This window comes from Acipenser ruthenus, chromosome 16 (genome assembly GCF_902713425.1).
Source record: "Acipenser ruthenus chromosome 16, fAciRut3.2 maternal haplotype, whole genome shotgun sequence".
Taxonomy (NCBI): Eukaryota; Metazoa; Chordata; class Actinopteri; order Acipenseriformes; family Acipenseridae; genus Acipenser; species Acipenser ruthenus.
The window spans coordinates 28210711-28271658 of record NC_081204.1 but is presented as its reverse complement, the minus strand read 5'-3'; the positions used below and the strand labels follow the sequence as shown (position 1 = coordinate 28271658).

Genomic DNA, 60948 nt, shown 5'->3' with positions numbered 1-60948 from the left:
AGCCTTCAAACAGGAAGAGCCGCTATTAAGCTTCCAAGCATTTAAGTATTATTAATTGTCAATTAGGTCACATCCAAACTGACCACTTTACTGAAAATGCAAGGGGGGATAAGGGCTTACAATGTATATCTCATCATATAGCGTAGCCTACAGTTGTACTTGCATTGCGCTTGTCAGGAACGCAGGCACCATAACCCTAACAGCTAATGGCTGCCATATAATAATACTAGGTGAAAGAGGCGTGTCTAGATTTATAAATAAAAAAAAAAACGGCAGATGGCTCTGTCTATATTGTACACATTAAAATGTTTTTTATTACACCTACATGTTTTGAGCCCGACGAAAAATTGATGCTGCTGATGAAAAAATAAATATATCAATACAACACTGAACTGAACACTCCTTCAATACGCAGTATAAGCATTCACGAATGTGTTGTGCATGAGAGCCCTCTTGCAGAAAGTAACCATATGACGTTTTCTAATGATCGTTCCTCGGAACCCTAAAGGTTTAATAGGCATGTAATAGTCTGTATGCAGAATGGAACTATTAAAAGCCCGTTAAGATCTCTAAACAGTCAGTGTGATCTATTTGTAGTTAGACAGGAATGTATAAGCATATGTATATGATCTCTGTGTTGAGATCACTAAATGTGTGTCTTTTGCAATTATTCAATTCAAGCCGCAGGTATATTTCAACATAAATTACAGCTCCCCTTACGACCAATTACGCTTGGGGAGTCGCAATTATCAGTATGCCGCATAAGAAACGGTTACATTTGAGTTGTGTTTTCTATTTGAGTTTATTTTTAACATCTCATGATTTTGCCCACATGAAAATAGCCCTACTGAAGACTCAATATATGTTGTATGTTTGACATTTATAACTCATAAATTAAATTACAAACATATATAAACATGTGTAGAATATATTCTAAAACACAAAACAGGGTCATCATAGAATTTCATTTTCGACTCCTTCACCAAGATGTCTTTTTTTTTTTTTTATTGTCAATGGCATTTTGTCCTTTGCAAAAATGGCTTCTATACCCCCCCAGCGGCCGGTAAAGTGATTGCAAGTTCCCAGTATTGCCTGGTGGGGGCATCGATAAACACAGCGCGATGCCGTGAAAGACAGAGAGGAAAAAGGCCGAACGCCGGGGAAACAATTCAACGGGCAATTTTATACAAACAAATAAAAACAACAATAGGAGTACAAATACAACTAATAGCGGCTCCCGGCTCGCAAGATGGCAGACATCCGCTGTTCACAGATCGAGGCTGGTTAGTGTCTTTAAATAGTTTTATATTTATATTTTTTATGAAAAGGCTTGTGTGTATAATTTTTTGTATGCTCCCCCTTTCTTTACAGATCTGTATTACCTCATTGCAAGATTTTTACAGTCTGGACCTTGCAAAAAATCGGCCCAGGTGAGCTAATAATTATCTATATTTATTGTAGGACATGTTTTTGGTGTTTGTTTTTAAGCGACACGATGTAATTCCCGTGTCTGTCTTCCCCGCAGGTCTTTGTAGAAGAGCTGGAAGAATACGAGGTAGGCAGCGCTGCTCCGACTCGCCTTGTGTGCGATCTTTATTCTCACATCTCATTTCCGCGATATCACTTTTCACGTGAAAATACTATTTCATGTTTGTTTGTTTTGGATTCGGGTTAAACCGGAAAAAAACATACGGTTGTGTAGTTGGAGGTTTGCGCTGTTTAACCGTGTGCTTCTTCCCCATAGCTCATACCGAAACGATTAGATTGGGAATCGAGAGAACATAAACGAAACTTCGATGACTGGGTAAGGATGTCATTAGAAAGTTTGAAACTTCTGTCAGTGTATTGGACAACTTTTTAATTAGTGAATTGGGCGTTTTATGTACAATTAAGAAATTCACTTGTAATAACAGAGACAATCTTTTTAATAATCTGAAGTCGGTTTGAAAATAGAGATTTACGGGTGAGTTTTTTTTTTTTTTTTTAAAGGTGAAAATCATATTTTGTATTGAAATAAACGCCTTATTGTGCATAATGGCAAGGGGGGGGAGGTATTGCAGGGCACGTACAGAGGTGGTGGACAGACGTCCGTCTCGAATTGTAGCCAATCAGTAGGGGACTTTCATTTGAAATGCAGTATTGTATAATGAAAGCCACCATCTGATTGGGCGATGCAATGAGACGCTTGAACTAAGTCTGCAGTGCGTGCTTAAATATTCATGAGCCGTGGCGAGGCTGGTGAGAAGAGCGAGGACTAATACGCGACTAAACACAGACAAAGAAAGCGGATCAGAACCGTACTGGAACCTATTAGACGGAGAATAAGTTATAAATCAAAAGTTTGGTTATAAATGTGTGCGCTTTTATTATAATTTTGACGTTTTAATCAGTTAACCCCTCAACACACGGAAAAACAAAACAAAACAAGCTGATTTGTATTGTAAAACACATTCTTCCTGACCTTGTTAAAATAATGTCACAGAGAACACCCTAACAAATAGGAATGGTCTGTGTGAAGGACAGCAGCTAGAGTTGAAAAATTGTCTGCACGTGTAATTTAAATAATGTTAAATGAACAATTATGCCTTGAGCGTTGTGATCCAAAAATAGTGACACGATTATTCTCAGAAAAGTTGTGTAAGTCATGCAGATACAGCATAACATAAATGTGTATTTCAGTGCTGTACTGAATTTATTAAGAGTCCATCTGGTTAAGTCTGCACGTTTAGCATATGTACACAGTAGTCAAAATATCAATGAATTATATGCAGTGTTCAGCTGTGATGTGTTTATTAACCATGTGTTGTTAAGTCTGTTGAAGTAACCCACAGCCTGACATTTGTTATTTTTTAAACCCTTCTACATTAAAGCCATATCAGTATTCATTACTTGATAACAGCTGTATGATGAAGTCCCTTCTGCTTTGCCTGGCTGTGAGCTTGTGTTGCAATGAAAGCATGTATCACTGTTTATTGCCTTGCATAGCTCAAGGTCGGCATGCAGTAGTTATTATGCACTAATAAGTAATAGGACCCAAATTACTCCAGTATAAAGAATCATGTTCTGGTGAATATGGAGGTGATATTTTGGGTATTTATTTATAAATCATTTGTTAAGTTGTTTAGGGAAAGCACTGTAAAATTAATAGAAATGCAGGCTGAGAAAGTAATTCTTCAATAGAATATAATGAAAATCTAATGGGATTTGTTACACTCTACTGGGATCTGCCCAGTAGAGTGTAAAGCTGTGTCTCAAGCTCATTTGAAGTGGTTCAGAAGTACACTATTGTGGGCAGACTTACAATGATCACAGTGGAGTATTGTGAAGGACACTTTTAGAGAGAGAATTAACCAGCCCTCACATTACACAGCTGTGCAAGTGGGGTCCAAGCATAGCATTGTTCTGGGTCTGATTAATGGCTTGTTGGAGTTGACTGTACAGGGGTGCTGCCACTCCGTTTTATATCATGTAACCTTCATTCTACTCGGTTTTGTGCAGATGAAAACCAATAAGCACATCCCAGCTGATTACTTGCTCCGAATCTGCCAGCGAATCGGACCCCTCCTGGACAAAGAGCTTCCTCCCAGTGTTCCTGGAGTTCAGACTTTACTGGGGCTCGGGCGACAGTCCCTGCTGCGCACAGCAAAGGGTAACAAATCCACTACTAGAAGCTTGCCATAGGAATACTGCCACTGCTATCCTTCCAGCAGCTTTTAAAAAGCACAAAATACCAAACTAAGATACATGTAACTGTGCGCAATACTTTAATGCTAATGTACCAAAGAGGAGGATGGGAGCGAACCAGTGACCCTACGCACTGCAAGCGAGCATCTTGCCCACAATGCAAGAGCCGGGCTCATCTTCAGTCATGGTTTTAGAACTTATAACCTCGTCTCATCTCACTGACAGGACAGAAGCTGTAATGGCAGTGCATCACACAACATTGATTCAGGAAGTCGAGCATAATGGCATACCGCCTTGCAAAGCATTGCTCAGTCTATTGTCACTTTTGTGTCCGCACCAATTTGACTAATGTTCATGGAAATCAGTGCTGGCATAGATTTAGCATGGGACTAGTTTGGATCTGTTGGTGTGTGAAAACTGGAGTGACTTCATTGTGAAAGCAGGGAGTGGAGCATCTGGGCTCCCACTGAACAGTTTTTACATATTTTAGAAAGTAGGTCCCTTTGAAGACCCTATTGAAATTAGATCTTTAGATGTTCCATGTCTATTATATTCTGCATGGCTGTTTGGTGTTTTGTCCTCCTGAGTTAATACAATACAAAAAGCCAAGTAGACAAATGCTCCAGAGCTGACCATTAATCTTGTTTGTTTAATTTGCAGGTTGTAGGCACCCAGTATGGAGCGGCCCTGCATTTGCAGCTCTACACAGAGGCAGACCGCCAGAACCTCCTCTGATCTATGGCAAACCACCAAATGTTGGTAAGTTGTTGTTACCCAGTCCATAACAGTGCTTGAAATGCAGGAACACTCTGTTTAATCACCCGCCTGACAGTTGTATTCCTGAAATGTGTTGTATCTGATAACTTGCTGCTTTTTGTATTGACATGTTCTGCCAGTAACAACTTGAAACCAAAGACTTGTGGGTTCTATGATGGTTACATTTATTTCTGCCTATATCTTTAGTGCTGCTAAGTGAATTATGAGTCACTTACCTAGTAAGGGGGATGCAAAATTTGCAAATTACAGGCTTACCTTGGTTACCAGTGGATACCTTGCATGAATATAAGTCATGATGACCCACTTTTTTGTTATACTGGCCCTCCTAAATATTTGTATATCCTTGCAAAGCTGTATGTTATGGACATACTGTACCTTGGTGGTGTGTTTTGGTTTACTATTTATGTAGCAAAGAGAATTGCTACGCAAACTATTGTAATTAAAGAAAATAAAATGGTCAATTTGGACTGACCGAACCCTTGCTTTACTTCCAGTGACCATCATAGGGGCCCGGCAGACGACTGGCTTTGCCCGCTTCAGCCACATCGTGCCCTCCTCCACCTATCAGCACATGAAGATGCACCGGAGGATTCTGGGACACCTGTCTTCAGTGTACTGTGTGGCCTTCGACCGAACTGGCAAAAGAATCTTTACGGTAGGTTGCAGAATCACCCAAAAGCCATACATGTTTCTGCGTTGTATAACCTTCTCATACATTTGAGTTGGAAAGCCAGGAGAAAATGCTTGAAAGTGCAGTTCATTGTTTTTTGTTTTGTGCATTAGATACCTGAAAATTAATTACCCAACCAGAAACTTGTAAATTAATTGAATTTTACCAGCCTTGCTTAAAAAAATAAATAAATAATCATAATAATAAAAAAAATTAAGTTAATTTGAAAAGATGTTGGTTTTTATTAATTTTTTTAATGGACAGTCAAGCTGAGGTAAACTATCTTTTCCAAGAAGCACCCTCGTGTACTGTAAATGTAATGTGTGTGTCATTTCAGGGTTCGGACGATTGCCTGGTCAAGATCTGGGCTACGGATGACGGCCGGCTCCTCTCGACCCTCCGAGGTCACGCTGCCGAGATTTCAGACATGACCGTAAACTACGAGAACACGATGATCGCTTCTGCCAGCTGCGACAAAATCATCCGCGTGTGGTGTTTGCGGACGTGCGCGCCTGTGGCTGTGCTGCAGGGCCACACGGCGTCCATCACCTCCATTCAGGTAGCGTGACAGGTCATTGATGGTGCCTTTAGGTGCTGTTGCATTAAAACTATTTGTTCCTAGTAAAGGTAATTAAGAAAGCAATACCTACAGTTGATGTAAGATAACTACAGTTGATCTTACAGTATGTACCAGAGCTTACCAGCAGTCTAGTGATACCGTTCTCAAACAGGATCGCTTTCCTTTAATTTTGAACCTCTTGCATGAGGAAGTTGGCTAGAGAACAACGTATTAATGTAAGGAGACCATTTCTTTGCTGCCGCACCCTTTTTTTTTTTTTTTTTTTTTTTTCATTGGGACTGGGAAAAGTGGTCTCAGTAGGTATTCATTTGTCGGTTATCCTAATACAAGTCTCAGTGAACTCTTCAAACTTGTATCTTGTTCAGTTCTCTCCGGCAACAAAAGGAACAACTCAATACCTCACATCCACTGGGGCTGACGGCACGGTCTGCTTCTGGCAGTGGCAGTCCCACAGCATGAAATTCAAGTAAGTGTTTGAATAGCATGATACTCCAGGACGTCCGAACAACCACCTTACTGAACAAAACGTTAGTACTTCATTGCGAATGAAGACTATAAAGAGTGACGTTTGCTTTGGGCGCGTGTCTCGTTAACGTTTCTGGTGGTGTTGTTTGTTTTTCATGCAGCGAGCGTCCATTTAAATTCACAGAGAGGTCCAGACCTGGAGTCCAAATCTCCTGTTCTTCCTTCAGTTGCGGTATGTATCCACCATGACATGTCTCCCTTTCCACTGTCTGTGTGAGAGGTGGGGCTGGAGCAACTACACGCTCCTTCGCACGCACACGCACTAAACAGTGTATCCTCTTTCCCTTCCACCACATTTCTGTTTTAAATCGAGATAATAAGAATGAGATTGCTTATTATCAATGCTCCAGGATATTGTTGGGTCTAAGGTGCTGTCCTTCAGATCAATAAACCCCCTTGCTGGCTTCTTCCAGGGGGAATGTTCCTGGCGACGGGCAGCACGGATCATGTGATCAGGGTCTACTACCTGGGCTCACAGTCTCCTGAGAAAGTGGCTGAGCTTGAGGCACACACGGTAAGGAAGCCCCTCTATGTTTTTCTGTCTTTAGTTTAAGTTCATTGTGACCAAAGATTTGTTGCCTGTTGAGGTCATGCTTCTTACTTGGTTTCCAGATGATATAACTCATTAATACTGGCTTCATACTTTATATGCAACTGTGTTCTGTGATTTCTTTGTCAAGTCTGATCATTGGACCAGGTAGAAGTAACCCTTTTTGAGGTGATGACTTCACATTTGAAGCATTTAATGCAGCAGGTGAAGAAATGTTGATGTTCCTTGTAGGCCAAAGCCAATAAATTTGTATATTGTGTGAATGGAAATGTAGTATGTACTTTGTAAATAATATACACAAATTTTCAGAGGAATACAAACGTAAACCTTATGAATCTAGCAAAAAAAAATTAAAATAACAATGAAACTATTCTTTACTAAGACTAAGTGGCTGCTAATATGTGTGTTTTTAACCCATATTTTATTTTGTATTGTTTCAAGGACAAAGTTGTGGCAGTGCAGTTTTGTAACAACAGCGACAGGTAAGCCTTTTGTATTTCTTCCATACAAAGAGGTGGGGGCAAGTAATGTGCCCTCCTTCTCCCACTGCAGCTAATACTGCCCCCCCGAATGGTAATTTAATAGCTTTAAAAACTAAAGGATTCCATTTATTTAGTTATGTTTGCAGTTACTGTAGTGCAAATAGAACTACTTTGCTGTGTGTGTAGCTGTGTGAGTGTGTGTGCATGCTGTCACTGAGCACTCCTATTTATGTCCCTAGCCTGCGGTTTGTCAGTGGCAGTAGAGACGGCACGGCACGCATTTGGCACTACCAGCAGCAGGAGTGGAAGAGCACAGCCCTCGATATGACTGCCAAGCTGCCAGGGTAGGTGATTCAACCAGGGTTTTGCTTAGGGCTCATCAGGCATATTGTCACTGCTGTGTTATAATGGTATACTGTAGGAAAATGTATCTCGCTACCACTTTATCATGTAATGAACATTAATTCACCCCAAACCTAAGTGGATAAATGGTTATGGCATTTTTAGAAAGAAAAACAATATTTCTGACACTTGTCTTTTGTGTAATATGGGAAAAGATTATCACAAAGTAAACGTGTGTATATATATATATATATATATATATATATATATATATATATATAATCCTGTGCATGCTTGTGATTATGTAGCCCACTTTCTAATTTGCATTGGGAGGAGCGAGTTTAATTGCATTGGGAGGGAGCGAGTTTAATTCTTTTTTTTGCCTAGATGCACACTGTAAACCATTCCTTAATGATCTGTGAACATTCTTCCTATTAGGAGCAATGTGGTGCCAGGGGAGGACAAGGTGACAAAGCTGAACGTGACGATGGTGACCTGGGACCGAGCTGACAGCACTGTCATCACTGCTGTCAACAACTACCTGCTCAAAGTGTGGAACCCATCTACCGGGCAGCTACTGCACGTTCTCTCGGTACAGACTGAGTCCTCTGTCTCCCCTTACTTAGTCATCCCCTCCCACTATTCCTCTTCTGCTTGCTTGCTTCATTCATTCATTATTTCTCCACAGTCTCTGTATTCTAATTTTCTTGCTGCTGTCTTGCTCCTATTCCACTGTGATCTAGTGACTGCTCTTATTTCCATTCCTTGTTCTTGGTCACTGAAATCATGAATTTCCTGAAATGAAACTTGCTCTCCTCCCTCTTCCCTCTCCCCCATGTTTGGCTTGCTGCCTGTACCATGCTGACCCCACCTCTGCTCCCCACAGGGGCATGATGATGAGGTATTTGTGTTGGAAGCCCATCCCTATGACTCCAGGATCATGCTGTCTGCAGGGCATGATGGGAACATTTTTATCTGGGACCTGTCCAAGGGCACTAAGATTCGCAACTACTTCAACATGGTGAGCCCTGTGCTAGACTTGTGTGTGTGCTTCAGTATCAGACAATCACTGTTAACAATTTTCTTATCCTGTGTACAGATGTCATGGTGTGCATATGACACACAACAACTCTAAAGTATAAGGAACAGCAAGACTTTCATTGTAGTTCCCGAGATCAGTTTTTGTGTTTTATGATGTTAACATTTCTTAAAATCCATTTTGCAGTTTGAGCAGCCACAAGATTCAAAATAGGAGAAATTACACACAAATAATCAAGTAACAGACTCCTCGGAAAAAGCTGATTTCAGAATTTCAAAGTTGGAGTCTATAACTGTAACCATATATGAGAACATTGTGCTGTATTTAAAAGCTGCGTGTCTGTCCTCTTCAGATTGAAGGTCAGGGTCACGGCGCTGTGTTCGACTGTAAGTTCTCCTCTGACGGGCAGCACTTTGTTTGCACCGACTCCCACGGTCACCTGCTCATATTCGGGTTTGGCTGCAGCAGGCCCTACGAGAAGGTGAGCTATGCTCTCTCTAGATCTTTTCATCTGATCTCAAGATCCAAGAGGAGTCCTAAGAGCTCATAATGAGCTAAATGTTTCCTCTGAGGAGTTTCAGCTAACGAGATTTCTCGGCACATTTCACTTCACTTGCACGCTTTCAAAAGAGGCCTGTGAAGGCAGTGCTCATTAAATCTGAACCTTGGGTACTGAAGTGATCAGTAATCTCCAATCCAATTAGTCGTCTTTTTAGGGAATGTTTCATAGGAAAAATAAAGCAAGGTAATGTGTAGCAATCTTTTAGCGCAGAACCCATTTATATTTGATTCCTGCTGAGTTTGGTATAACTATGAGTTTCTGTTTTAATTAAATTCTCTGGCATCCTCATGATGCTCATGAGAATATCTAGGGGTGGGTCCCTGTGGCTCACCTGGTAAAAGCATGGCTGTGTAGTGTGCAGGATGAGTCAAAATAATTGGACGCTAAATAAAAAGGAGAATATCTAGGGGTTTGGGGAAACATAGCTCAAGGTAGCAGCAGGAATAATCTTTTATTGGAAAACGGCCATCTGGTCACAAATACTAAACAAGTAGACACTTGGCGAGACCTGGTTTCTTTGATGTGTTTTCCAGTCATTTTGTTTGGCTGCTTCCCTGCAGATTCCTGATCAGATGTTTTTCCACACGGATTTCCGGCCCCTGATCCGAGACTCCAATAACTACGTGCTCGACGAGCAGACCCAGCAGGCACCGCACCTGATGCCCCCGCCCTTCCTAGTAGACGTTGATGGAAATCCCCACCCTACTCTCTATCAGCGCCTAGTGCCTGGGAGGGAGAACTGCAATGAAGAGCAGCTCATCCCACAGCTGGGTTACCTGGCCAACGGTACAGCTAAACACTCTGGGCAGGGTTCTGCATGTTACGGATTTCACATACATTGTGCAGAGCCGGGATGGAAATAAGACTCCAGTTGCATAGCAGTTTTACTAATTCCAGGTTTGAATATGAGCTTGATTAGCCACAGTTTATAGGTAACAACTCTGGTGTGTCTTATTAAACACATTGTAAAACCAGAAATGGAGCAAATTGTTATGCAATATGAGTCTTATTTCCATTCCTGCAGTGAATCAGTCCTTGGGTTCTATACACTATGCTATATACATACTTTGTCGAAATAAACTATTTAAAGTGTTATGCCTTTAATTAGTGCACCTTAATTGGCTATAACACGATTGCAGTAGAGAGTAACAGAATTGTTTAAGTGGACTGCTGAAGCTATTACTGCTAGTTAAATGACATTTGAGTAAAATAACATTTCCACTGCCTTAAGACATGTTCTGGAAATCGAACAGACTCATCCAAATGTTGTCCTCCAGTATCTCAATAACACGTGGGTTTGGGTAAGCTGCTGTAGTGTGTTCTGTTAGTGCTGAACCGCAATGCCTTAGTGTCTCAATGTCCTGGCTATTGTAGGTGACGGTGAGGTGGTGGAGCAGGTGATTGGCCAGCAGACAGCCGCAGAGCCGGAGGAGAGCCCTCTGGACGGGCTGATTCGACAGCTACAGCAGGAGCACAACCAGAGGGAGGAGCCTGCCGAGCAGGACCAGGGAGAGGAGCCCGGAGACAGCCACCCCAGGGGTAAGGAGCTCCCAGTCAACACAAACTGCTTTCATCCGTGTAAAACCAATAGACATTAACCAAAAAAAGAATTGGTCTTACTGGAAGGATGTGAGCAAAATACTACTTTTAAGCGTATTTTTATTGTATTAATGATTTTATTTAGAGCGTTCAGTAAATCATATATGCAACATAAGATTTGCAGTGCATTGCAGGTCGAAAGAGTAATTTGTTTTGTGTCTCACAGACCCGAGAAGCCCGGCTTTGATGGGCTCCCATCCTAATGTGGGTCTGAGGCGCAGCGGGCAGATAGAGGGGGTCCGGCAGATGCACAACAATGCCCCCCGCAGTCAGATGGCAACCGAGAGGGACCTGATGGCCTGGAGTCGCAGGGTAGTGGTGAACGAGATGCAACCAGGGGTCAGCAGGTAGGAATACGAGGGAGGGGGACTGGGAAGGACATGGAAATAAACTAATACACAAGCTAATGCTAAAGCTCGCAATTATCGGATTTGAAATAAAGCACATAATGTATTAATCTGAAGGATTGCAGCTAACTAGAACTCTCTGACCCAGGGTTATGGAGGAGTGTCGGGCAGCAAAGGGAGAGGCTGAGTACACTCTGTATGCTTTGGAGAGGCGGAAGAAACCATCCCACTCAGTGCAGAGGGTGAGTGCTCACATATTTTCAACTTGCTTGTACTGACAAGTTATCTGTGACCATGTAAGTGTACTGGAGTGGGTTAAAAAAAATGTGTATTTTTATATGGTTTAGTAATATCCAGTCAGAAGGATCATCAGATAGTAAGGCGGGCATGTCTGGAAGTTTAGAAAAATTTGGGCTTTTGTTCAATAGCTCACTATCTGATTACGTTAGCTCTTATCAGTTTCAGTCATCACATGCTAACCCCCACAGGATGTTTTACAACGGGGCCCATCTGAGAACAGTATATTGCAGATACACGACTGGTGGCAGTTGTGTATCTGCACAGATCGTTCATAGATCTATATACCTCCAAGATAGTGCACAGATTATCTGTAACCATTCTTTTGTATGATATAATGTGTTTAAAAGCCATAACCATTAGTTTCACTTGCAGCCTTAAAATATTTATATAAGAATTGGGGGAAACAAATACCCTTCTTGCTCTCCACCCCTAGAGCGAGCAGCAGGTTGGCAGCTTGCGCTCCCTGAGACGGACACAGCGCAAGCGGCAGCACGCTTACCAGACCCGCTCCGCCATAGACCACCCCCCACTGGACAGAGCGCGGAATTCCCAGTCGGATGAGGAATCGGAAAGCTCCCCAGAGGTGACTAGCCAGTCTGTGTTACTTGCATGCTGCACTGTGGTGGAAAGCCGTTCCCTGCAGCTCCCTCATCTGTGCTTTGTGTCTCTGCTGCAGGACGACGAGGTTTTGGACGCCAGTAATGTCTCTTCAGAGGAGGGAGAGCCGGAGTGGCAGAGTGACAGCAGCTCCAGGTAAATCCCTCTAGATGATAATGCGCTCTCTCTGATTTGCTGTGCTAGTGGGGCCCTGGGAATGTTGCTTCTATTTTAAAACATCTGTGTTACTTTTGGTGAGCTATCTCAGATTTACCTTTGATTTAAAGGCAAATAAAGATTCTTCACAATGTTTGTTTTGCATACCCATTTATGGAAATGCAGCTCATGCTGGCAGTTCTCCTTGCTCAACTATTCAATGCTCTGGCCATGGTGGTCCACAAGCAATAAAACCCACCATTCTCACAGACCAACAAGATTAAAGGATACAGGAGAGAAGTATTATCTGTGAAAACGAATAAGTAGATCCTGTCATACTGACTGGTCCTGGCAGTGTCCGACCCTCCCATTTACTTGGCTGTGGTGCAGTTGTTTTAGCGACTCCTCCAGCGAGTATTCGGACTGGACGGCGGATGCAGGGATCAACCTGCAGCCTCCGAAGAGGCAGACGAGGCAGGCAGCGAGGAGGGTCCGCAGCAGCTCGGAGGAGGAGGACGAGGACCACGGCAAGGAGAGGAAGAGGCCGGAGAAGCGCAAGAAACCCAAACAGACCAAACGGAAGGTAATGCACGGAACAGAGGGCAGGTGCTGAGAGTGCCTGGTAATTTGCTATTCTTACTTACTATCATAGAGAAAAAGGTGAGGAAGCAAATTTGAATCATGCTGTGCATTGAAGCCCTTAGGGGCAGAATTGAGCACTGATGCCTGTGCAGCAGTAATATGCTTCCCCCACCACCCTACAAAAAAATAACTTCTTTTTCAGAAGCAATTTTACTGGAATTAAGTATGCATGGTGTGAAATCTACGCAGAAACAAATATACTGAATTAAATTGGAAACGGATAAGAAATTAAATACTAGAAAAATGTACATGATAAAGTATCCCTGCAATGTTTTTTTAGCAATCTAACAAACCACAATCTTTTACATTTGTGTGTGTGTATATGAACCTGAGGCAATTGGCCTATTTTGTATTGTCTTCAGAAGGGCCCAGGTACCCAAGGGTCTCTCTTGAATGTAAACAGAGGGAGTTTCTTTCTTTGTAGTTGTCTGTGGTTGGTAATGTGCCCAGTGGTTAACCACATCTCTGTGTCCGTCTACAGCTGTGTGCAAAAAGGTGCAGAGACTGGGGAGGAAAATATATAATCCTGTGCATACTGGCATCTCAGTGAGGCCTCTGGGGTTTGTTGAACGTAGTACTGCTTAACCTCTCTGTCAGCAGGACACCTGCTGCAAAGACATAAGCAGACTAACCAATAGTTCTAGTAGTAACGTAATCCTATATATATTCATGCCCCTTATTTTCCCCATGTAGAAGCCGAATGAGTCGCTGGCAATGGCTGGAGACACGGGCGATGAGTGGCTGCCCCCGCAATGGATCATGGACACCATTCCACGCAGGTCTCCCTTTGTGCCACAGATGGGAGATGAGGTGAGGCTGGCACACTTGAGTTGACATGCATGAAATGCATACAACAATGTTATTCTACCCTCATCTGGTTTGCAGCTGACGTTCCCACATGTCACATTTATTTTAGCTTTATCTTGCAAAACTTCTTTTGCATATGTTGTGGTCTCTCATTGGTTTAGCGAATCTTAGGAACTGCCGTTTTAATGTACATTTGTTATTGAACATACTGTAAATGTAGAATGGTTCTGATGTCTGGCAGTGCAGTAGGGGCTATATTGCCCTTGTCTTTGTCTTTGTACTGATGCCTCTGAAGTGTTAATGTGTTGGCAAGAAAGCTTCCCACATTCAACAATCGTAGCAAAAAGACAACCCTATTAAAACTAATTTAATGTAAATAGTTCCAGTGTCCCGTATGGAAGTAAGGCATACAAAAATGATGTAACGACATACTGTTTGAAACGTCCGTGTAATAAGTTTTCCCGCACTTGTTTCAAGTGGATTTATTGCAAACCTTTTCAGAGGTCTGCAGTGTTGAGAACCTGGTAATAACCAAACCAGTGTCTTTTCAGCCTCGCCCTGAAGTTGCGACAGGTAGCAGAGCTTCCGTTCTGAAGAGGCACTCTGTCTGTCTTTGTCCTCCCCAGGTGATCTATTTCCGCCAGGGTCATGAAGCCTATGTGAGAGCAGTGCGCAGGTCCAAATCCTACAGCATCAACCCCCAGAAACAGCCCTGGAACAAAATGGATCTCCGGGTGAGTGACTGACCATGTAACCCCTCCGGATTCCATTCATGCTTCATGTAATGAATCAACAGCTACAGTAGGACTATTTTTGAAGGCACTTTTGCTATTTGCTGCTGAGACGGTTTACATTTATTTTCAGGACCAAGAATCTGTGAAAGTTGTCGGGATCAAATATGAAGTGGGACCGCCTACACTGTGCTGCCTGAAGCTGGCGTTTCTTGATCCAGTCTCTGGAAAGATGACCGGGGAGTCCTTCTCTTTAAAGTAGGTGGTTTCTGAATCCCTGCAATTCCCTGATATGGAGAAGCCAGTGATGCAGCATATACACAGGCAGAAGCAAAAAGGTTTAGAGTGGCTGTAGCTAACATAAATATAATAAATCAAACCTACCGTACACTGCTGTTCGTTATATTGGTCTTTGAAAAAACTTTCTCATGTTTAAATCCTGATATCTGATTTTTTTAAAAAAAAATAAGCTTAGTTTTTAAAAAATAAATAAATAAATATATAATAGTAATTGCTGAGATAAACAAACATGTTAGGAAGTGAAACTGTAGCAGAATTCATATAGTATTTGCCAAGGAAGCTGAGAACTTGCTTTAACCTATTGCAGGACCAGATACTAAGTTTTGAAAAAATTCAATACATATTGTTGCGGAATTGCACTCCACTCTGAAACGGACACTTGAAGCAAGCCTTTTTTTTTTTGTTTTTTTTGTTTTTTTATTCAATTTGCAGGTATCACGACATGCCAGATGTTATTGACTTCTTAGTTCTGCAGCAGTTTTACAATGAGGCGAAGGAACAGAACTGGCAGTGTGGTGAGTGTGCCCCTGTGTAGCTGGAGTTGGGATGGTGCTGTGCAAGGGGGTGGCTGTACAGCTCTTGTGAGGGCAGTGGGCGACTCCCTCAGTACAAATTTGGGGTTATTGAAATAGTTACTGGTATGTGAAGACCCGCGAGAAAAGGCTTTCATTTAGTGGTGACGTGAAGAATAAGGAAGGGGGAAACTTTGCTAGAGTAACATAGGATTGAGATCAACTTGCAGCATTGGTCTACAACGAATCTAATGGGCTGTGCTATGTGTGCTGTCTTCAGGGACCAAGTTCCGCAGTATTATCGATGATGCCTGGTGGTTCGGGACAGTGGAGAGTCAGCAGCCCTTCCAGCAGGAGTATCCAGACAGCCTGTTCCAGTGCTACACTGTCCAGTAAGAATCAGAAGCTCACTCATACACTCTGCTTGTATTCTCATATCAATATGTTTTTTTAAACCATCATTGTTTACAGCTGTCCCTGCAATTGTGGCCTCTAGCGGACAGAAGTGCACAAGAATTAGTTTTACTTCTTCTTGGCAACAATAACCTGTAGTTGATGGATCTGGTCGATGTCAATTACTCATTGGTTATTAATGCTTCGTTAGCACGCACTGGTTCACAGTGAAAAGCTGTTCAATTCTGAGGTTGTACTCCGTGTTTTATTAGGTGGGATAACGGTGAGCGGGAGAAAATGAGTCCCTGGGACATGGATCCCATTCCAGATGAAGGTATGATTGCAATGTAGATGGGTTGTGTAATCAACGTTGTATGTGTCTTACCACAGTATAGGTGGAAGTGCCCATACATATGCATGACACGCGTCAGAGGTTAATTGTATCAAAGCCGCTTCTCCAATTGAGGAAACTAGTGTATCAGATTATTTTCCACATGATTTGAGATTGATGTGCCTAAAATACTTGTTTTCTCAGTGGGTTTTTTATTCTAGATCCTAAACCGTGGAGCTGCCTCATTGCTATGTCACTCCTACTCCTTGGTGCAGTTCCGCTTACTGTGGTAACTGAACTCCCAGTGGAGAGAGAACCCTGCCTTTCTATCTCGCACCCACCTAAAGCTTCTCTCTCTTGCCCTGCAGTGCCGTTGCCAGATGCAGTGGGGGATGGGGTGCCAGTCACGGAGGAGGAGCTGAAGGCCCTGCTCTACAGCCCTCAGGAGGGGGAGTGGGGGGCTCGCACCCGTGACGAGGAGTGTGAGAGGGTCCTCCGGGGCATCGATGATCTCCTCACCCTCGGTGCGTCCCATCTCTGTGTGTCTGCAGTATGGCTCCTGTGTGCAGTATGTGATGTTTGAAATATAGATCGACGACGGATCTCTTTAAAGTTACTCTTCAAACACAATTACCAGTGAAGCCGTGGGTGCAAGTACATCTTCTCAAGTTATTCAAGTCTTAGTGTCCCTGCTGGTGGAAACATCAAATGCTCTTTTCTCAGTGTAAAATAGTGGGACTTATTAAATATTTGCACTGTGCACATTAATTGGCTGTTTTTAAAGGGAAGGTATCTGACTAATACTGTTGTAAACCGTTTTTTTTCCTTCTGTGAAAGTGCTGTTACAAAGACTTTTCTCTTTGGATGCATATCAACATAGAATTACAGCAGAAAAGAATAGAAACAATCTGTTTAGGAACACTTTTTAATGAAGTTTTACTTGAAATAGGAAGACAGGTGAGTTATTTACATCACAAGAGAAGCAAGATAAAGACACAGTCTTCAGGTTGAAGTCAGAGTATTGAGGACCAGTATACAAACAATAATTTTAAAAAAGGTATGTTTTTATCTATTGCAATGGATAGAAAGGGTATAGCGGGTGATCAGTAGTCTTTGTATTTATAAACCAGGACAGCTGTGTTTGAACAGAATCGGTACCTGATTGAATAAGTTGGTGTATATATAACATAGTATGCACAGATTAACTCTCATCCGATAGAGACAGATTGTTGGAGTTGTTTCTTGCTTACTGTCCCTCCTTAGACATCGCTAAGGCCTTCACTTCCCCGGTGGACCTGCGTGACTACCCTCTCTACTGCACAGTGGTTGCCTACCCCACAGACCTCGGCACGATCAGGAAGAGACTGGAGAATCAATTTTACAGGTACGTTCCATAGCTTTCACAGTGATACAAGCATAAGTGTAAATAACTTCTGTAAGAATTATTAACCAATCGTGCAACAAGAAGGAAGCCCAGTAGTTTTACGCAATTAATGAAGGGCTTCCAGAAACGAAGGTTTACTCGTGGATCCGATAGGCAGCGGATTGAAATCAAATTAGTCCTTGCTTGGTGTATGAAAGTTAAAACCTGTCTAAAACCCAGTCCTAACTTGTTATAGTTAGACTTATTCATGGTGTGATCAGTTCAGAGCAGATTTAGAAGGGGCCTAATGGCTCACTTTTGGCTGGTTCAACCCTAGTCAGGACAGCTATACTAAATGCTTGTGCTAACCACAAAGACATGGCTGGTGATACTCTGGGTTAGATACTTGTTTCAGACCCCCTTTGTTCAGGAATATTACAGGAAATGACCAGGTGACAGACATTTGATTTCCAATTAGCTGTATATTGTAATACTGCAGTTGCACTTGCAAACCAGGCTGAATCCAGTAGATGTCAGGTTCGACTTCGCGTGGTGGATGTCTGTTTGGCTGAGGGCTGGCCAGTAGAGTTGGAATCCTACTGTGAAGGCAGTGATGCGCTCACTAACTGTTCTGTTGCTTCCCCTAGGCGGATCTCTGCTCTGATGTGGGAGGTGAGGTATATTGAACACAACAGCAGGACCTTCAACGAGCCCGAGAGCCCCATTGTCGCCTCGGCCAAGATCGTCACTGATGTGCTGCTCCGATTCATAGGGTCAGTGTGAGGGGTGGGGGGCTTGGCACACGATGAAATGGAGGAAAAACATTTGAGTGTTTGTAAATGGTGTTCTCTACTATAGATTCTACTGAATCAAATATAGAAAGAGAAAGACCAGCACTGTGTCTTATGGAAATCATTCTGTCTGTAAATAAAGTAGAAGTATGTCATGTAAATTGTGTCTTGGTTCCAACCCAAATGTGAACTGTGCTGCTCGACAGCATTCGTCATATTCAGAACAAATGCACAGATTATTACCGTAAGTGATTGCTCACAAAGCCTGTATCTTTTGGACACTGAACAGGGACCAAAGCTGCATGGACATCCTGGAACTTTATAGTAAAGTGAAGACGGAGCTGAGCAGTGCAGACGAGGAGGAAGAGGTAAGGAGGATTCTGTATGTTGATACAGTACAACTAGTCACTGGAAACAGAAGCTTGTGAAGTGTTTTAATCAAAATGAACATCTTTTGCTGCAGGCTTCCCATGTCTATATTATCCCCTGGTGTATCCCCATGTTTTCTGCATTAAGTAACTTTGCAAACAGGTATTTTTCCTAGACTACCCTTGATTAGGCATGATTAGAGGTCTGCCATGTTGAAAGCAGACTTTATTTTATTTTTAGGAGGCCGATGTGGATGTAGACTCTGATACTCCGGGGACCTCTACTGGACATAAGGTGGGTAGCAGCCATTTATTTTCCCTTTTAACAAGAGCATAGCTTTTTCTTCATTTAGATAAATAATACATACATAAATAAATATGGCAGTCGGGGGGTGCGATATGATTCACAGTCAGAAATCATTTAGATGTGCACAAGGAAGTACAGGACAAAAAACATGGAACCATTGCTGGGACCTGGGTGATAGTGATATAATGGCCTTGTTGGTTGGATGCACCTTTCCAGGATGATTTTATTCCTTGTTTTTCAGTCTACGCCGAAGTACTCAAAGAGGCAGAGCTCCCGGCTGGATGTGGGTGCCTGGAAGGAGCAGTGCCGAGAGCTGTTGAACCGAATGTTTGAGAGGGAGGACTCCGAACCGTTCAGACAGCCCGTCGACCTCTTTGCCTATCCGGTACGAAAGCCACCCAGATTTGACCATGTGTCCACACAATCCTACTGTTCTTAAAGAGGGAGACCTGACTTGCAGTTCCATTGTTTTCATCCTACAACCTCTGGATTTGCAGATAGTTAACAGAGGAATAATAAAAGTCTTTTCTCATAAGGGATGAGAAAAGTGAGTTGCAGAAATGAAGTCCATTTTACAAGCCCTCAGCTTTGTTGTATGTGTGCGTGTGTATTGTGTTCTGGGTAATGATACCTGTCCCTTCAGGATTACCGGGATATTATCGACACACCGGTGGATCTGAGCGTGGTCTCTGAGACGCTGGCCGCAGGGAACTATGAGAACCCCATGGAGTTCAGCAAGGACGTGAGGCTGATCTTCAGCAACTCCAAGGCCTACACTCCCAACAAGAAATCCAGGGTGAGGCGCTCCCACACTCGCCTCCAACTCCCACAGCAACGCAGTTGTATACAGTCTGGAATAACACACAAACCAAAATGGGCCCCCCCCCCCCCCCCCCCTTTTTTTTTTTAACAGTACTGTTTTTAAATGTAAAATAGTTGACTAAATTTAACTTTAATTGAAAATGTACTTTTTACCACCGTTTAACATAGATTTACAGTCTATTGAAACCGCAAACCTTTTCTGAAAAATATTGTAACCAGCTTTGGAAGGTTTTATAATGAAAAAATCTGCATACATTTGTTCTGGAGTTTGTTCAGAAGTAATGGTGTGTCTGCCTCTCCCCCAGATCTACAGCATGACTCTCAGTCTGTCTGCCTCCTTTGAGAACCAGATCCTGCCCATCATCTCTGACTACAAGTCCGCAGTGCAGGGGCAGAGGCGCAGCCGGCAGAGGATGAGCTACCGCAAGAGACTGAAGAGCAGCAGCAGCTCCCCCTCCACCAGCCAAGCCTCCAGGTGATTCCTTATCCAACCCTATTCGCGCTTGACAAATCCATCCATACTACTGCAAACTCTGCAAAGCTTTGTGGGGCTGATTTTGTATGCTTAGCTGGGGTTAAACTTGTTCAATAATCGGGCACTGAAGGTGGCACCTATTTTTTATTTATTTGTTTTTTTTCTCATGATTCCTTGAATGTGACGCACTGTTTTCTTCTCTCCTTCCAGTCCGAAAGGAAAGCACAAGCAAGCCAGGACCCAGCCTAAATCAACCCCAAATACCTCATTGTCTCTAACCAGGACCAGTTCCACAAGGTCATCTCAAGGTGAGTGTGGAAAAGTTTAATTCATGCCAGAAAAAAGTATGTAATTAAGCTTGTTTACATATACACTCAACCCTCATTATATCGCCTCTCGCTATACTGCGGATTCGGATATATCGCGGTCCTGGAGTTGGCTTCCCAATTTTACAGTCTTAACTGTGCAAAATTAGCTGCAATATACATAGGCAAATTCACTTAGAATTTCTATTTGTTTTATTTTGTACTGCACTTCACAAACAAATACACAAAACATTTAAAAACAAAGCATTCATATTGTACTGTTATCATACACACACATTGTACAATAACACAAAGCAAATTAAATATCTACGTTTTTTATTTTATCTAACAAGGTGTTCACTTGTGGCAGCAATGCATTAGCAAAAGTCACAGGGCAGTGATGTTAGCACCCTAGCAACAAGACTCCAATGTTTAGAATGGATTCTTTCAATGCAGTGGGTTTCTGCATTTGAGAAAGGAGAGGAAGACTCAAGAAACTAATTGGAGACTTAAGTTGATGAGAAGCAAATACCCTCCACAGTACAAATTAAAACGGTCTGCTGCTTTTTATACATAAAATGAGAAAAAGCAGGTTGCGTAGAGGATTTATATTGGACCCTGATGCCCCCGATAAAACGAGGGAGTGGTTGTACAGTATTTGTTAGCCTATTTGTTTTTCTATGGGTCTCTCGCTATATCGCAGCCCTCGATATATAGAGGATTTATATTGGACCCCGACACCTGTGTGATATCGAGTGGGTGGTGTATTACTTACCTTGCTGTTTTCTGTTCTCTGCTGCACAAGATCTTAAAACATCCCTGCCCATAAGTACATTGAATGAATAGAAGTAGTATAAGTTTTTTGTTTCCCCATGATATTATCCTTTCAGCTTCAGAAACGACAGAGGACCCAAGCTGCTCTGTGATGGGTGAAGATGAAGATGAAGATGAAGACAGCCAGCCTTCCTCAACGAGCTCTATCACTGCCAGCAGAAGTGGAGGAGCCGGGGCCGAGCGGGTGACAAGAAGCCGCACCACCCCTAGCAAGCGAGGTAGGGGGCGACAGAGAGGATTTACAGGGCATTAGACTTCCTCCAGGAGTTCTGTACACTTTTAATGTCCATCTAGTTGGTCTCAATGTCATGTATTATCCTGCTAGGGATGCAATAGAGGTGGTCTGTCTGTGTACATCTAGAGACCTCCTTGTACAGTTATGATGAAACGTGTATAGCACAAGCATCTGCGTATTTGGACACTGTCTTGTCTGTTGCTCTTACATTTTGATATTTATCTCTAGAGAACTGCTTAACCAGTATCTTTTTAGTTCAAGCTTTAAACAGATTATTGATGTATCTCCAATTTTATTTTTCTGTTGATTTATTTTTAAATTCAGTTCCTTCTCCCAGTGGACCATTGACCAATGGGGGAAACCGGCCCCTTTGTGCCTCCGCCAAGAGAAAGCTGGCAGTGGACTCTGACACTTCGGACATTGAGAAGCCTCAGGGAACAGAATCCAGCTTGTCCACTTCTTCGTTGTCATCGTCATCCTCCTCCTCCTCTTCCTCCTCCTCTTCCTCAGGCAGCTCGAGTTCTGGGAGCAGCAGCAGCAGCAGCGAGGGCTCAGAGTCAGACCAAGAATTCATCGACGGAGGAGATCATGACTACAGCAAGGCCATCCGCCCCCGCCTCACCCGCAAAACCAAGAAGGCAGCCAGGCCTGTCTCTGCAAACTTGAAGAAAAAGAAAAGGGAGGCAGCGCGGGGCAGGCAGGCAAGTCGAAGGAAAAGGCCCCGGCTAATGGAGGATGAAGAGGAGCAGGAAGGGGGTGAGGAGGAGGAGGAGGAGCAGGAACTGGAACTGGAAAAGGTGAGGGGAACCCGCAAGTCAGCTGTCAAAGAGTCCAGGATTAATACCCGCAACCAGGGCAGGAGAACCGTATTGTACAATGACGACTCGGAGGACGACACCTCTGTGCCAGCGGAGGACCCCCTCAACCTGGGCATGTCCCGCTCTGGCAGGGTGCGCAAGATGACTGAGAAGGCTCGGGTTAGCCATCTCATGGGCTGGAATCACTGATCTTTTTTTGTGTTTTGTTAGATTTTGTTTTTTTAAAGAAAGAGACACTTTAAACTATTTAAAGAATTTTTACTGCAGGGATTTTTTTCTAAACGTACAGTTTTTATACAGGCATGCGTGGGGCGGGGAGGGAGTGGGAGTTTTTACTCAAATTGACAGTGGTGCTCTAAATCTCTTGCCAATGATGCACTTCTTTTAAATACAACACTCCACGAGCCTTACTCGCTAGGGCCTTTAAATGCACTGAACACATCTCCGTCCCCCTCCCTCCCTCTCAAAACATTTCCATAAACTCTTGCTACCAAACCAGCTTCTGTTTTTTGACACAAAAGAATTGTGGATACCAAAAAAAACAATCGATATTGTCTTGTTTAAAGAGTAAGGGAGGTATCTGGAGCGGTGGAGGTTGTTAAGAATACTGGCTGATTTGTTTTGCTATAAGGGATTTCTGGCTACCCCCCTTCCCATTGTGGGACACAATTATTGGCCTGTTGGCCTTATCTCATAGGGCCTTAACGGATCTGCCACATTTCTAGCTAAGAAATATTTTCATGAGTTTTTTTTAAATGATCCATTTCCCTGTGTCTTGTTGTTTTCATCCCCAAACCCCTCCTTGCAGGTGCATCTGTTCTAAACTGAGCAGCCCTATGGTAAAGAGGGCCACACATTGACTTCATCTGGAATGAAATGGCACTTTTTTGTTGTTAATTTTTTTTTTTTTTTGGTATAATGTTGCTTTGCCGTGGCTTCAACAATAAGTAATAATGATTGCACAATATCAATCTTTTGAGGCAACTGTAAAACTAAACCGAAGCAAAAGAGTGGCTGCCATTGAATTCATGTTGAATGGATTGACTTTATTAACAACCTGACGTTTTTTGCCTGCTTTTTTGGGGTGGATCAGGAGTTTCTAAATCTCATCACTTCACAGACAAGTAACAAACCATGGTTGGTGTCTGCATAAGCCTGAAACCTACAGTGTGTATATTTTAAAAAGTGAAGGGATGCATACATAAAGTTGTATCCTGTTCAAAGACACCTATGAAATATCTCAAAACAAATGGTGCCAACTCCAGATCTGTTAAACTTCTACAGGGCTTTTTATATGTATTTAAATTATTTCTTTCCTGAAGCATTAACTAAAAAATGAATGGCCGGTTCTATTGTACAAATATGTATGGTTTTACAGCTCTTCCCATAATATACACCATCCATGTTGATTAGAAGGGCAAACCATAAAACAGCAGATAGCTATGCTACCTAACTGTAGCAGGATACTGGAATCCGTGTAGCAGAAGAGAACTCCATGTTCTAGGTACTAAATCTACTTGACACAGCTTATGAGCAGGACTCTACTTAACTGGTAGCAAAAACAAGGTGCGTAATCTGTATAGGTCTACCTGTACATCTATGATAAAAAAAAAGTTTACTGTATTTTTCTATCTGTCTAAATCTGGAAAGGTTGAGAGCTGCCTATACATGTAAACTCCTACTAGGATGTATGTGAGCTTTTAATAATTGCGTGTGTGTAGCTAACTGTCTTTAATGAGTGACTAGATTCAAGGCTGCTTAAAATCCATTTCCAGATGTTTTTATAGTAGTACAGATGTGCAGAAAATGGTGAACATAAAGATGCAATATTAATATTTGGACTCCAGGTGGCACCATGTGCTAGATACAGTATGTAGTATGACTGTTCACAATGTGTTATGTTTTTATTTATTTAAAAATATATATTCCTGGATCACCGTTGATTTTGAGCAGATCTGCTTGTAGGAAGGCGGGGGGGTAGACCTGTGCTTTGAGCACGTCGGACCAACTGTGAAGCTGCGTATTCTAGTGAGTCTGTACCTGGTTTAGCATGTGAAAAGTAGTCTGAATGCTGTGTAGTAGGAGACGTGGAATACTCTAGATCAGGGTGTGCTAGAACAATCTAGATGTTTCCTTGATGGTAGGTTGGTGGTCAGTATGTTTACAGAATCCATGAACTAGCAGGCTTCTGCTTGTTTTGTTATTTGTGTGTACATAACGTCTTTTTGTAAAGCCATTTCTTTTTTTTTTTCTTTATTACAGCATCGTTGATGGTGTTGCTTTGATCAGTGTGTCTTTGTTTCATTTTGAAATTGGTGGTGCTAGGTAATTTATTGATCAGGGAAAGTGCTAAAGATTTCCAAACTTTTTTCTTTTTTCATTGTTTAATTTGTCTGCAATGCAAATGGGGTCTAAGACAGATTTTCGGTCTTCTGTAGTTAGTAATATTAAGCCTTTCTAGCCGACAGTGTTAACTGCAGTAGGAAATTGCCAAAGTTTTTTTTCTCCAATAAAATAAAAGCATTATGTTTTTGCTACTATGACGTATTCATGTAGCACCATAGAATTGTAGCATTAGATCATGTTTTGCTTTAGGCTGACAAATTGATGGATAAGAGTTTGCCTCCGTGTGACTCAACATTTAAACCACTTTCTTACGGCTGGGTCAAATTAGTGGTGCTATTATCAGTATTACCCTTGTGTAGCTATTCACAAAGGGATATTGTTTGGCTAAACATAGTTTCTATAGAGGGCCTTTCCACCAAGCTGGGCTGAGCAATACTGAAGCTTCCTAGCTTGCCAAGAACACCAGAGTAAATAACCTATATGACAAGCAGAGCTAAATCTGAGCATTGACACCTGTATAAGCACTGCACAGCACTCGCATACATCCCTGGAGAGCTAACCATTCAAACAGGGTCTGACATCACACCTGACCCAATCCCACAGAGAACCTGTCAGTCCGAGTGCTAGGATTACTGACCACTAAAAAAAAAAAAATACAAGGGAGTGTGAAATGTTAGCTAGGAACGCCTTGTTACTTGACATTGTTGAATACTGTGGGTTTGATTCTTGTTTTAAAACAAACTGTCGGGTATGTGCTGGACAAAGCCCATTTTGTGGTGCCTGAATCTACCGATGGCTGTGTCAAACTCGCCATTCCTCTCCCCCTTAATTATACATGCACAAAATGCCTTATTTAGTATTACCCTTATGAGCCAATTTGTACATAGTAGTGCATAGGCTACACGAGTTACCTAAATCTACCATAGCTCAATTCTTAAGATGGCGTTTATAGTGCTAAATAAAAACCTGTTCTTGGCATGTATAAAAGTGAATGGAGGGTGAATGCATTGGAACCCTTTCTACACCTTTCTGTGGTAATAAATAAAGCTCTGGTTTGATGGGGATAATTCCTTTGGGCTTTCCATGTGCATTACAGTCTAAGCAGGTGCTGCTTTAAAGGCTGTGATTGGCTTCTGCCAATTCCTTTACATAGCTATGCCTTGGTGTTTCTTTAATGTGTTTCCATCACCCTGCAATATTGCTCAATCTGGGATTTTACGCTTTGCCAGCACTTGCCACAGTGCAGCTGTGAGATTCCGAGTTAAAATTGACATCATTTGCATGTTCATGTCTTGCGTGTGCCAGCGTCATTTGCGTGGATGGAATGCATGCTGCTAGTTTCCCCTTGTATAGGGCAGCATGGCGGTATACTGCAGATCGAAACTAGCCATTCAGAAGTTGAAGGGATTGCATGGTATTCCAGTCCATAGAAGCTTTAGATCATACAATGAAATGGAAGTGTATGAAGAATAGGCTTGATCACTGATGTCCAGAGGTGAGAAGGTTTGTTTTGTGTTTTGATTTTTGTTGCCTCCCGCTCCCTGTCAATGTTCAGGTTTACAGACGTGTAGTTTTCCCTCAAGGTGTATTCAAGCGGGCTGATTTATGTGTGAATGACGGGACAGCGATGCGCCAAATCCTTCTCCTTGACCATCTCAGGATCCTTTCATATAAAAGTTCAGGGAATCTTTGAATTGCCGACGGCAGACCAAATGTAATATTTATATGCAATGAGATGCCTGTGGCTTTTAGTTTTGTTTGTTTTTTACTGTACAGATAAAGGAAATGACATGTACATTTTTGTAAAGTTTTCATTTTGATAGAGGTTCTGATTCTAAAATGTGTGTATTATGTACTTTGTAGTTGGTTTTTCATTTTCACTGGTAGGCTAATAAAATTGTGAACCCATCTTTTACAAGATTGCATCTTTTTGCGTCTTTCTTATTGTCTCAAATTATTTCAGTTGAAGTTCTAGTATTCCAAGCCCTCATTTAATTCAACTTAAGTATTTTGTAAGAGCATTTTACAGAACCAAGGACTTCACTTGGATTTCATTTTTTAGGGCTTATTTTTTCTTCCAGTGTTGTAAAATACTCCAGCTGTGGCCTATCCCAGGGGCGTGTAGTTTTATCAAATCTAAATTAAATTATTCTTACATTTTATAGATTAACCTAAATCTTTCTTCTTTTCACAAGAATCTTGAAATACCTCAAATTCGTAAACTGTTTCTTATTAACAAGCGAGTTCACTTGCCTGTCAATTAACTTCCACAATCCAAACTGTAACAATTGTGTATAAAAAAAAAGACCTCTAAGTGCAAACAGCAGTCTAATCTGTCAGAGTGTTTCCTCGATGCCTTATTCCCTGCACCACCTCTGGGTGGAACCTTAAAACTCCAGTTGCCTAGTAGCAGGTTCTGTTTTTATTTTTTCTTGTGCATGACCTTGCTTGGATCACCTATTCTGTTATGGTAGCCATAAAATTAAACAAACAAAATAAAAGGACAATGGAACATCTTCTCATTATGTTTACTTGAATCTTGAGAGTGCTGAAGAGACCATGAAAGGAAGGTGTGTATTCCTTAGTGGTTGGAGTTGGGACAAAAAAAAAAAAAAGTTAGATTGGAAGAAAGGCTTTAAAAAATATGGCCCAGTGTGTTGGGTAGACAAACAGGTAAAGCCTTCATGATGTTAAGATTGTGTTATGACACCGATAACCATTCATGATTACAGAACATTATATATTTTATATATATATATATATATATATATATCAAAATGAAAACATTACAAGTATCGGGTATGAATTCCCTGAGCATTAACAAAATCGTTGAAGCATAGACCTGATCAGCCTCTGGATAGACTGCTGTGGGATGTGCCACCACTCTTCCTGTGCAGCTGCAGCCAGCTGGCAAAGGTTGGCTGGTTGCGGTTGTCTCCTGTGGATGGCACTGGCCATTTGGTCCTACAGATGAGCTGGCCACAGCAAGACCTCAACATTGTTTTCTTGAAGTCGTGCAATTGTAATCCTAGCACTGTGTGGTCTTGCGTTGTCCTGCTGGAAAATCGAAACTTCCGGATTGGCTTGCAGGAACGGAAAAACTGTTGCCTCAAGGACTTTGTCAATGTATTGGTGAACAGTAAGGTTGCCCTCAATCTGCACCAAAGGTGTTCTTGTGTTAAAGGAGATTCCTCCCCACATCATCACACTTACACCGACCCACCAGTTGGCTTGAACAACGCAAAAGCATAACAGTCCTGGGCCTTCCAGGACGTGGCCTGTCCCTCACAGAGCCGGTTTCCTGGTTTCTCTGGACTAGTCTGCTGATTGTTGAGCAGAACATCGCATTCTCCAGGCAACTTCTCTCGCAGACAGGCTGCCTTCAATCATGCTGATAGCAACCAGGCATGTAAGTCCTTAAATGACTGTTATATAAAATATGAATGATATTTACATGTAAAAGTTCAGTAGCAATAGCCAGGGCAGGTATTGGATTTGCTGCACATTTCTTGTCCTCAGTTTGGAAAGTGTTGTAATTGTGCTGGTGTTAACGCTGCCCTTTCACGATTGCATTCCCTCAAATGAATGGTTGTGCAGAATTATATTTACTTTCCCATTCTCTTTTCTCTGAATTCAGTCACCTCGAGCTGTTACACAGGTCTATTGTGTTACCAGGCGGCGAGTGTTTGTGCTGTTTTAAAACCTATTTGTATAGAACAGACTGTTAAGGTTCAGGTAATTGTGGTTGCAGTAAAGCAAATAGTTTCAATTTTCAGTAACTGTAGGTATTTGCAGATAAGCTGTTAAACATGTGCTAAGGCTAAGTGTTCTAAGCACACTGTTTGGACAGGCTGATAAAGATGTACTAGCTCTTATGAAAATCCCTTTATTGTCTACTTTAAGAGTGTAGGTCTGTCCTATTCCCATCGGTTTGAAGGTACTGTGGAGCAGCCCTCTCATTTCATATTGGTTGATTTTGTATCTGGACTTAAAGAGCAACTTGGGATGGATGTGGAATATCAGACTAATGTATTTGGATTAACATTAGCATGTCATTTGTGTTTCAGTCATCACAACCTGTTGTGGCCTCAATAGAATGTCTAATCTCCAGTTCCATAGGCGGTAACTATGAAGCTGTCCATTTGCACCACTCTGTCCCTAGTGGAAGTACAAACAGCAATAATAAATGTGCTGTTTTTTACATCCGCAAGGGGCAACGTGTTGCAGGGGACGGGTTAAATAGTTACACTCTGGAGTACACATGATGCTATTCAAAAACTGTAAGCATTTCCAAAGCAATTCATTCTCAAACCTTTGAAATTCAGTAAGTATCACGTGGAGCATTGTGGCCTGCTCAGTTGTGTTTTACCAGTATTAAAACATAAACACAAAAAAATACAACTAAAGGGAGCAGTGGATATTTAACTGACACCATATAGATAGGAGAATGTTACTACACCTGTTATGTCAATATGCTAAAGTGAGGTGTTTACTGTAATTTCCTGTTAGAAAATTCTTTCTATTATAAATTAAAGTTGACAAATACATTTTTTTTAAACAAATTACTTTCTTGAGTGATTTCTAGTTTAATATTTCTCCTATTATTATTATTATTATTATTATTATTATTATTATTATTATTCTTCTCTGATTTAAATGAAGTTTTGGAGATGTCCTCTGACTTGTCAGTCTTATTAACTACAACCTGATGTTGGTGAATTCATTTACTCTGACCATTTGTAGCTGCCTGAAATGATTACAAAAAAATCTGGAGAAATATTCTCCTGCAACCTGAACTGTTATATATTTTTAAACAAAGTGGGTGGGCTATTGCTTTTACCAAGGAAATTTGTGAGAAACATTAAAATAGCTGTGCAGCCAGCTGTGGTGTGCACTTGCCACTTTAGCAACGCAAGCTGTTCCCAACCTGTGCTAAAAGGTCATGTGACACTGAAAGCAAACAGTCTACGTGTTTTGCAGGCTCTGTCAATATTTGTCGGGCTCCAGAGAGAGAGCAACAAGTAGCTTGTGATGTCATAAGGGGTGGAGCACACACATCCTGATGCTTTTCTAAGAGAAAATCCAGTTGAACAGATTCCTTCACGGCCTCTCCTGCAAAAACAAGATCCAGGGAGAGCGCTCACTAAACTAGGAGATGAAGGATAGGCTGGAGGAGCTGAAGAACCTGAGGGAGGATGATGAAGGCTTTCCAGATGACGACTTCCCGGGCTACGATAACCCCTGTTTCCATGAAGAAGTGGCAAAGGAGATGGAGGAATTCTTCCGGACGGTCTCGGATATTGCAGCAGAACTGGATGGGCTTGAAGATATCTCGGAGGACATTGCCAAGAAGCAGGAGCAGGTCCTGTGCAGCACTGCAATGGAAGCCATCAGCGCTGAGAAGAAGCTGCTGGGGGACTTAAAGAATGAGTTCACTGGGCGGGCCAAGGCGATCCAAGCCCATCTGGGACAAATGAAGGAGGCTTCCCCCTTCCAAGGGATGTATGTCGAGGGACGGATCCGACAGTGTCAGTTCAATGTCCTGGCACAGCGCCACAAGGAGATCATGGTCTGCCATTTTGCCAAGGAGATGGAATACGTTGGCCGGCTGAAGGAGCAGATTAAGAGGCAGACGGAGCTGGCCGGGCTGGAGCTGGCTGAGGAGGACCTCCAGATGCTGGTGGAGAGTCCTTCAGCACCCCAGATCGTGGGTTCTGACATCCATGTCCTGGAAGCCCAGAAACACTTAGCCCTGGCTCATGAACGCCACCAGCAGCTGTTGGCCCTGGAAGCCCAAATCTCTGAACTCCACGGGCTCTTCTTCCACCTGGAGGTGCTGGTGTCAGAGCAACAAGGCATGGTGGACAACATCGAGCACAACGTCATTCAGGCCATGGACTACATCAGCCAGTCCAACGAGCAGGTGAAGAAGGCACTCAAGTACCAAAGACAGTCCCGCATCGCTGCAGTCTTCTCGGCCGTGCTGGGGATGTGTGCCTGCTGCGCTTGTCTCTCTTGTGTGTCCAGGGTGGTGCCTTGAACCAGCTGAAACCATGTAGATAATTCCCTTTTGTATGAAAAGCTTTTAATTTATTATTTTTGGGGTGAGGCAGGAGATCCTTCTTGGCAACCTTGCTTTTCTCCTACCTTCCACCTAAACTCTTCCTGTATCTCGGCAGACTGCAGATGACAACAGCTGGTAAGGATTCCACAAAACAGGCCTTGCTCACTGTGACCTAACCGAAAACAGCTCTTATAAGTCAAGCTTCTTGTTTTGTACTGACAAGTGGTAGTGGATCATTTCTCCCACTATACTGCAGGAAGGGTATTGTTGACAATCCTGTGATATGATCACCATGGTTATTCTTTAAAGTGATGTGCTGCTAAAATGCAAGGGGGACTAAAGCCACTTGCCTCTAGCACACACTGATTGATACCTAATGGCCCATTGAGAAACCCTGTTCCCCTATACTACTTGAGTGAAGTGTTTGAAGGAGACTGAGCCACAGTGCAGTGAAAGGAGATAACGATGATGGGCAGTCAACTTACACAACTGTGACATCTGACAGCTTTACAAAGCAGCGCACAAAGATGTTTGCTGTTGCTGATGTGGAACTGCTGCTATTTCTATCACTGGTTACACAAGCAGAGCTGAGATATTTATTGACATTAAGAGATACTGGATTAATTGCTAGTTCTGGGAATGGGATCTGGGCTCAATTCAACCTACCGTATCATAAAAAAGGTATTTTCTAAGATTAAGATGTGTTGTACTGTGACACATGTGTTACAAATGCTGTGCTGTAAGTGTGGCTTTGAAAGATCACAGATGGAGGAATTAGCCAGCAGCCTGCTTTGTGTTCACAGTACTTTTAAGAATAAAGGACTTTATGTAGAAGGACTTCTGTATATAAGCATCCTTGAAGGGCAAGGCATAAACAGAGGGGTCTGGGTGTAAATATGATCATTTATTAAAATGTGTTCTATGGAATCAACTTTCCATTAACAAACTGAAGAAACTGTTTAATAACAAATGTCTTTACAAAACAAACTGAAAATGAAACTTGAAGCTACTTACGTTTTGTGCAACTTTTGGTTGTTTCCAAAACAGCAAACTTTTAAATCTAGTTGACAAACATTTTAATAAGTTTAAGTTTTGGATAAAGCTTTCAAGTTCCTTATCTTTGGTGACGAGGTGTAAGTAATACTGTTTGGCATTATTTATAGGCATAATAAAAAAGCTGCCAAAGTAAATATTCCTGAGTTTTTTTATTGGGAGATTCTAAAAATGCATAACCCTTTATCATTCTTTTTTTAAAAATATATATTATGTTAGGAGCTTTTTTGATTAAGCTAACACAAATGTCTTGTTGGAAAAATAAGTGCATCAGCCTTTCTCATGTTTCTTGCTTTTGAGTACGTAGTTCTCCTAATCGTTGTTTGTGTATCCTTGTTTGACTAAGGTGTTTCCAGACCTGTGAGTAACCAATTTATCAAGGTCTGTACAATAAATTGAAATTTGCACTATTGTCGTGAAAGGAAATCAAACTGATAGTCTCAAAACAAGTTACAGATAATGTGGAATGTTAAGTTAAGGACACAAGTGTGCCTAAGTTGTTGGTTAGAATTAAGAGGATCTTTTACCAACAAACAGAATTGTAACACAGAAATCATATTCTACCCACAACACAGCCAAAAACCTTTTTTGTGTTTATTAGGATTTCAAAAGTTCAAGAAAATTGGGGTTTTGTAACATTTATACTTATTTAATGCATATCTTTGGCAATGAATCTGCTCCTGTTGCAATATCTAGCTATACCAGGAGGTGGCACTAGTTGCTTTTTTAAAGGCAGGAACAGGGTTTGGCCTTTTAATTTTTCTTTTTATTTATTCTTTTCTGTTTCAGGAAGCACTTTTCTGATGCATTTACTCTGGAAAGGGTTGTAAACTGTATACAATAGAAATGCTTGACATTATTAAAAAGATGTACTTCTCATTTACTGAGCTACAGGGCTGCATTCAGACGGGATTAGCATGCTGGTACAGGAGCAGGACTTGCCACCTGTAGCTCATGGTTTCATTACAGCAGGAGGCAAATGCATGCCGCATCTACATGTAAACCTAAGATTAAATCACAGCTGGCCCTCCAATCCCTGAGTAACAATCAAAGAGTTAAGACTGCAAATCTTCCAGATTTTGATAGAGGGCTGATACTACGGATTACTGATAATTCAACGAGGACTGGCTGGAAAGAGGTGTTAACCATTTCAATTCCTTACACAAACCCACACTGAGTTCTAGGAGGGGTCTCTTTTTGTCTATTCCTTGTAATCCCATTGCAGTACTAACATTTACTACTCAGTACCTTAAGAGTACAGACCACTGTGTCCAGGGTTCACTGTTTATATATATATATATATATATATATATATATATATATAATAAGATATTGCACTGAGAATGCAGACTATATATTTCACTCTAATTTGATCCTTGGGCTAAATTATTGTGGGGTGGGGGGTTGTTGGGGATGGAAAGCAACCTGTAATTGGTTTCCATCTTAAGACTTAGTAATAGAAAATGTTGATCAATGAAAATAGGCAGTGCGTAAAACCAAGGTGCCTTTTGAGATTCTTAGATTTAATTTAGCTCTGAATCATACTTAAAGGACAACAAGGCTTTCGTGTTATTGGAATATTGGTAGTTAAACAAATCTGATTTGTTATTTTTCTTTTCAAGTTTGTGTTATCTTTCTGTACCATGCTACAGGGCAATTCAGTTCATATTTACAAAAGCCTCATGCGGTTGCCTTTCCTGTACACTGCAAGTAATCTCTGATACAGCGTGACAAGACTGCCTGTTCATAACTGGAATTTAATTAAAAAATGTCAATTTAATTAGTGTCTGAATTAACTCAAAACCTCAGTGAAAAGACTTTGAAACACTCGCACTGAGAGAACAATAATTAACCTTTTTCAGGGATGCTGTTTATGGACTTGCATTAAACTGAGTTTGGTTTTGCTGCTATTTAAAACTGAAATTCCATGACAATCAATTTGCCTTTTCCTAATTTTGTGTTTCGCAAATTGATTTGTTTTTCTTCTTTTAATACCTGCCGACTACATATTAAATGAAATTACTTTGGTATCTAAGTATCTACAAACCCCCTAAAGCTTATCGAGCACCAAACACATATTTTCTACAAAGCTGCATTTAAACCCAGTTGCATTCATGAATTTCTGATGCACTTTTAACATTTTTCATTACAACCTTTTTGTAGTAGCCATGAAGGAATACTGAAGTTAGATTTAAAATACATTTATTAATAGTAGTTTCTGTCTTTTCTATTATTTTTTGATTTATTGACAAAAATAACCAAGCAAGCAAACAAACAAAGGATTGGAAATTACATTGGTAGAGTCACACAACGAATGTGAGGGAGGCAGCACCTGTGTTGAAAACTAGAAGAAAGTGGGTGGCAAAGGAAGCTGTGGAAGATGCAAAGGCTGCCCTTCATATCAGTGATATCATGGGGCAAGTACAACATGGAAGAGGAGGCCGTGGTCTCAGTTCAGCTCCTCCTACACGGCGCAAAGCAGCCCCAGCTCAATGGAGGAAGCTGGTAGTCAACGAGGTGCAAAAGCACGAGGAGAGGATGAGTTGTGTAAAGGCAGTTTCCTAGGCCAAACAGGGAGACTGGACGAGATGGGAGAGTGTGGAACAACGCAAGATCGGCTGGCAAGACCTATGGACAATGGAACAGAGCAGGATCAGTTTCCTCATCAGGTCAACATACGATATTCTCCCATCACCACAGAACCTTAATCTATGGGTAGGAGAGGATCCGTGGTGTCCCTTGTGTTCATCGCCAGCTACATTAAGACACATTTTGACAGGATGTAAGTTGGGTCTTAGCCAAGGACAGTTTACTTGGCGTCATGACCAGGTGCCTTAGCATTGGAAGACAATCGCAGCATGACCAACAGATTGCCACCAATTCCAGCAATATATCACACACGAAGAATAACATTTCTCCATCCAGGGGAGCAACCACCAAGAAAAGGTATTAAGACCAAGACTTGTCTAGGACAACTCGAAGCTGCTAGAGACTGGAAAATGCTGGCAGATGTTAGACAACGGCTTATTTTCCCACCAGAGATTTCCACCACTAACCTTCGACCCGATATTGTCTTGTGGTCTGAATCAGCATGCCTTGTTCACCTTCTAGAGTTAACAGTGCCAAGGGAGGATGCTGAGGATGAGGCGTATGAAAGGAAGAAACTTCGGTATGCTCAACTAGCTGCTGAAGCATAACAGCGAGGATGGAGAGTCCAGGTTTACCCGGTGGAGGTGGGTTGTTGAGGATATGTGGCATCTCTCAGAGACATCGGATTCAGTAGTCAAGAGTTGCAATGCATAGTGAAGAACATATTCTGAAGCAGCAGAGAGGAGCAGCAACTGGCTGTGCTTGAGATGAAAAGATTCTGGTTGTGGGCCTCAAGCATAGTAGAAAGAAAGCAACGTAGATGGAAAGGAAGGTAAGTAAGTCAGCTAAGCTGGGCTTAGCTGAGTGGGGGATGGAGGGGGGTGATGCTGGGATGCCAGAATCACTGTTGAGCCCTCTTAAGGTGTCGCGGGCTAGTCGACTAAACACCAAGGATGGAAGGTGCCCACTGGAAGACCCCAGAGAAGTACCCTACTCAGCTCAGTCCAGATGGCTGTCATGCTAATGCGCTAAGGAGGCCGCACTGTGGTTGATCTCTGGAGCCAGCATTGCAGGCGTTGTGTGTGCTGATGCGCCAGGGAGGCAAAATAGGCTGATCCCTGGAGCCATCAACACCAGGCAGAAGAATATCTACATCATCAGATGGAAACACAGATGGATCACATGAGTTTATAGTAAAATAAGCTATGTCTTAATTGGTGCTTATCTTGGCGAGAGCTGAGTCCAATATCAGCATGAAGTTTTAACACCTACTCTCATGTAATGGAAATCATAAATCAACATTTTTTTTTTGTTTTTGTGTGTGTGAGTGTGTTGCATGTAGGTAGCAAATGGGTTAGTGAATTAATGAGTGATTGTGTGAATGGCAGGCACAGCGAAGAAATGTATTTAATGATTCTGGAGCTGGCATGATGCACTGCAAAAGGTTCTCACCTTTTTAGCAGATCAAAAAGTATAAGAAGCCATCTGCTGTGAATCTCATGCAAAGAAAGAAAAGCAAGCAGTGTTAGGAGTGAGAAATTACAGGCAGGCTTGTTAAATAAGACATAAGAACCTGCAAGACCTTCAGTTCCTGTAACCACTGACCTTCAAACACTTACACCTTTGAGGCACCTCAAGGTCATACAGGAGTATTAATTGTAAGAAGTCAAGCAGACAAGTGTTACAGCTAATGCCTTCATCAGTGCCATAACACTGGTGAGGGCATCTCAGAATTGATGATAAAGTTGTGGCTGGTTATAAAGTGTTGCGTTATTCTGAGTGCTCCATTCTGACACCAAAGAATGACCAATGTTTCGACTAGAAGTCTTTTCAATGTCTTCAAATGTGTTTCTAGTATTATTAGAAAAACAAAATAAAATCACTACATGGTGCTGGCTCTTACTTTTATAAAGACACTTTGGATGATCTAGTCTTAATTACATGTGTCTGTGGCAGGCATCTGGAACTGAAGAACAGCACCTGAAATCAGGTGAAAATATGTTAATGCAGAATTAAAACAAAATACAATATTTCATTAAATGCAATATGAATGCACGGACAGGAACAAATTAAAATGAAATGTGATGCATTTTTTGTTACTATTGTAAAGCCAAAATGAAATGGGGAGCAACGGACTAGATGTAACCAAAGTTTGTTATAAGAGGACTAAACCATGAGAAAACTGCCTGTCTCTGCCAGTCATAATCTCATAGTCCTGGCCTGTTTAGGTGTGGACCGTGTAAAGCATTAACTGTCTGGTATATACAGGCTAGCACAGTTAGCACAGTTACAGTATGTGTTATGTTGTTGGCTGTAAAAGGAATAGAAGCATTTCAATAGAAGCATTTGCATGGTACTCCCAGTTCAATACCCTGGGCTGTAGTTTCTGTAATGTGTCACGTAGACTTTAGAAGAGACCGGGGGGTTAGTGTTTTCTTTAACAAAGACTAAAAGGGTTAAGTTTGAAAAGGAGCAGCAGGGCGCTCTCGCTGACATTAGCCATAAATCTCTGCTGGCTCAGTGCTGGAGCAGAGGCAGGAGGTAGCCGTCTCCTCGCCTGCTGCCTGCAGCGATCGTGAGCTCCGGAGCTATTTGAGTGGGTGGAAAGAAAGCAGATCAGAGGGGGAAAAGGGAAGGCTTCAGAACTCTTGTCAGAAAGCATTTGTACTGATCAAATTATATCAAGCAAAACAACATCAGGACTGAGAATCCCCTGGAAATGATTCACCTTTCGGGGCTCAGACACTGCTCAGACACCTATCACAAATACGCATCCAAACTGGAACGTGTGAAAGTAATGTATAGCCGATTAGATCTCCAATGTGTTTCCGGTTTTTACAATTGGGTTAAAGGTACAGGCACCAGAGGTGATTCCCTACAAGAGTCATTAAAGAGCCGCTTGGTAAGGTATGAAACATCACAGTTATCTTTACCTCGTAAATCATACCCTGTCTTAGTCAGTCATTACATCCAGGTGTTTTCTACCGGGGCACTGTGTCTAGCCAACACAGTGCCCCGGTAGAAATAAGAACTCAGTAAGAAATACCACATCAATCAAATGAATGGCTCTTCTTATCAGGCTTAAGTTTTGAGGTGCGCTCCCAAGCTGTGAGGGGAAGTTCACATGGAGCCTGTCTTGCCATTGTCCGTCACCTTTCATAACTATAATATAAAACAACAACAACAAACCAAGAAGAACAACCATCGGTACTTCAGGCTAGTCCTCCCATGAGGAACATTGAAAAACCTGACTGGCAAAATCATACCTCGTCTGACTGAGGCCAGATCCTCTGGACTGGATATCTGAAGGAGGTATTAATGTAGTCTGTTGTCCATGTTCCAATAATTTAAGTCAGTGATGTAAACCAAGCAGTATTTTCCTATAACTTCATCACTTGAAATGTGCGATTGTGAAATAATAGCACCGCAGACAGGGTGTTAGTTCAGTGAATATAAACAAGGTGATTACATGTTAGATATCAACCAATCTGATTATTTGGCCCATTTTCCAGCACTGATATTTCAGTAAGCCTGTAGGAAATGGTTGATTTATCTACATGTGTATTCCCTTTGTGCAAGGAAGACCTGAAAATCTAGCAAAGAGAATCTCCGCCACTAGACAGTTTGCATTCATTTGACTAGTCTTCAATAGCAAAGGAGTGTGGCATTACAATGACAATGCAAGGTTCCATACAATGAGTAGCTACAATGCTATGAGCCATAGCATTCTGTTGCAGCGTCATGACCTGTGGTCTGCTAAGGTTTCTCCAGTTATTGTAATAAAGCTATGCTAATGTGTTGCCATCTCAGCATGGGAATGAACATCTTTATAAACACGGTCAGAAAGGGTTAAACGTCTGTCGGGAGCTGAGCATTCAAATGAGACCCTTAAACAGTAATAAGTTAATAGCAGTGCAAACTTAAAAAAAGTACTTTTATACCTAGTTCCATATTTTCTACCTTGCCTTCCTAAAATACATTTACCAGACATTACTGAGCTGCAGGCTTTTAAAAAAAATATTTAGAAACTGAGTTTAAGGACTACTGAATATGCAATGATAATGCACCACCACAAGAGGGCACTCTTGGGGGGTGGGGGGTTTCAACTCTACAGATCTGTCACCATTGTATACAAAAATAGGTTTGTTTAATTGAGTAAAAGGCTTTAAAAATCACCCTCAATACATTGTGAATCTCCAAAGGGTCCACCCCATTATATTAGCAAAACACGTCATAATGGTTCTGATTGATAAGAGCCTAATAAGAAATAATGTGCCCCCAACTCAAATGTAGTATAAGGACGACATTTTATTGAGGGGTTCGGGTGACATGAAAACCACAAGAGCGAAACTCAAAGTGCGAAAAGTGGTTGCCAGAGCCAATACATGTGAATACCAATATTACGTATTTGTAATAATATAAACAAAATATAGTATTCACTGCATTCTGAAGTTTTAGAAACTACTATGAACTACTTCTATCACTACTATTTTGTCTGGTTCCAATTAGTTGGGTAGTGATAATATACCCGCAAGCCATTTCCCTTTTTTAATGTGCTCTGATGTGTTTCAGAAAGGGATAAGTACACTGGCAGCCTGCAGAGGAGAGAACAATCTCTTAAAAGATTTAGCTATGAGGGTCAGTTTATTCATCAGCAACGGTGTGCATTGAATTAAGTGCTAATCCTATAACACACCTGCCATAGCTGTTGGGCTAGGAGCAGTATTGTTTCCTTTTTGTATTTCTCTGCTGCCTTTAGTTCCAGCTTAACATCTGAGGTGAACGGAAACAGCATTTAATGAAAAGCCACAGAGCGTAATACTTCAGCAAGGGGCTGTGTCTTCTGATGTCTGCCTTTTATCCAATTCCAATTGTGTCTTCCAGCAGTCTCTGTGATTCTTAGCCAGAGGGGTCTGATCTGTACAAAGAAATTAGAACAGGGTATTACAAAAACTAATGAGACAATAGCAGCAGGCTGGGAGATTACTAATTGGATGATGATGGGGCACTATTGTTTGAAAATGGCATGGCGTTATTCATAGGCACTGCTTGACATTTCACTCCCCCCGTCATGTATTTCAGGTGTTCCATGCTAGGTCAGGCACCTGACCTTTTCGAAACTGTAATTGCGAGCAAGCTAATTCTGTGTCTCTTATACATTTGTGGAGCTCTAAGGATAATCTTGCCCTGGTAATTCCTGCTAAAAACTACTGGCCAGTTGCTCACCCGTGGCGATTGAATGGGGTTTGAGAACCAGGCAGTAGGGGCGCTATAGCATGGCAAGATGACCCAGTAACTTCAGAGTCAATGCGACGCTGCCTGTGGAATCCTCAGAGATCTGCAGCTTTGCCAGAAGGCACTTTGCCTGTGCTCCCCTGACTGCATGACTCATTACACGGTCATGCCTTTACCGGTTAAGCGAAACTATTGTTCTCACTGTGGTACTATTCTACCAAGTGCAGTGCGCATTGAAGAGTAGGACTGTAATATCTACAGCGTGTTCTTATAACAGGATGTTTTTTCTGTATAATAAAATATAAATCTACTGCCTTTAATATACAACCGGTACCAGTAGCTATTAGTTTATTGTACGTACTCTGTTATAAATATTGTTTCATAAATACTGGTGATTCATGGTGGTGTCACCTATTATTGGGATACAGTGTATTTGCTCTGGAAATGATGCCTTGTCATGTGAACCATTCATGAGAAAATCAGGGCTGGCTATGACAGAACCAATCACCCCTGGAGGATTTACAAGCATTTCTTGTTTTATACCTTCCTTGACGCCCTCATGCCTAATGTGTTCATCCTCTTCTGTAGAGCCCTTCTCATATAAACAGAGAACAGCAATCTCTATATGGTGTGTCATCACATTATATTGTTACTGTAATGCTTTAACCCAGTGCCTTCTGACATTGATTACAGGCAGGCAGGTATTATGCATCTCATTGCCGTTTTGCCTTAACAATAAGCTTACCCTCCCAGTCTGATCTTATTAAGCACCGGCTTTGAATAGAATTAAATAGAAGCATCTGCTGTGGAACCAGTACGAAAAATAAATCTTATAATTTAAGACCCCTTACGTTAAAGAATTCCCCTAACATTAAAATAATTCCCCATTGCGTTGTTATTTTATGTATTTCTATAATACTATAAACTGTTGTTTGAATGCTGTCTCACACATGTCTGTCACATGGTATCTTGCAATTATCCCTCCTTTTTAAAATAAATAAATACATACGTTAGAATTCACTATCATTACATGTTAACTGCTCTAACTTTGGGCTGTCATCCCGAGTGACAAGACTCTGAGGTTTGTTGTTATGGTGAACCTGAAAGATCAGTGCTGTTATTCTATTACCACACTCTCTCTCTAATTTGCAAAAGCTCAGAATTAAACAGACAACCAAAACACCCTCACACATACAAACAAGGAATTAAAAACCCAGAATTCGTCGCTCAAACTCCATTTAAGTGGTCTTGTTAATTAGCTTTTGCTTGAGGCGGTTGGCTTTCTCTTTCCCTATGTAACGAGCTGCTGGTCTGTAACACTGACTTCCATTTATTATCTCCCCCACGAGGTGCAGATCACTGAGTCTTGATACCAGAGTTCCAGACCCTCTCAGAGTTGCTGGTGTGGGGATGAATCCCTCCTTCTCAACCCCTGCTCCCCATAGACCCTGGACCCACCACCTCCTGTGAGTTTTGTAGAGGTGACTGGTAGGGAGCAATAAGCCCTGGTAGGAACTTGGACAAACATTATTCTTATCAGTGTATGTAATTTTAGGTGCTTGCAAACAATTGAGCAAGTATGTAATACCAGTGTATCTTTGTCAATTGTAATTTATTTTAAAGTGTATCTGTGAAAGAATTGTATAATAAGAACACAAATATGCCACAGCAATATGGTAAGCCACAGTAAAAGCATAAGAAAAGCATTGTAATTCATATCATAACTTTAAACAACTATAGTTAGGCTGCATACAACTACACAAATGTAGACTCTGATGAAGGCATATACCAGTTCTGTTTTATACTACCTAAGTTGTTGCTAATTCTGTAACATTGTTTTTTCCTTTTATAAAATAATGCTGCAAACTTAGCATTATTTTGTTTTTTTAGCTAGGGTTTCAGCAGGTGAAGCCAAGCATTTATATGAACAGTAAACAGCAAGCATGTAAGCTTTGTCAGGTTTTAATATGGGACATTTTGCTGGCAGTTTGAATGTTTTTTCTAAAAGGGCTTCCCTGCATAAATATCATCTTATCCCCACACACAAGCGTAAAAATGAGGATCTTCTTGTAAATCGCCATGCATTATGCATGGTCTTCTCCACAGGCTTATTTACACTGAAGTGTCATGGACAATTTAACTATGCTAAACGGCGCAGATTAATAAGCTTTTGCTCCTGTGCAATTCTAGTATTAAGTGTGATCTCATATTAAGTCACCTATGAGTTCCTGTGGGATTTATGTTAAAATCATTTATTTTGAGTGTCATGCATAATATTTGATGCTTTAGTGTCCCCAATTTGAGTAAGTGTGGAATGTTTTGGAAATTGATCTTTATTTATAAAAAGTCAGTAGTAAATATGTTAATATCTAATTACGTTTGAATTAATATTATCTATTTAATGTGTGTCACCAATGCATAAAAAAACCAGAAATAATATATGAACCCTTTCATGAACATGTCTTCATATGAGGCTGTGAAGAAAGTGAAAATAAAACATCTCTGTGCACATGAAAGGGTTAATACCCTTCCTGTCAACACAAACAGCCCTCAATTTCATGTCATGCACTTAATTGGGAGAGCAGGCATTACCTACAGGAAAAGGAAAGCTTTGTCAGGTAGTGTATATACATAAATGCCACCTGCTGGGCGTTTTTTTTTTTTTTTTTTTTTTTTTTAATTGGAAAAGGGTTCTTAATATTAAAAATAGCATTCAATAAATATAATTTAAAATTTTAACCCTAAACCTGACTCATGCAAACACTTTCTGATGTGTTCAATCAACTTTGTATGACAGCAGAAAATACAAGGGAAGATGGGAAGGTACATGGTTGTGGCTGCCATCAAAGAGTGTTTCAATGACTGCCTTGCTCTACATTAAAAGCCTTGGCTTTTCATCATTTACAAACACGTAGCTGCTCATTTTAAAGCGTGATGTCTGAAATGAAATGAAAAATGGATTGATTCCTCTTTGGAGGCTGTTTCAGGCTTATTGAATTGCCTCTGGCTTGCCTGTGATGGGGGGTGACAGCCCCTCTGTGACCTGAGCGTTTTTTCAGGACTCTCAAAAGATAATTTCCGGAGAGCAGCTCGGTGCAGGCGGGAACTGGCTGTATTATCCAGACAGCATCAGGAGGACGGGAGTCAGTGAGTCATCTGTGGGAACTGGCCTGGAGAGATAGCGCTACGCTGACATAAATGACAGCTCCACGTCACTTTGCTCAAATGGGAATGCAGGAGGATCTAAAGGCTGTTCAGTTCAGGAAGTGTGGATACTATTAGCCAATGAACCTACCACCCCAGTGTCTAACATTCCCTTGCAAAGGTTTCCCATAGTAAAAGCATAACAAAGTATAATACAGCACAGTGAAAGCCTAGTGAAGCAGTAGTAAGCATTGTAAAGACCAGAAAGGTATGGTCAAGTACTGTATATTCAAAATGATGGGAAACCATGGTGAACTATAATAAATGACCATGCACATTTACAGTGGGAAACTTTTATAAAGGTTGATTTTTACCCAGGATCTTCAAGTTCTTAGTCCTTTATATACTTAAGATGTTTAAAATACCAGTTTATATTTTTGTAAAACAAATATTGAAAGAGCAACAGGATTCAAATTGCATTTCAGTTCGTTGTTTCTTTTTACTGTTCCCTTACCATGTTATGTTTTTTGCAATCATTCTGAGTGGTTATTGCAATTGCCAGGAGGGAAGGAAAGGTCTGGACATATACTGTCCTTGCATGTTTCAGCGCTCTCACATGTCTATAGATGTGCAGAATGACTGATGCCACAGCTACATTACAGCAGCACAGATAGGCACGCAGTGATGTAGGCCAGCCTCATGCAGTTTCAGTTTCCCTTTGATTCAACTTGACGTAAGTCACTGCTATGGCTCCCCTTGCACTCAAAACAACAGTGCTCTTACCACCCTACAGTCTTACTTCTAAAAATAAAGAGAGTTCAAAGAGAGTTAAGAGGTGTGTGGAAAAAATAAATACTGAATGCATGTTTATGAATCTTCCTCATTTGGCCTGTTTTTCTAGGATGGCTGTGTTATATATGTAATTCATTAAAACTAAGATGTGCATATCAATGATTATTTTCTGGTTAACAAAATAAATATATACCGGGTGTATACAGAATTAATAGTGCATGCTGTGTTAAACATGATTTTGCAAGTGTTAAACGTACCTGCTATTGTATGTAAATAATGAAAATATCCAAAGAACATGAACATTGAAGATCTGCACCAAATAGAGTATTCTTTACAATGCAAGTCTTATAGGCAAACTGTAGGGTGCAGCAGTACAAATATACAGCCAGTTGTATCAATCAGATATGCAAATTAAATAGTCCATAAATATTTAATCAACAGCTGACACCATTCATAAAGTATACCAAGTTCCAGGAAATGTTTAGCGAGGATAAACAACTAATAAAGCAGAGCAAATTGGAACAGATGTGCAGTTTCTAGAAAGCACTGTCTCCCAATTCCTTTTGTTATTCTTGCAAATTTTAATGTCAGAAACGGAAAAGGTCTTAGAGAATAAACACAGATCGGATCCAAGCTACTGGAGACTTTCCAGGATCTTTAATATAATATGATTGTGTTCTGTTTGTACAGCATCTCCTCACTGCTGCCCCAAGTATTGGTTTAAGCCTTTCCAATATCCGCACATCCTACGCACCAGCCTGTTTGCAACACATGTTTTATTAAAGATTCTCAGAATGACACATCACCTTTCTTTAAGGCTGCTGACCTCTAACACCATGAAACAAAACTGCCGAAGTGAGCTTGATGTGTGGAGGAATTCACTGTCAACACAACCTTCACACTTTGTCTGGTGCACTTGCAATCATTCACAGATTGTGTGTGGGGTACGCAAAAGCAGGCAATCTTATAAATGTGTTTACAACAAAGCATTACACATCACAGAAAAAAAAACTGCTGAAAAGTAAATACTGTATGTTTGTCTCTTGCATGCACAAGGTTAACCTCTTTTTTTACAGTGTCTCGACATTGGTATCAGCACTATTACTGATGTGCAGCTCCTAGAAAGGCTTGCCGTCCAGTTCCTTTTGTAATTCTTGCAATTCTCACTACAATGATATAAGCAGCAATGTCCCTACAACAGTGCTTCTGCACCATATCAGCGTAACAATGGTAATTCATTGCAGTCCCAAGATACCCTAAACAGAAGGCAGACAGACAGAAAGATGGCACAATGGATTGGCTAGGCTGTTCACGTAATCCTTTGTCTGGTTCTACCTCATTCATTTCTTGTTATATGTTTTTCATGCACTGTACATTTTGACCTGTAGAAGTCTTCACTACAGAGCATAGTAGGCCGCCAGTGCAAGCCTGGAATTGAGTTTCGATTCATTCTGTTCTACAGAGAAACTGAACCACAACAGTCAGAGTTGAAGAGCGGGACAGTATAATGATTCCCAGTAGCTCCGGTTGTGATAAATTATACAGAAATATGGTAATTCAGATCCCAGAATATGTGTTATATGTGGACTGAAGAATAGAAAGTAAATGAGGTCTGTGGGAAAAAAAACCCAGATGTTCTCTTTTAGTCTGAATGAAAGCAGAACATTGATAATTAGCTTTCTCTAGCTTATTGCCACATGCCATAGATAGATGGTGCCATTTTGTTTTGTTTTTCATCATGTAGCTGTATTGATTCTAGGGATGTGAACAGAAGTGGATTGTTTTTGGGAAGTAGGTTCCCTTTTATGTGACCAACAAAACAAATGACTTACATACAAGACTCCTTCTCAGCATTATTCCTGTGGGTTGCTGTGAAAGTGATTGCATAACATTGTTATTGTCCAATGCAATACATCCAACCTTGTCAGTTATATATGCTGTGTTCAACTGGACTTCTTGTTAGCCTGCTGGTTGGAAGACCACCCCTGCTTTAAAAGGACACTCCCCCTTTTCTTTCTTTTGTGTTATAAACACGTTTTCTTTTGTCTGTTGTGTTGTGTGGTTCACAGTGCACAAAGTAAAACTACTTGTTTTATTTTCAAACTCATCTTTGGACTGTGTGTGTGCTTTGTACTTCCGCACCACTACCTACGGAGCCTCCCACAGTGACATCTTTGAATAGATTTTTAAGAGACACGTCTAAATTCTGTTTTATCTGTGAAATATGCTCCATATGTCAGGAGTCTGAGGAGCACTGAGGCGCTGGGAAGTTCACTTCAAACTACTGTCTCCAGCTACTCAGAAATGAACAGCAAAGACAAACGGTAAACCAGCACATGCTCTCACACAGGCAATTTTGTGTGTTCATAGTCGTAAAGTGTTTGTCGGTAACAAAATAATTCCATAAATCTTACTAATTATACACTTTTATTTGCTGCATAAGTCTCAAATGTACAATTTTCAAAGAAACCGATATTATAGTAAACATGCTTTCTTTTATTGATAGCTGGCACTGCAGTACACTAGGTTAAAGAAATTTTTCATTTTCCATGCCTTACTCTCCGGAAGTATGTGACTGTCAAAACATGTTACTGGCTGTAAAGCATGTCAGGTAATAGAGGAAGCAGCTGATTGGTGAAAGACAGGAAAGAGGGCATTAAAAGGGTTGATATCAATTTCACACTCTCGGTGAAATAACCAAGGAAGTGCAACACTAACTAGAAGCATGGCTGGTAAACAGAATTTTTTTTATCCAAGCGTAGTACCAGGTAATCATGGTTTAAAATGAAATACATGTTTTATATAGCTTGTGCTTCTTTCAGAACAGCGCAGCTGAGAACTCCAGTACTGTATACAGCAAATGGAAGTGCACGACAGGTAAAATTTTAGAAATTATTTTATAAGCTACAATTAATTGAAAAGTACTTTGGTAAAAATTGCCCTGAATGTCAAAGCTTTTCCGACCATCGGGGAAGGCTTTTGTGGCAGGGTTTTAACTTTCTGACTGTTTTTCATGTTCCGAGCAGAAATCAAAAAGGTTGATGTGGTCAGAATTTGTATTTTCCATCTAAAATTGTTCCGCTTGTTTCAGAGCCCTAATGGAGAGGGGAACCTATTTCAAACAGGCTCCGTCTAAAATAAACCACCTGTTTGGACCTAACAGAAGAGCAAGTGCTACGAAGATATCGAATGCAGAAGGCTACGTTGTTGTATTTATTTGATGAAGTTCAAGAGGATTTAGAGTTAAGCACCCTGAGGGGTCATGCATTGCCAGTATCACTCACAGCCTTGGCATTCATTGCCACCAGTTGTTTATATGATAATTGATATCCTATTATACACTGAAATGTTATTCATTTTCATAAAGTGCAACCAGGTATGGAGGATATCTTATGCCAAAATGAAAAATAAATAAGTAAATGAATGCACAAATTAATAAATAAACAAATACATAAATAAATAAATACATGTCTATTTATTTATTTATTTATTTATTTATTTATTTATTTATTTATTTATTCATTTTTCATTTTGGCATAAAATATCCTCCATAGCCAGGTACATGAAACTATAATTTAATACAGTACAAACATTAAAAAAATTAGGCTCCATTAAAATGAGCTCTCTAACTTTCCTTTTTTTCTTTGTCCTAATGTACTTGCTTTATTATTATGTTCTATTAAATGTACCTTCTCTTCTTTCTCTGTATCTCCTGAAACATGTCTGTTTTATTTTTCTCTGTCTTTACTACCTTTCAATCCCACCTGTCCATTGACTGAAATCCCGAAATGATGTAAAAACTCTCAGTTATGCCATTAACATATAGGTTTCTTATTTAAATACTGAATAGTTATTCCACCACTTTTACCCACTCCACCTGTCTAAAAACATTTTTTGATGGAACCAACGTTCAGGATAAGAGTCAGGGTGAAACAACTATCGGAAGACACTTTTGATATTCAGGGGCAATGTGTTTAGCTCAAAAGTTCATCTCAGATCTTATTACAAATGATAAAATAACATTCAATTAATAAATCAAAACCTGTATTTACCATTATTAACATATTGTCATAATGTGTTGATTCTGTGGGAGAGAGAGAGAGAGAAAGCATGTGACATCTACAGCTGTAACCATATGAATAGAAATACTAGAAACAGTATTTAAAAAACAAAACATTTTTTAAATGTCACAAATGTTTCTCAGAACCACTTAGCCTTTTTTCTCTGAAAACAAAATCCCTGCAGCTCTGAAATCAAAAGTATATGTTTAACAAGTGCTCTGTGCTGCTCTGCAATTATGCATGCTTTTTATTGTTATTGTTATTGTTATTATTATTATTATTATTATTATTATTATTATTTCAGTCGCATTCTCCACATGACAGCATATCCAGGTGTCAAGTATGAGTGACTGAATCAATGCACCATCTGTTTGGATCAAAAGTGGAAAACAATCCTTCTGCTTCTATTGCTGTCCCCATCTCCACACACATGGAGTGCACACGCTACCTCAAACTAGTAAACAACTTTATTTTTAGCAAAAAGGAAATTATAGATGTTGGCACCATCTGGGTCCTTTATTAGTCACACTCTTCATACACACATATCATAGCATGTAGGACCATAGTTGTTGTGGAGTCCATTAGCAGTCTAGAGTAGTTGAAAGGGAGGGGTCATAAACAACTAAGTAGAAGGATGCCTGGTTTATAGTTGACCTAAAACCCAGGGCTTTTATGTTATTTTCCTATAATCCAATAAAGATGTATGTTATTATCAGTGTTGGGTAATGACAGATTACAAGTAACTCATTACTGTAATGAGAGTACTGCACATCAAGAAGTGGAATCTGTTCATGAACTCATAACAGAGCACTAATGTACTGTACTCAAAAGAATCCATATGAAGTGAAATATTGTTTCATTATTACCTGTATTCTTCCTGTTGGATGTGTTGAATCGCTGTTTATGTTTAATGAGGACATGGGCCAGAACATCACAGTGCAGCATATCTGGGAGTTTCATTTTTTGACACACAAGAAGTAATCCAAAAATAATCTTAGTAATCCATTGCTGTAACTGATTACTTAACAGGTTGTCTAAAAAAAGAATGTAACCTGTAATCCTGGGGGAAAATAACAACAGCAAGAATACATTAGTCTGCATGGGATCCATACCACATATTCTTTATGGAGGGCCACAGTAGCACCTTAAATAATCATTAAGCGCCAAAGAGGCATACAGTACTGCACATAGATGCACTCCCGAAACACTGGCTCAGATAAGTCACAAATGCTTCCCATTAGATTTCTAGGCTGGTTTAAAGTGTCTTCTGCTGCTCTGGCAAACTGATGTTTAAAAGATCTACTGCAGTGTAACTTTCCATAAAGTATAAGGATGGATCAATTTAACTGTTCCAGTTGCTGAAATCTGTGTAAGATATAATATTTGTTTAAGGGAAGGTCATTATTGTTATTATTTCCATTACCTTTTCTAGAACCTAGAATAAGGCCGTTGGTGGAGATAAATCTCATTTCTCCCAAATGCATTCTCTTATTTATGCTGCCTATATTTGTATAATTGCTGACGCACTGGTGACGTAAAGATAACATCTATGCTAATTATCAAACGCCAAGAGTCACTTAAATAATTCACAGAGTATATACACAGCATCCATCGCACTCCACATCCACATGCTAATGAGCGGTTCATGTTTGCTGCTGTTATCTCTTCCGACAGAGCTGAAACAGATCTGTGCTGCTCACCTACACACATCAAAACCAGCCTTCTCTAGGGCCTTACTTATAGTATTAGATTGCAAAGTATCTGAGAGAAGGCGGCCAGGGATGACACGGCAATTGGACTGCGGAAGATCGTCTGTTCATCATTCAAACCAAAGGCTGCATGAGTCAAGCTGATTAGGAGCCAGCCTCTCTGATAATATTAATAACAATAATACTAAAATTAATTTATAGTTATTTAATCAGAGGCTGTAACCCCCAACTCTACAAGCCAGACCCGCCCCCCAAAAAACATTTCAAAGCACCCACTAGTAGAAACAAAAGGCGGCACCCAGTACAGTAGGGGTTTGGTTCCGATGTTCAGCATAGGTAGTTCAGTGTCAGGGGAGTCACTTTTATAAGCTGTGCAATTCAGTGTACAAGATGTATGATGGGGATACTAAATAAATGAAGCCCTTTCTCCTTCCAGGGCTTCATCTCCACTTGCTACCAGTTTTCCTTACCTTTTAATCAATATATTATGAGCTTCCTCAAATAAATACAGCTGTGGTTCTGTCATGAAAGCCAGGGCAAAAACTGACTGATTGACTGGGTGTCTGAGATTTGAAAGAGCAGAAATGATACACGATGCCTCTTGCTGAAGGCTTGTAGTGAGAGAAACCTTAAACAATACTACAATAGCATTCATACAGGTGTATGGCTGAATCTAATGTACATATTCCTAGGACTTCTCATTTTAAGGATCTACATGGGTTGCATGACAGGAAGGCATTGCTGTAGTCAGTAACGGTCAGTGTTTTGGCAGGATAATCTCAGCAGTACAGTACCTACAATACTTTTAGGGGGGTACTGAGGTGACAGACCTACTAGAATTAATGCTTAGCACTGGAAAACACAAAAATAATTATTCGGTTAAACATGGTGTTGTTTAAAATGTGTTTTCTGTTTTCTGCTATCTGAATAGTTTTTATTAGCAGCCTTAGTGGGTTGTCCTGGCAACCCTCCTGTCACCTAGACTTGCACCTATATAGTTTGCCAGAAAACAAAATAATGTAGAGTTATTTTTATATTTGGCCTGTTTGTTTTTTTGTCTGTGACGTTAGCCGAAGTAGTGAGCAAATTGCTCTGGCAAACATTGTTCAGATAATGGAACTTGTGCCAGTGGTAAGTTCAGATCACTTTTTTTTAATTGAACTGTGGTTTGGCAGTCGGGCCAGTTTTGTACTCCAATCTAAATCATCAATTAATCTCATAGAAGGCTGAATTGCGGGAAAGTCTTACAGGATTCAAACGTATTTGCACTGCCATATAGAATAACAATGACTCATAAACCTCATTGCTATAGCTATTACATAATAAGAGATTTAGTATTACTTTTTTAAGGTCCTGGATGTTAATCAAAATAAGGTGTTTAGTCTGACTACAGCCAAAGTAGTCATTGCTCTGAGACCCTTTATGACGTACATTGATCTAAACTTTACTGTAATGTGCTATCCCAAAGAATATGAATGACATCCATTCCACTTTTCATATAATGTGAAATATCTTTCCTATAAATCAACACTTATAAAAGCTTGCAGCTGTATATCATGGTAAGCAGTGTAGTACAGAATAGTACAAACTAGTGGAGGTATTGTAAATCACATGTGCATATGGTATAGCAAGGATTTTAAACTGAAGAGCAGCTCCTGAACTCAGGAGAAAACACCTTAACACATACTTAAAAAACACAGAGACTCTTGGCATTTAGCACATTACTGAAAACAAGTTAAATAAGTTAACAAGTAATAAACCATAAACATGTTGCTGTTTATACAGACTAACACAGCCAGAGAAGAGGAAGACATTATCCAATACTAATGAAATCATTATTGCTAATATGCAAATTCATATCCACTATGTTGGCTGTGAGTTGTAATTGATGACGACCTTCTGCGATTCTAAATGGGTTTTTAACTGTGTGAGCGGTGGGTAGTTTGTGCCTTTCTTTTTTAACTGATAATTACTTTCCTGCACAGATGTATGTCACCTTCTCCACTGCAAGAAGAGTGAATGGAGCATGTGGCAGTTTTTCAATGTGAACAGAATGCTTTACACTCAGCTTCTGCGAATCTGTTTCACAGATTCACAGTTTGCTTTTATCAGGGGCAAAAAGGCAAACTAATTAATTCGTTTAAAGCTGTTATCTAAATAGAAAAATGACATATGCAATTTACTGTAGCTGAATAGACACAGCCATGATCATTTTAAGACTAAAATAAAATTCATTGGTGGCTAAATCTCTAATGCTAATGCAAAATGTGATTGTGGATTTTGGCAATTAATATTTTTTTCCCCCACTGTTAGTCCCACGTGTCGCCATAATATTTGGGGCTTACCTTATTTTAATGTTTTAACTTCGAGTGATTTTGATAATGGCACAGACAGAAACTTGTTTTTTATTATTACATTGGCAATATAACATCCATATATATATATATATATATATATATATATATATATATATATATATATATATATATATATATATATATATATATATATATATATATATATATATACAGACGTGCTCAAATTTGTTGGTACCCTTACAGCTCATTGAAATAATGCTTCATTCCTCCTGAAAAGTGATGAAATTAAAAGCTATTTTATCATGTATACTTGCATGCCTTTGGTATGTCATAGAATAAAGCAAACAAGCTGTGAAAAGAGATGAATTATTGCTTATTCTACAAAGATATTCTAAAATGGCCTGGACACATTTGTTGGTACCCCTTAGAAAAGATAATAAATAATTGGATTATAGTGATATTTCAAACTAAATAGTTTATTTAATTAGTATCACACATGTCTCCAATCTTGTAATCAGTCATTCAGCCTATTTAAATGGAGAAAAGTAGTCACTGTGCTGTTTGGTATCATTGTGTGCACCACACTGAACATGGACCAGAGAAAGCAAAGGAGAGAGTTGTCTGAGGAGATCAGATAGAAAATAATAGACAAGCATGGTAAAGGTAAAGGCTACAAGACCATCTCCAAGCAGATTGATGTTCCTGTGACAAGAGTTGCAAATATTATTAAGAAGTTTAAGGTCCATGGAACTGTAGCCAACCTCCCTGGGCGCGGCCGCAAGAGGAAAATCGACCCCAGATTGAACAGAAGGATAGTGCGAATGGTAGAAAAAGAACCAAGGATAACTGCCAAAGAGATACAAGCTGAACTCCAAGGTGAAGGTACGTCAGTTTCTGATTGCACCATCCGTCGCTTTTTGAGCGAAAGTGGGCTCCATGGAAGAAGACCCAGGAGGACTCCACTTTTGAAAGAAAAACATAAAAAAGCCAGACTGGAATTTGCTAAAATGCATATTGACAAGCCACAATCCTTCTGGGAGAATGTCCTTTGGACAGATGAGTCAAAACTGCAGCTTTTTGGCAAGTCACATCAGCTGTATGTTCACAGACGAAAAAATGAAGCTTTCAAAGAAAAGAACACCATACCTACAGTGAAACATGGAGGAGGCTCGGCTATGTTTTGGGGCTGCTTTGCTGCGCCTGGCACAGGGTGCCTTGAATCTGTGCAGGGCACAATGAAATCTCAAGACCATCAAGGCATTCTGGAGTGAAATGTACTGCCCAGCGTCAGAAAGCTCTGTCTCAGTCGCAGGTCATGGGTCCTCCAACAGGATAATGACCCAAAACACACACCTAAAAGCACCCAAGAATGGATAAGAACAAAACATTGGACTACTGAAGTGGCCTTCAATGAGTCCTGATCTGAATCCTATCGAACATCTATGGAAAGAGCTGAAACTTGCAGTCTGGAGAAGGCACCCATCCAACCTGAGACAGCTGGAGCAGTTTGCTCAGGAAGAGTGGGTCAAACTACCTGTTAACAGGTGCAGAAGTCTCATTGAGAGCTACAGAAAACATTTGATTGCAGTGATTGCCTCTAAAGGTTGTGCAACAAAATATTAGGTTAAGGGTCCCATCATTTTTGTCCATGCCATTTTCATTTGTTTTATTATTTACAATATTATGTTGAATAAAAAATCAAAAGCAAAGTCTGATTTCTATTAAATATGGAATAAACAATGGTGGATGCCAATTACTTTTGTCAGTTTCAAGTTATTTCAGTGAAAATTGTGCATTTTTCGTTTTTTGTGGAGGGGTACATATATGAACTCTAATACTCTAATTATATAGATACATATTACTATAGATACTTTAAAGTTGATGGGTTTTCTTTGGAATAAGAAAGTACTCAAGAAGAGGATTGTATTGACACATAATGGTAATAAATAATTACAATTCATTACTGAAGCAACAGAACTAAAAATAAAAACATTTGGGTAGCATTTTAAACCATCCATATAAAACACCATGCATTAAATGAATGCATTAAAATTGCATTAAAGAGAAGTAGCTCTTTAATTTACATATACATATTCACCCTTTTTTAATTGCGAAGGTATACATGGACTAAAAGCCATAGTTCTTGGAGGTTGCAGTCTGAGAGGGGCATCGGTCAAGAATCCAGCATCAGAAACCCAAAAGCTCCCACTCAGTCAGGAACTTAGCCAGTGACTAACTCCTGAGAGAGCTGGAGTCAGGCCATGACCAATCCTGGGAGCTGAAGCCAATCAGGTAAAGCACAGGAAGGCAAGCAGAGTCAGGAAACAAAAGGGAAAAGAAAAACTACGCAACCAAATTGGTTAAAGATACAATCTGGTTAAAATCAATTATGAATCATGCTGAGTTATTTAGCTTGGCCAACTATGATGCAACAGCCAGTTTCCTGTGTATGGAGGTCCTGTGGTTCTATAGCTGCAATGTGACTGAGGCAGACTGAGGTCCCACAGCCAGTCCTGATAATCCTAATACAGGGGAATACAATTCTGGCCAGGCTACCATCTCTCCAGCCCCCCATCCTCTCTGTTCCCTGTAAATGAGAACCTACAACAAAGCATTTGGTTGATCCAATTCATTTCAGAGTATTGCTGAGCAGGATACTCTTCACAGTAATAGCAGTACAATAAGATAACACGAGCGACGACACACATGTAGGGACATAATCAATAAATCATCTCACATTTCCATAGCACCCCATATACATTGTACGAAGTCTCGGCGCACTTTACAAAATCAGCCAGTATAAGTGTGGCAGAGCAGAAGCCCTGCTGCTGTAAATGGTGTGTGTGTGGGAATGTAAGGCTGGCAGGGATGGAGTTAAATCTATCCCTGCCAGCAAGCACAGGGGTGGCCATTCCCCAGTTAGGTAATTGATGCTAATTGGAGAGAGGCCACATGTATAAAAAGATCCAGAAATCCTTTGTTTGTGGTGTGATTTTGTGTACTGTTTTGAAACTTTATAATGAAGGCGAATGCCCAGCCTGTTTTGTTTTATTTGAATCTTTGCTTTGGCCCTTGTGCCATGTTTATTTGTTCCTGTGTTTTGTTGGATAAAGGGCTCTCTTTCCTGCCAGTAGCCAGCCTGGGCCTGATGCTGTGCTGTCACAATAAACCTTATACAAACAAGCAAATGGAGTCTTGACCAGTAATGTGATGGTTTTGAGTCTAAACAAATTCTAAATAAACTAAATAAAATATTGTTAAGCCCTGCATACACAAGGAAGACAAAAATGGTGACAACAATGTTGTATTCTGGATGTTTCTGTGCTTCCAAAAACAAGGTAACACGATTCCCGGAGTAGGCCTGGATTGTACTTTGAGAAACATTTTGCCTAGCCAATCAGGAGAGACTCTGTGAGCCTGAGTACTCGATCATGTGACATGCATTGTAGTGTCTTTTCGGGTTATTTGTGGTCCTACAAGCCTCAGCAGCTCCTCTAAAGTGTCTGGATCCAAACAAACTGTGATAACTTAAGCGTAGCTCATTTCAAATTACTGTCTGCTCCTCTCTCCTCACGATTCAGGATCTACTCCCTTGTCCACACGACTCTTTTACAAAGACAAACTGAACACATCTACAGGGCTTCTATATAGAAATTGATCACTCTTTCTCAGGATGCTCCTGGTATATTTTCTCTTTACTGTATACCAAAAAAAAAAAAAAAAATCAAATGTACAGGATGATTCTGTGCCAACTTCTATTTAATATTCCTTTGATTACCTAATGTTATGAATTGTTATTATCACTATTGCTTTCCCTTTCTCTAAACTTAAGGAACTATTTCAATTTCTTCAACTCTGATGTTAATCACTGAAACCCAAGCTGAATGAACAGCTACAAAAATAAGAAATGATCTTCAAGCCACATTTGCTCGAAAATAAAACTTCCTAAATGAATACAATAGTGCATATTCCCAACCGAGACATGGATCCTATTTTACACAGTTTAAGTCTAGGATGCCACCTTTTCCCTATCGGAGGGTTACATCAATAAGGTAAAAGAAAACAACGAACAACATTACATATACATGTTATGGAAACTTACTAATCAAGTGACAGAAGGGCGTTCAGCCTTGTTAAAGAGCCCTTGGTAAAGGCATGGTGTATAGCAGGTAACCATGTGACACACAGGTGCGCTACACCAGTATAATAAATCAGCATAAAATAAACTGAAACATCAAAGTGCACGTTTTAAACTTGTACAAAGTTCAACCTAACCATCCGAACAAACAAAAAAGGTAAAAAAAGCGATTTCAATAGGAAAGAAAATCATAGCAGCCCTCTTTTGTTTGTTTTTGACCTGAAAGGTCCTCATCAGGTTTGCTAGACTCAGTAACAATGCTGTTTTTTAAATGTCAGCCCATCAGTGTAGTGGCTGTCGATGTTAAGAGGCATTCTTTATGCATCCCTCATACCCTCGCACACAGCACTCCTGCATACATTATCCAAAAATGTTGTTATTGTTTATTTGAAGGTGTTTGTATAGAGCAGCCCTTTGCCTTTCAAAAAGCCCCAATGTCTCCATGCTGGGGGAAATGAATGTAACATTTCCATTAAAAAAACAGCATTAGATTGTTTAATCCCACAATAAATGTACTCTAACTTGACCCCACAAAAGATCCCCTGTCATGTATTAATAAGATGCCCGAACAATTAATACATTTTGATTAAATTTATGAGACATATTTAAAGTAAAAATTAAATACTTATAAATGACATTGCGTATGGGATGATGGGGTTGCATTATGATAATCAAATTACATAAGTACCTTTAAATATTCATTCATGATACTAAAATGACCTATGATTTGAACACATGATTTAATGAATATTTAATTATCTGCTTTGAGATTTGTCACATGGAAATAATGCATACGTGAATGTACCCCTCCTCTCCTGTAACCACCTCCTTTAATGTCTCACAGCCAGATACAACATCATGATTTATCTCAGTCCCACCAGACTATTGAGGAGATGGATCAGTTAATTGTGTTTAGCGCTCACTGATTTCCTCACTGATTTCCAATGCTGACGGATCGTTCTCAAAAGAATGAGTGAAATGTAATTTGCCGGCATAAGCAACAAGCTAGCAGACTGCTTGAAAGGGTAACAGTTACTAACAGATCTGTCAGTAAGAGTAGACATAATGATTCAGAGATTGCACCCTGACAATTACAGCATTGACTCATCTGGCATTTGAGCTGCGTTCAAGCATTTGTTTTTTTGTTGTTGTTTTGGACAAATAAGCCTGTCCATTCACACAACGGGTTCAGCTGGGGCAGGTGGGGAATAGACTGTTGGGTCACTGCAACCACAAGTAAAGGTAGTAGTTATAGATGCCATCTCCAATCTGGTACATGCCTAATTTGATGTAGAAATGGGAGAAAAGCTGAGATCAGCACACATCACTCCACCTGGAACGTCTATAGATGTGTATAATACCCGAGCATTATATTATGGATGATGTATTTTCCTTTTTTGAGCCCTTTGTCCTTGTTCAATTCCTTTGACAACCCTTTGTTAATCATACTTAAAACTAAACAAACTTTATCTAAAGCTTATCAAACCAAAAGTGTTCTCCATACTGGCAGTGGAAATTGAATACTGGAATCTCACCAGTAAAGGATCGCTATGTAATACCTCCCTACTGGTCTCGTCAGTGAGATCCCAATCTGGGGAAGTCTTTCCTCTATTTATGGTTGATGATACATTAATCAAGTCTGCGTGAGAAAATAGTGGCAAGGCCAGTGTTGAGTGCAAGCAAATGAAGAGCTGTGTAATGCATGGTGAGATTTTTTTTTCATGACCTTATCATATTCTACATTTTAAAGCATGCTTCAAGGGCTTTCCAACACAAAATAATTCATTGACGCAAGTCATTGACGTAAGAGGTCAAGTTTGTTCACTTGAGCTGGAATTACCCATATACATTACAAAAATAAGACATGCTGTAAAAAGGCCACTTCTCATACAAAGCAAACTGTGTGCGGTAAGGTTAACCATGACGCTTGGGTTGTGGGGGAAATATTAATCTTGCCCCAGTTAGATTATAGAAAAAAAATGAATTTATTAAACTTAATCACTCTTTATCAAACCAATGGACTCTTTGTATAAAAGTACAACTCCAATAATAATCACAAACACTAAAAACATAAAGCAACCTTTTGCATCAATGTGGCAATCTGTGAAGGACAGCAGAATGATTCACATGATGTGATTAATGTCCTTTTATGGCCTGAAAACCCTTTTATTGTGCCTCACTAGTCACTGTTACGTGCATGCAATAGGTGAAAAATATTCATATTGTTGCTTACTCTGAACAGAATCCAAGCCCCTTTGAGCGTCAGATTATATTTAATTTAGATTTAATAGGAAGCAATGATCAATGGTTGAGGTGTGGAGGAGATTACTCATCGGGCTCAACCTTGCTAAAGTTGAATCATGTTTGTTTTTTGTTTGTTTTTTTCCAAGCGCACTGAAATGTATTGGACAGCTTATGTGAACCAACTGAAATGAGGCCTGGTTTCAATGACTTCGTTTAGCACTAATCGTAGACGGCTTGAGAGCAAAGTTAACATTTGGTAGTGCTAATGAGGGTCTTTTACACCAGCTGATAATGTTTGTCATTTTCAGAATTTATTTATTTATTATTTGCTTGTATCAATTACAGCGTGAAACCTTATAGCCTTATAAATGGGCACAAAATATAGTGATTCATTAAAAAAAAGACATTAAATGTGTACCCCCAAAAATATATAGTGTAATTGAAAGGGAACAACAGTTCAGACAGAGAAAATGAAATGCAGTTTCTCTCATTAACTTGACAGGTCTCAGTACATCCATGGCAAACAGTAAGTGGTAAGTAATAAATTATACGTGCGTGCAAAATGTAATATTATTAGTTAGTATAACACTGGTATTATCCTGGTATCCTATGGGTATTTGTTTAACACTTTTCTTTAGTACTTTTGGTTATAGTTGTTTTTCTTGTAGGTCTAACCATTAGCTTATAAGGATTTAAACCTTAATTTCCCTTGTTTGTTTTGAAGCTGGCACAGCAGTTCACTGCACTTAAGCATTGAGAGCTTGGCAACCACTTTCAAGTCCTTTAGTGCTTCAGGGATTTTCTTGGTATGCAACTGTGCCTTCTGAATTTGGCAGTAATTATAATTTAAAGATTGGATTAAAAAGTTGTATTAAAGTCGCTAGTATTATCTGAATTTAATACACATCACTGTCCTGATAATTTCAATAGAAGAAAAGGATAAAAGGCCTTAATTTGATGTACTAGTTGGAAAAAAATTCCTGATGATAGCTGTTACTGTTCCCAACTACGTATTAATGCAGCAATGTTAAGAGACAAGAACCGATTTAATATAAACTTTTATTTAAAAAGACAGAAGGAATCAATTTGGTAAAGAACGGTGATTAGCAGCAGTAAAACAGCTTAAAAGACATCAATGAATATTACTGTCAGTGAATGATTTGAACAGAGAGTCATACAGTTATATAAAAATATTCTAAACCAAAAATGTGGTAAAGTGGCAAAATCGTCAAGGATGAGCAGCCTCTTACCATCACTAGGTTGAGGAAAGAAAAACACAGTTGTACTTTTTAAATGTCTTCTGACACACGTTAACAGAAACATGCTTTATAAGCAATTGCTTTATAAGAATAGGACTTAAATCACGAATGGTCGTATCAATCAATTTACTACATGTTTTTATTCCCCCTCCAACTCGATCATTTTCACATGTTTGGTTGGCTTTCCCAATTGGAGGGGCTGTACACAGCAAATTGCATTGCAGAGTGGGCTTTTTACCCTGCCAAAACCACACACAATGTATAGTCTACAAAGCAACTTCATTAGTAAATGACAGGATGAAAATGAAATGTTTCCATTGCGGTAATTAATTCTTTTTTTTTTTGGTAGGAAGCAATGCGTCCACAAGCTGCTGGAATTGCTTGCTATTTTGGTTGTCATACAGTATGTGTTCCTATTTGAAGACCGAAACGATAGCAACAGTTTCCCTGTCTCTCGGTTACCAGACATTTCAGAAGAAGCTGTCTCTAATTATCCAAGCTGGAAGTCCTTGACTCAGTTACTAGACTGTGTTTTTTCCTCTTAATGTTTGTTTAGCTTTTAGTATTGCCTGCTCTAATGGATCAGCAACCAGGGGTTATGAACACTGTGTGCATCAGACTCACTTTCAGACCTCATGTAGAGCACTAATTAAAAAGGCTGGATGCCTCATTGATAGAGTACAGATTGTATGGTAAACACAAGGAATGCATTGCAACATCTGGAATTCAAGTGAAGATTTACAACATAACAATATAAGTCTCAATACAGTACTTGTAGAAAGGAAAGTAATATTGTTTTTTGCATTTGTATGCTCTTTCTAAGCTCTTAAAAGGGCTGGGCTGCAGGGGGTGGCGGTGGATTGGAGTAGCTCAGTGGTTTGAGTGCTGGACTGCAGTGTTGAAGGTAGTGGGTTTGAGTGTGTCAGTGGGGTGCATTATATGAAATAGTAGGTTTGAGTAGCTCAGGCATTATGGAAGGCATTATGGAAGATAATGGGTTTGTGTAGCTCACTGGTTGGAACCTTGGACTGCAGTGTGGAAATTGATGGGTCTGTATTACACCTTTTTTTGCCCATTGCGCATTGCCAGCAAATGTATAATAATCAATGATCTAAAAATTCATTCCATATTGTCAATAGGTTATAGAATGTTTTTTAATTTTTGCAATTTTATTGAATGCAATTCTTGCAATTAGCAATTTGTACTTTTACTGGTCTTAGTAATGGGACAGAAACTCCTAGTAAGGCATCAGAATGTCTTTATAACCATGCAGAATAATGTAAACTAAGGATTTTTAAATGAATACAATTTAAATTAGTATAAACTGTAATTGTAACTAACCCCTTTAATTCTATATTAATCCCACTGGTGTTGTCCCCAAGGGACTACTCATTGCCTTTAGATCCATCCCTGTTTAGATCATTTAAATAAATCCCAATGTATGTGATAAAGAGCACGCATGCGCAAACATGTTGCCTACTGTATATTTTATATAGCTAGGTACTGGAGGCTGGCAGCGCGGGCTGCCATGTAGAGCCTCCTCCGAGAGCTCCCTGACACTGCAAAGCACATCAGTAGCAGTGCTTGGGGTAGCCATGTATGTTTTTATAGCCTTTTCAATGAATATCATATAGTCAGGGGCTACTATAATGAAGCATTTCAAATGGTTGTCAGGTACAGTAGACAGGGACTATGCTTTAGTAGACTGATTTTGCAATCGGCTTTTATAGGGAACGCTTTGTTCTGTCTAAA

General features: G+C 40.3%; 2 protein-coding genes across 2 annotated transcripts; both read left to right on the top strand.

Annotated features, from left to right (window-relative positions):
* The first annotated feature begins 993 nt into the window (after positions 1-993).
* Positions 994-26508, top strand: LOC117412263 (bromodomain and WD repeat-containing protein 3-like). Its single transcript, XM_058989283.1, has 40 exons — positions 994-1283; positions 1372-1430; positions 1526-1555; positions 1745-1804; positions 3499-3649; positions 4345-4443; positions 4956-5116; positions 5469-5690; positions 6077-6177; positions 6338-6408; positions 6650-6750; positions 7228-7268; positions 7508-7612; positions 8049-8202; positions 8497-8631; positions 9002-9130; positions 9772-9997; positions 10586-10750; positions 10977-11157; positions 11306-11399; positions 11891-12040; positions 12134-12210; positions 12601-12793; positions 13546-13662; positions 14286-14393; positions 14524-14648; positions 15123-15205; positions 15483-15594; positions 15868-15929; positions 16295-16450; positions 17190-17310; positions 17937-18062; positions 18370-18448; positions 18690-18743; positions 18997-19140; positions 19399-19551; positions 19883-20052; positions 20263-20360; positions 21248-21409; positions 21751-26508. Exons 1-40 carry the CDS (start codon positions 1250-1252, stop codon positions 22431-22433), a joined length of 5292 nt encoding a protein of 1763 aa, XP_058845266.1. The 5' UTR covers positions 994-1249; the 3' UTR covers positions 22434-26508.
* A 3237-nt stretch (positions 26509-29745) lies between these two features.
* On the top strand, positions 29746-30630 carry LOC117963425 (syntaxin-1A-like). The gene has a single exon (XM_034903462.1). The coding sequence runs from the start codon at positions 29746-29748 to the stop codon at positions 30628-30630; it is 885 nt and encodes a 294-aa protein (XP_034759353.1).
* The last annotated feature ends 30318 nt before the right edge of the window (positions 30631-60948 follow it).

Bases quoted from the DNA above. Each gene is read 5' to 3' on its own strand.
- LOC117412263 (XM_058989283.1), top strand. From the start codon at position 1,250: ATGGCAGACATCCGCTGTTCACAGATCGAGGCTG. The intron at 12,211-12,600 runs GTAAATCCCTCT...GCTGTGGTGCAG, and splicing joins CAGAGTGACAGCAGCTCCAG to TTGTTTTAGCGACTCCTCCA. The intron at 18,063-18,369 runs GTCAGTGTGAGG...GACACTGAACAG, and splicing joins GTGCTGCTCCGATTCATAGG to GGACCAAAGCTGCATGGACA.
- LOC117963425 (XM_034903462.1), top strand. From the start codon at position 29,746: ATGAAGGATAGGCTGGAGGAGCTGAAGAACCTGAGGGAGGATGATGAA.